This window comes from Lepisosteus oculatus, chromosome 20 (assembly GCF_040954835.1).
Source record: "Lepisosteus oculatus isolate fLepOcu1 chromosome 20, fLepOcu1.hap2, whole genome shotgun sequence".
NCBI classification, from domain to species: domain Eukaryota; kingdom Metazoa; phylum Chordata; class Actinopteri; order Semionotiformes; family Lepisosteidae; genus Lepisosteus; species Lepisosteus oculatus.
Window position 1 is genome coordinate 2,166,345 of NC_090715.1, and position 58,168 is coordinate 2,224,512.

General features: G+C 45.7%; 3 protein-coding genes and 1 long non-coding RNA gene across 9 annotated transcripts; 2 read left to right on the forward strand and 2 right to left on the reverse strand.

Annotated features, from left to right (window-relative positions):
• Positions 1–504: 504 nt before the first annotated feature.
• Positions 505–5,531, reverse strand: snx20 (sorting nexin 20). Its single transcript, XM_015368462.2, has 4 exons — positions 5,087–5,531; positions 3,298–3,476; positions 2,974–3,125; positions 505–2,364 (listed from the first exon to the last, which is right to left on the reverse strand). The coding sequence occupies exons 2-4, from the start codon at positions 3,452–3,454 to the stop codon at positions 1,696–1,698; spliced, it is 978 nt and encodes a 325-aa protein (XP_015223948.2). The 5' UTR covers positions 3,455–3,476; positions 5,087–5,531; the 3' UTR covers positions 505–1,695.
• A 2,350-nt stretch (positions 5,532–7,881) lies between these two features.
• nod2 (nucleotide-binding oligomerization domain containing 2) lies at positions 7,882–17,493 on the forward strand. 3 transcript variants are annotated; one of them, XM_069181316.1, is made up of 10 exons: positions 7,887–8,874; positions 9,553–9,676; positions 10,607–12,395; positions 12,681–12,764; positions 13,541–13,624; positions 13,805–13,888; positions 14,123–14,206; positions 15,174–15,257; positions 16,371–16,454; positions 17,020–17,493. In XM_069181316.1, exons 1-10 carry the CDS (start codon positions 8,392–8,394, stop codon positions 17,090–17,092), a joined length of 2,973 nt encoding a protein of 990 aa, XP_069037417.1. In that variant the 5' UTR covers positions 7,887–8,391; the 3' UTR covers positions 17,093–17,493. The 3 variants fall into 3 exon arrangements, with proteins under 3 accessions (XP_069037419.1, XP_069037418.1, XP_069037417.1); XM_069181317.1 differs by lacking the exon at positions 13,541–13,624 and having other exon boundaries at positions 7,883–8,874; XM_069181318.1 differs by lacking the exons at positions 13,541–13,624; positions 13,805–13,888 and having other exon boundaries at positions 7,882–8,874.
• LOC138224368 (uncharacterized) lies at positions 16,221–18,651 on the reverse strand. The gene is made up of 2 exons (XR_011182839.1): positions 18,560–18,651; positions 16,221–16,698 (listed from the first exon to the last, which is right to left on the reverse strand). It is a non-coding gene; the product is annotated as an uncharacterized lncRNA (long non-coding RNA).
• An 11-nt stretch (positions 18,652–18,662) lies between these two features.
• cyld (cylindromatosis (turban tumor syndrome)) lies at positions 18,663–39,412 on the forward strand. 4 transcript variants are annotated; one of them, XM_015368455.2, is made up of 17 exons: positions 18,663–18,753; positions 23,897–24,592; positions 25,624–25,944; positions 27,033–27,138; positions 27,829–27,933; positions 29,388–29,504; positions 31,755–32,155; positions 32,286–32,451; positions 32,741–32,882; positions 33,273–33,395; positions 33,786–33,877; positions 34,095–34,161; positions 34,631–34,763; positions 35,070–35,178; positions 35,317–35,435; positions 36,185–36,398; positions 36,759–39,412. In XM_015368455.2, the coding sequence occupies exons 2-17, from the start codon at positions 24,101–24,103 to the stop codon at positions 36,941–36,943; spliced, it is 2,892 nt and encodes a 963-aa protein (XP_015223941.1). In that variant the 5' UTR covers positions 18,663–18,753; positions 23,897–24,100; the 3' UTR covers positions 36,944–39,412. The 4 variants fall into 4 exon arrangements, with proteins under 4 accessions (XP_015223941.1, XP_006641476.1, XP_015223943.1 ...); XM_006641413.3 differs by having other exon boundaries at positions 31,791–32,155; XM_015368457.2 differs by lacking the exon at positions 29,388–29,504.
• The last annotated feature ends 18,756 nt before the right edge of the window (positions 39,413–58,168 follow it).

The window sequence follows — 58,168 nt, forward strand, 5'->3', positions numbered from 1 at the left end:
TATTATTATTATTATTATTATTATTACTTCAGACTATCTACTTGGAAAAATACGTATGAGTTTTCCAGGGACAGTCACAAACTTTCAGTTTACCTAATACCACAGAAACTAGGATAACCTCTGGCCTAAAGAATCTCTAGATGAGCACAGACCTTAATTTTTCACTAGTTGAGAGCAATAAAATGTTTTTACCAAATCTGACTCATAGCTGAAGCAGGAGGAACACATCGAGTCTGAGACTTACAGTAAGTCTGTTTAAAAGCTCGCTGTTTTGGGGACCCTTAAGAATGTCGAGGTTTTGTGATTATCAATGGATGTTAACTACAGGGAAAATCCAGTACTTACAAAATGTTTTGAGTTGTTTTCATTTCCCAAAATGTCATGAGTCATGCTGTCAGAAGTCCCTTCAGTTCTTACAAGCCAGTGGCACTGGTTTGTGAGGGTGTTTAAAAACAGAACCAGACTAATCACAAAACACACGCAAGACCACAAAAATCCAGGCAGTTAAAAAAGTTAACATTTTATTTTTTTTGTCTGTTACATCAAAGAGAGGGAGAGAATAAGTGTCAATCAAGGTGACCTGCATTTCCAGTGATGAGCTTTTGAAGAGCCGATGCTTTCAAGACTCCACCAGAAACGCACCATATAGAATATCCACTCCTTAAGGCCAAACAATTATTTTTGCTTTTCTCTGCCCTTTGGGTTGTTGTCAGATACTTCCATATTTTGTTTCTTCTTTTTGTCAGTTCAAAGTCCTGTGGGAGCTGATTGAAATCAGAACTGGAACGGAGGCAGTCCAGGTCAAGGGGACATATCCTTGGAAATGTATTTATTAGTATCCTTAAGCTGCTGTCAATCAAACTGCAGGAACAGTCAAATACTAATTTCTGATTGTCATGCAATGGCAGTGGTGTGATTAAAAAAAACTGTAATGCAAGATTTGCAAAATATTTTACATAGATATTTTTACGCAGTTTTTTTATTGATTTTGATTGATTGGATTATCAGAAGAATTTGCATAAATACTGGAAGGACATCTCATGTGTCAGAACGTAAAGATTTCCTCCAATACCCCAAAGAAGAGCATATTCCCTGTCTGAAAATACAACATCGTCCTCTAGTGGTCATTGTAAGCCATGCATCCTTACTTTCTTAAATAGTGGTGCTCAGATGGGACAGGTAACAAACATGGCTTCTTTGATGGCATGTTCTTACTGGGGTCCTGTAGTCATGTGATGGAAGGAGCCCCAGAAGTGCAGGGGACTAGAGAATACAGTCTGATCGTGGGTGAAGAGGGCATTGTGTGGCTCAGAAGATAAGATAAGATCACTTTATTGGCCATATACAATTTCTTGTATTAGGGATTTGTCTTTTCACAGACCCCAGCTTGCTCTCCATGAGACACACAGACAGGGAGAGAAGCTTGGGGTCAGAGTGCAGGGTCAGCCATTTATACGGCACCCCTGGAGCAGTTGGGGTTAAGGGCCTTGCTCAGGGGCCCAACGGAGTTGGATTCCTCTACCGGCCGCGGGATACAAACTGGCAACCTTCCAGTCCCAGGCGCAGATCCTGAGCCACAGAGCCACCGCCAGGCCCCTCTGCTTTCGTCCACTGGCAAACCCACAGTTTGCTGACTGGTAATGGCGAAACCTAAGCAGTGCTTCCTTCAGTCCTGGGGGGGTTGGGGAGACGAGTTCAGGCAAACTCCTGCACCACCAGCTCTTTCAGGGAGAGCTGGGACACTGGACCCCTCTGCGCGTCCCTGGCCTGGGTCAGCTCCTCCTGCAGCTGGGCGATGGGCCGGCCCAGCTCGTAGCCCAGGTCGATCAACATGGCGAGCAGGGGGCACCTGTACTTGTGCCTGCGGAGGCGGCGGACCAGCGCCAGGGCCCTCTCGCCCATGGCGAAGGCGCTGGCGGAGTCCTCGAGGTCCCGGTGGCAGACCAGCGCGGCGCAGAGCGCGGGCACCAGCAGGGCGGGGCAGTGCTGCGCCAGCTTCTCCTGCAGGTTGAGGGCGGGCAGGAGCAGCTCCAGCGCGCGGGCGTACTTGCCGCCGCGCAGGCAGACGTGGGCCTGCCGCAGCTCCGGCTCGGTGAAGAAGGCCAGGAAGGCGGGGGAGTGGCGGACGCAGCGCAGCGCGTACAGACGCGCCAGGTAGTCCCTGAACGCCACCCGGCGCTCGTCGATGCTTTCCTGGGCAAAGTTGCTCGTCAGCCTCTTCCTCGGGAAGGACACCTCCTCCAGCTCCTCGCTGAAGTCGCGCAGCAGCGTCTGCTGGAGGCGCTCGAAGTCCGAGTAGCGCCGCTCGATGGTCACCTGCTTGGCGTCGTAGCTGCCCGACTTTATCACCACGATCTGGTACATCTGCGGCGCACATGGACAGACAGTCTTAACCCCCGCCCGGCACACTGGTCAAGACCCAGATGGCATTTGTCCCCAGGACACACACTCTCTACTCGGATATAAGAGACGTTACCGTCCCGAGGGAGGATTGCGTGAGGATCACCAGTGAGCCAGGTAAAAGGACAAGGGATCCGGATCGTCATTCTATCAACCCTTTCCAGAATGAATACAGAAGGGTACAAACGTAGCTACGCCACAGAGCAGTGTGAATTAAGAAGATCAAGTAACAGAAGATCTGCATTCATGACAGCTACCCAGCCATGTTGTTGAAGCTGGTACCCTGACTTTCTTCAGGAATTGGCCAGATGAGATCTTTGGATCTATCAGCTACTCATTAACTCACTAACGAGCTAACAGGCTTGATGGGCCAAATGGCCTCCTCTCGTTTGTAACTCTTTATTATGTTTTTCCGAATGACCCATTCTGTTTCACAAATTCACTTATGTTCTTATGAGCCACGCAGACTTCAAACCTCAAAGCCATTTCCACTGCGGTCGAGCAGCGAGCAAACCGTCCAATCTGGCCTCTTTTCTCCTTCCTGCACCTGGGATATCGCCTCAGTGAGCTCACCACGTATCTGCACAGGGGCTGCTCCACGATGCGGGCGGAGGGGATCTCGAACAGCAGCTTAACCGGCTTCTCCCGGGACTTCACCCCCTGCCAGTACTCCTGCAGCTCCTTCGTGGTCATGGAGGAGCTGGAGCTGGGGCTCAGATCCCCGCCTGCAGCGCGCACATGCGGACACACGGCCACAAGCACGGAAGACAGTGACAAAAATAAAAGACTCTTAGAAACGAGTTTGTGTTTCACTGTATTCCGGCGGTTTCTCTGCTCTGCAGCAGCACGCCTGGGCTTCAAGCACTGCGTTCTAAAGAGGCGAAGTGTTTCACGAACCGAGAGCTGCAGGGTCCAGCTGGGGACTTGGTGGTGAAGCCGGGGCATGATGGACACGGTGCCCTGTCCGGGTGTCAGACTCCGCTGCCGGCTGCGTCAATCCATAATCCTCGTCCAGGCAGGGACCCATCTGCCCATCATCACAGGTATCCCCCATTGGCAGAACAGTCTGGGTCTCCCTGTGATGGGACACAGAGTACACAGAGTCCTAGTGTCTTACTTCCATTGCAAAGGACATGAGACACATACAGTATAGTCAATGGATATTGTATACAGAGTCCTAGTGTCTTACTTCCATTGCAAAGGACATGAGACACATATAATCAATAGATATTGTAAACAGAGTCCTAGTGTCTTACTTTCTATGCAAAGGACATGAGACACATACAGTATAGTCAATAGATATTGTATACAGAGTCCTAGTGTCTTACTTTCATTGCAAAGAGCAGCGGGCACAACTGGAAGATATGAGGAAGCACACTGAGGACTGAGAATTGAAAGCACTCTTTTACAAACAGGGGATGGGTGCCTGGAACAAGCCACCAAGATGCTGGATTGAAGCCGATTCCCTGTGAACCCTTGAGAAACAGATGGATGAGATCTTGCAGCCAAAACGGGTGTGATGAGCTGAAGGGTTTTTAATTTGTTACCATTCTGATTTTATAGCCATCTAGGAGTTGTGATGCTTTCATATTTTATCTGAATTTTGCTCGTTCTCTAACTGGAATGTTATGATGGAGAATACGGGCATTTCATATACTACAAATAATCTTGATATGGACATGCATAAAAGCCTAGCTTTGAAGCACAGTCGACAATTAAATTAATCTGCACGTTTCCGATATGATTAATTGGGTTGTTTCCTAACCATTAGTCTGTGATTATCCTGTAAGTGATTTCTGAATAAAAGAAGAAGAACAGTGTCATGAATGGGACAGGGGAGAGAGCACAAAATTTTAGAAATATTTCTCTGAGGCACTGCTTTGTCTTTAGAGGTCTCCATTGGAAACAACAACTTAGAAATGCAAACTGCACTTGGGGAAAGATCCGGAGGTCTTTTAAAATCAATCTGTGCTTTCATTTTCTTAAAGGAGTGATGTAGAGAATTTAGAAATTCGTGTTGCGCGGATATCTCTGGGAAGCGCAGCAAGAGCCCAGGCTGTAGCCTGTGGATAAGTGAGTGCAACTGGGCTAGAGATCAACCAGCTACAGCTGCAGTTCTGCAGGCAGAGCTGAGCTCTCCACTGCAGTCAAGGTCAAATGGAAATGAAAACCCATACGAATCCAAACTACACAACCACAATGAAAGCTTTGTGTTTGAAGAATAATTAATCAGTTTCCCCAGAGAAACTAGATAAACTCAAATGTATTCTAGGGGGTACCCGTCCTTTCGAAGTCGTTGCTATTAACAATGCTGTTGGTGTACTTAACTGAAAATTCCTCCTTTATGGGATAATAACATTATTTTACTTTTTCTTTCACTTGATCCACAGTCTAGCCAAAACACTGGGCTTCCTCTCTCAAAGGTTCTCTCTCTGTTTGTATCCCAGCTGACAGTTTGGCGAGTCTGTAAAATGAGGAAGTGATGCTCTACATGGCTTTGTAGTATAGCACCTCTGTGGACAAGCGCGGGTCTGAAACCAGCATAAATTGTGACGAACTGGGTTTTACCCCTGGCCTCTGACCTCTGAACTCTGACCTCCTACAATACACTTGGCTGGTGAGCACTGAACCTCCCTGTTCTGTTTGCATCAGGAGCTGAAATATAACATAAAACTGGGCTGCTTACCCGCACTGCCGTGCCAGTGTATTCCTGTTAATGTTTTCAGTTCCACACCATGCTCACGTGTTGCGCTCTCTTACCAAGGATGAATATGCCATATTGACGGAGGTGAGCATCCTGTTAGCCTGGGCGTTCTGGCCCTGCAAGGTCACGCTAGACTCTGTCAAATGGCACTGCCTAGGGGGAGAAAAAGAGAAACAGGTCTCGGGCTTTGAGGAAGGAAGTGCTGGTCTGCGATGTGTACTGTGATTGGTCTGCGCTCACACTGTGGAGAGGGGGTGGAGGTCTGTGTGTGCAGGGAAGGAGTGGTGCTTGTGTGTGCAGGGCAGAGATGAATCAGCTGGCTTCTGAGTCAGATCTTGCAATCGCTTCCCTTCACTCGGACCCACCAAGGAAAGTGGCTCATACCAAGAGCAGGACCAACCCCTTAAAACAAGCAGGCTAAAAAAGCCAGAGGCCAGCTCTGGTGCTGCTGACTTTCCAGTCCAGTGGGCCATGTAAGGTAATTTAAGTATCGTAAAAGATACTTTAGAACAAAAATGTGAATACCCCTCATCTTGTGAAGGAAAAGGTCATTAAACAAACTATTTGTTCAATTTGATCAATAACTTCAAAGTGTTCTAAATCTTTAGATGCAGGAGACGGGAGACCTGAACTAAGTAAATGTAAGGATCTCCAGGATCTGTGTCAGACATCTCCAACCCTGATCCTGAAAAGCCCCAGTCCAGACTTTAGAGGCAGCCTTTACATCATCAGTTTCTGAAGGAACTGGTGTATTTAAGACATTCAGCGAGACAAGTGGTCCTCTCACTGACCCATTACTTGCTTAATTGATCAATTACTTAACCAAGTGTCTCTAATCCTTACATAACAGGTGATTGAGGGGTGATCTTTAATAATATCTGGTTTGAGGCTCAGAATGACCAGGGTTGGAGATTCCTATGGTAAGTGCCCCCCCAACCCCACTTATTGAATTGAAAAAATGTCTTTAAATGTGTCAATATGAGCCAGTAGCAGCTCTCCTGATGTTTTTAATTGCAAATGTTCCAAGTGTTCACACCTGGATTTCTGTGTTCCAAAATCACAGTCACTTCCCCTATTACCATGTTTTAATATATTCTAAGGACAATTATGCTTGGGACCACTGGAATACACAGTAAAGCAGTGTTGCTCTTCAAGTGGTAATAATAAAGTTTAGATACAAAAGAAATCCAAACGCGATCGGGCACCTGTTTCTGTATGTGGGGGCGGGACGGAATAAGGTGTCGTTTGATCACTGTAGACCAGCGGATCCCAGCCCACCTTCATCAGAGAACCGAAGTCTTACTTGATCTCAGAAGTTGCCTCAATTGAATATTTGCATTTTATTTCATTTACGAAATTACACGGTTCAAGTTCCAACATGCTTAAGAGCTGGGGAACAGGCAGTTCAAATTAATCTTTTTACTACTAAGTCAATGGAGGGTTTGACTGTATAACTGAGGACTCGGCTGGGACAAAACCAACAGGTGTGTGTGTGGGTCACCGGGACTGGAAGCTTTTACTGTAGGACAAGAATGCAGCTGACACGTAAGAAATTGTCTCGTCTCGGATTTTTTAATCTTGTCAGCATTTGCCTTTTATGTTAGTTTCGGTTGTCCACGTCTGCGATGTTGGTCAAAGAAACGTTTGGATTTAAACCTTATTTATACGCAAAATAGGCTCCAGATTTGATTCTCGAAAAGAAACGGACGGTGAAGCTGAAACTATCCGACTCCTTCAGTGCACCGGTGCAGCGAGTTAACGAGCGTCTCCAGATTGTATGCCGTCCTGCGTGCCGCCCCTCACGGACCTGGTTCCCCAGTAAGGCTTCTCCGTCTGTTTGTCCTCTCAGGGAGTATCTTTTAGGGATTCTGTAAAACACGCGTGTGTGTACATATATATATATACAGTATACACAGTCATCAGTCTAACACCCTAGATCCACGAGGCCGCTTGCTGGAGACGCTTCTCCTTTACGGTCAACATTGACACTTCGTGCGTGTTTATTTGTACTGTTGTACGTGTTACAACAATAATATAGTAATATAATCACAATAACAAATATCAGTGAACAGAACTCCAACGCTGAGAAAATTTAATGAAGACCGCTTCTTAGGAGTTGATAGACTCGTGTAATAGACTCTATGAGGGATAAACGTCAATCCCGCATTTTGACATCTTTAGTGAATACAATTAAAAGTGCGGTTTTATTCTCTTACATGCAATTCCTTACATCTTAAGTAGAACCTCCAGGATTAACCAGCGCATGTTTTATTCCGGGCCAAAATGATTGTGTAGTTCGCATTCAGCTGAAGCTGGGGAAAACAGCCAGACCCCGGCAAAAGTGATATGAAGGAAGGCGGATGAAAAATAAAATCCAGTTATCATGAAAAAAAACATTTAACGAAATCAGTAGTTAGGAGCCGAAAAGTCTTGGGACGCCATTTAACCTGAAAAAGGATTCTCCGGTAACAATTTGACTGGCACGTACGAAAATAACAGAAAGCGTTCTACAGGACCGTCAGACTTCACAATTAAAACCTACAGGTGATTTTGTGCCACTTCTACAGTGACCTGCTCAGCAACCTATTCAGAGGTTGCACCAAATTAGCATTGGGCTTGTGTCCAGGGGCGTGTTTTGGAAATCTGAAATTGCTAGATTGCAGCTGTCTTTAGTAAAAAAGGAGACATTATTTTCATACTGAATTTAAGAACACCCCCCATCGCCTTTGGCACACCTCTTCCCCATTTCACTTCTTTGCCGTAGGTCAATTTCTCGACTTTGCCAGGAGGTCGCACGTACTGTGAGTCGCGCTGTCTGCCGCGTTGAGAGCGCGCTTTCACGGGTCACAGGTCTGCCGAGCACACGGGGAGAACCCGGCCTGTCGGGCATTTTCTCCGGGTAGTAAAGGCAAGGCTTGGTGCATTTTCTCTTTCGTTTTGAGGGAGCTGTTTGCATCACGAAGGGAAGTTCTTCATCACTGTAAGTACTGTATGCCAGGAAGGCGATGCTTCCTGTGCTGTTTTGCAAGCGCCACTTTGCTGTGGGTGTGGAGCTCCAGTAGTGTCAGAACTGTTGAGAGAGCTCAAGGAGGTCAGCAATAGTAATCGACTTCAAGCCGCCCACTGGCGCAGCCAGATCAGGTCAGTTTCGCCTGCTGGGCTTCTGTCCGACTGCCTTCTCAAGTCGAGGTCAGTAACTGTGCTGTGGAAGTCTTCTGTCTTCCAGCAAGCTGGAGTGGGGCTGCTGTCTGGCGGGAGTCTTGGAGGGCCGTGCTGAAGGATGAGGCATGCGCGCCCAGCTCTTGGTGCAGACGCAGAGGACTGAGCTGGTGAGGGTGCTGGGCGGGGGGGCGGCAGACGGGCTGGAGAGCGTGTTGGACCTCCTGCTGGCCTGGGACGTCCTGCTGGGGGAGGATTATGAGAGCCTGCGGGCTCCGGGGCAGGCCTTGCACGTTACTGCCCGGGAACTGCTTGACCTCCTCTGGAGCAAAGGAGAGATGGCTTGCCAGTTCCTGCTGACAGCTATCGGCCAGGTGCTCCCGCAGGATCAGAAAGCTGGCTTGTCCCTGGGGAACTGCAGCTGCCCGGTCAGAGGAGCCGAGCAGATCCCCTCCACTGGCACTCGGACCCTGCAGAGGGAGCGGCCCAGTCTCGTGAGGAAGCTCCATGGCAACACTGGTGGGGCTCTGAGGACCCTCAGGGAAGCAGGTTGCTTCAGCGCTTATGACTGCGATGAAGTCCTGTTGCCCATATACACACCCTCGCAACAGGTAAGGGAAGCCGAGGAATTTGCACTTCATCAGACAAGTTTTGCATGTCTCTTTTCGCAGGATTTGAGAGATCTGTCTGGATCCAACACCTTCCTGTGCACATAGGATTTTCAAATTACGCTATTAGCTTCTCAATGTTGCTGCCTTATGAAATTCTGTGCTCACAAGTCTGGTCTGACGGGATCAGTCCTGTACGCAGTCTTCATGATGGATTCCTGAGCTGGGATATGATGCTTTATATAAACATTGATAGTTCACATAAATAAATCCAGCACTAAGCAGTCATTGTTGCCTTATTTCTGAAAAGACGTGTTCTTTTAGTGTGGTTCTGTAATACTATCTGTTAAATATGAACAAAACTGCCTTTTCCTGGAGAGACAGAGCATGGCTTTCATACCGCAGCATTAAAAGGAAGATATGTGCCCTAACAGTAACTGAATGCAGTCAGATTAATGCACAAATCACATTTCAGTTGAAGTGTGAGAGAATGCAGTGTACATACACATACGTCAAGTGTCAAGAATGTGCTGGAGGCGGCTGTTGGTTCTGTGGTCCGTGCACCAGGAACCTGCTGTTGGGTCTCTCTGGTCTGGACACCTGGAGCCTGCTTTTGGTTCTGTGGTCCGGACACCAGGAGCCTGCGAGATGCCGGTGGTGTCAAGCGTCTGTGTTGCGCAGGCCAGGAGACTGCTGGATCTTGCCGGATCAAAGGGAGAGGCAGCAGCTGAGGTCCTGTTGTCATACATCCAGCAGACAGGAAAAGGACCCACGCAGCCTCTGACGGATGACACACACAAACCAGGTATGTCTGGGAACAGAGTGGGCAACATTTAATATCGAATCATTATAATTCCATTCATCAAGCAATCCATCGCTTCAGTTTCTGGCCACTTCATTCAAATCAGGGCCGTGGGGGAGCCAATGCCTATCCCAGCATGCAGCAGACACAATGCAGGATACTTCCTGGACAGGATGCCAGTCCATCAGAGGGCACACACAGAGTCGTATACACTCACACTAGGACCAATTTTCCCAGAAGCCAATTGAGCTGCACTTGTTTTTTTGTACTGTGGGAGGAAACTGGAGCAGCTGGCAAAACCCCAAGCGTACCCAGGTTTACAAACTATATACAACTAACTACAAACGCCACACAGACAGCACCGCAGGTCCAGAATCTAACCCAGGGCTCCAGCAAAGCTCCCCACTGCGCCATCGTGCGCACCATCCACCCAGAATCATCATATTGGGAACATTTTGGTAAAACCTGTTCTTGGACTCAACCAAACCAAGTGTTCATCTATTGGGGGGGAAATCAGTCCTGTTAAAACTTTTTTTTTCTCCCATTCAGTGCTGTGAACACTGGACTAGTTATATTGGACAAAACTGGTGCAATTTCATTTAAAAGCCTGATAAGCATTAACATGATCACGGAACAGGTAAAGGTTTATTCCAGGCTGAACGGAAAAGAAAAGAGACTCATCGTTTTGTCCGTGCAGCCTCCTTCAAGTGTCCGACCAGTGTCGCATCTGAAAAAGGCTCCACAGCCCAAACATTGCGTCATTTTTCTTTTCCTTTCAGCATGGAATTAACCTTTACCTGTTCCTTTGCAGCCCACACAGCTGCCTACTTGAACTTCTTTATCGTGATCACTCCCTTTCCTCAAAACCTGTTTCAGCAGTGCTATTTTTGTGTTGCAGTGATAAACATACAGTGCGCTGGCTTTGTTTCCTAGATCCGGTTCCTCTGACATACCAGAGGAAGCTGAGAAGCATGGTCTCAGCCCAGTCTCGGTTCCTCAGCATGTACGGTGGGATGGAGAACCTGTCTCTGGAGGACATCTACACGGAAGGGGTGCTGGAGGTTGCGCAGGGTTCTGGGGAGCCACAGCGACCTCTGGGCCTGGAGGACATCTTGTCTCCCGTCGGGGTCGTGAACAAGGAGGCGGACACAGTGCTGATATCGGGCGAGGCTGGAAGTGGGAAGAGTACTCTGCTGCAGCGCCTGCATCTGCTGTGGGCTGGAGAGGCGGCGCTGCAGGACTTTGTCCTGCTGTTCCCTTTCAGCTGCCGGCGGCTGAGCGCCATGCACCAGGAACTGTGTTTGCGGGAGCTGCTCTTCCAGCACTGCTGCTGGCCGGACGCTGACCAGGACCTGATATTCCACTTCATCCTGGACCAGCCCCACAGGGTCCTCTTCACCTTCGATGGCCTGGATGAGCTCAGGATGCGCTTTACGGACGAGCAGGGGCAGTGTTCCCCGACGCAGCCCACTTCGGTGCCCACCATGCTCTTCAGCCTTTTCCAGGGCAGCCTGATGAAGGGCGTCTGCAAGCTGGTCACAAGCCGGCCGGATGTGGTGGGACCCTCTTTGAGAAAGTACATCCGGAAGGAAGTCTCCCTGAGGGGTTTCTCGCAGGATGGGATCAGCTCTTTTGTGAAGAAGCACCACAGTGACCCCAGCATTGCTACCTGTGTCATGGACACCTTGCGGGGCAACACGGCACTCCTGGGGCTGTGTCACATCCCGGTCTTTTGCTGGATTGTCTCCAAATGCCACGAGGAGCTTCTGGGACGGGGAGGGGGTAGCCCACAGACCATCACTGATGTCTACCTGATGATTCTTCAGCACTTCCTACAGCACTCCCACCCTCAGCAGTGCCCCCTGGGGGCTACTTGGATGCACGATCATGCACACATACTTCTGCACCTGGGCAGGTTGGCTTTGGGTGGCCTTGTGTCCTCTAGTTATGTGTTTTCGGACCTGGAGCTCCAGCAGTGCGGGGTTACAGAGGAGGACCTCTTCGCAGGCTTCCTTGTCCTTGTTAAAAGCCTTTCTTCCCGGGGCGGCAAACACTACGAGTTCCTGCACCTCACAGTCCAGTGCTTCTTTGCCGGTCTCTTCATTGTGCTGGACAACAACCTCAGCCGCTCCACGATTCCGCAACTCTTCCACCCACAACGCAAGCAGCCGTCGGCGCTGGCCTGCGTGTGTCTCGGGCCCTGCCTGCACTCCGGCGCCCGTCAGGACGCCGGAGCAGAGGGGGATCTCCGGGAAGCCGAGACACCCAATTTGCAGATGACCGCCACCTTCGTAGCCGGGCTGCTCTCCCAGCGCCATCGGGGTCTGCTCCTGCTGTACGGCCTGGCCCCCACCTCGCTGGACAGGAAGTGCAAGCAGGTGGTGAAATGCTTGTCCAAGGGGATGCAGAGGCACTTCAAATCCATCCCTCCCCCCGTGGAAGGGGAGAAGAAGAGCATGCATGCCATGCCGGAGTTTGTCTGGCTCATTAAATGCATCTACGAGATGCAGGAGAGCAGCATAGCGAAGGAGGCCATGGCAAAGGTGGAGGTAGAGCACCTGAAGCTGACGTACTGTGGCATCGGTCCCGTGGAGTGCACCGCCCTGTCCTTCGTCCTGCGTCACTTGAGGTCTCCCGTCGGCCTGCAGCTGGACTACAACTCAGTAGGCGATGTTGGAATCGAGCAGCTCCTGCCCTGCCTAGACAAGTGCCATTCCATTTAGTAAGTGCATGCATTTCCCTTACCATGACAAGTGCCCTCAGGATCTAGGAAAGCCTCACGATTTTATACCACAGTATTTCAAGTTGCAAACACAAGTCTGCAATGTTAAAGAATGTCAGTGTATGGGATTCCTACACTGAAAATAGTTTTGCCTTGCTTTTCTTTATCTGTGCCATCAAAATGCAGCTAGACATGATCCACTGCAATTTAGAGAACCGGTTTATCTTGAACAGTTTATAAAGCACATGTCTCCTTTGCATTCTGACCTCCTCCTCCTCCTCCCAGCCTCCGGCACAATAACGTATCCGATGAAGGCATCTCCAAGCTGATTGAGAGGGGCATCGAATGTGAGCATTTTCAGAAGATTGCGTGAGTACATCGTCCTGCATTACACCAACCCACACAGGATAATAAGAAAGACAAGTTCATATTGTGAACAGACAATTGTTTGGATTTAACCACATTAAATTTTTAAATGTGTTAGGACAGAGAGTTACAGTCTGTAAAACCTGACAAAACTAAAACTTCAGTGAGAATGCGCTTTATCAACTCCGCTCCAGACTGACAGTCCTGGTCTTGAATTGGTAAGAAACACAAAGTAATAAGCAAGTGAGACCAATATCTTTGTGTAGTTGCTGTATCTTAGGTTGTGATACCGCTGTTTCAAAATATTGTATTCTGTTTCCAGTTATTGAACACTTGTGACTAGTTCATTTTCACTGTTTTAATTAAACAATCCCCTTGTAGTGCAAATGAGTTCATTCTGTGTATGTGACTTGGCAACATGTATCTAGTGTAGAACTATTCACATGAAAGCGCATTTTCTTTTTTTTTGTTGTTGTTGTTGTTGGTTAGATAAAGGATGTCTCAAAGAATGGTAGTCTTTTAGTCTTTTCTATGGCCTATTATCGACTCCAATTCCAATTTATGGTTGCAGTACAAACCCCATTTAACCTCTGGGGGTGGATAACTTGAGAATTTTTACCTCTACCAGAAACGCAGTAGGTGTAATTATTTACCTCCAACCTGCCTCTTTTCAATGTCATGCTTGACATGAGTCCTCTGAGGCTAAAGTTTAAAGCTTAATCCCAGAAATGAAATAATAGGTATTTACAATGAGTTATTCATTTGTACCTTTCCTGTAGGCTGTTTAATAACAACCTGACAGATGAGTGCACAAAGCATTTTGCAAAACTTCTCCGAACGAAGAAAAATTTTCTTTCCTTAAGGTAAGAATTACCTGGCATTTCCTGTTTGTCCTTGTGTGGTAGGATGTCTATTCTGGTGGATGTCGGATGGGAAAACCGGCCTGCTTTTTTACTGTTCTGCACGTTTTCTTCCATTGAACTGATTTCAGTGAAGTTGGCTCCGTCACTGCTGGCTCCTGATGGCTTGTTATTCTGTTGCAGGCTGGGAAACAATCACATCACTGCACAAGGGGCAGAGCAGCTGGCAGAGGGGCTGAGGGAGAGTCGCTCTCTGCAGTACCTGGGGTGAGAGTCGCTCGTCGGCGTGCCACGTCAGCGAGCTTCCGGATTCACCGCTGCTTGCGCAGGCTATGATTAAAGATCAAGGTTGTAGTACGTTTCCCAATCCATCGCTGAGTGCTTGTCTTGGCTCGTGCTGGTGATATTGACTGCCACGAGCATCCCCACACAGCCAGCCAGGAGCAAGAGGAGGGTGATGTCTTGGTGGTCTAACAGGCCTGTCCCTGCATCCCTTTCTAGACTGTGGGGGAACAAAATCGGAGACCAGGGGACGGAGGCGCTGGCAGAGGCCTTGGAGAAAAGCCCCAGCTTGGTGTGGCTCAGGTAAAGACAACTGGGCATGCACAAAGTCACATGGCTACAATGCTTTATTTTTTTGCACCTACCTCATTTGGACTTCCTGATGGGTTAAGACCAACCTTTCCACCTGCCAGTAGATCTCCCATGATTGCACGGGGGGGAGAGTGAGAGTTTGCAGACGTGCTCTGGGCCACGCATCATCGTGACGCCCTGCAGGTGCCAGTCTGACAGGAGGGGTGCTGATGGGAGGAGCCGGTCTCACAATGGTGCAAGAGCCAAGAGAACGGTGCTCATGTAAACGGAAGCCAGCTGTGCAGCCGTGCTTGAGAAACCCGGTCACAGCCTTCCTGTTTCTTTAATGGCAGAATTTCCCCCTTGTAGTTTCTCAAGCAGCTGTATAAACTTAACTCTGTGTTTGCCTGTGGCTTGGTACAGAAGAGACAGCGTGGCTATAGTGCACTGATGCAGTGTCATTCTCCCTTGTCTTCAGTTCCATCGCCTATTAAAGGGCTGGAGACAGAAGTCAGGCAGCATGCAGATCAATTCCAGGCACCGGTGATTGAGCATGGATGTGCTCCAGGACATGGATAGAGAACCACTGTGATACAGATCTAGGTTATAACATAACATAACATCACTTTATTAGCCCTATACAATTTCTTGCATTAGGAATTCGGCTTTTCACATACCCCAGCTTGCTCTCCATGAGACACACAGACAGGGAGAGAAGCTTGGGGTCAGAGCGCAGGGTCAGCCATTTATACAGTGCCCCTGGAGCAGTTGGGGGTTAAGGGTCTTGCTCAGGGGCCCAACGGAGTTGATTCCTCGGGATACGAGCCGGCAGCCTTCCAGCTACAGACGCAGATCCTTAACCACAGAGCCACCGCTCCGCCCGTTACATCAGGATGATTGCAGCGCAATGTCAATGAAAGGTGTTAAAAATGTGTGCCGCACCTATCCTGATGTGTCGCGTGCTGTGCTGTGATTGCAGTCTGGTGGACAATGGAGTGAGCAGTTCTGGAGCCCGTGCGCTGACTGCAGTGATCAAGAATAGCAGTACTCTGGAGGAGTTATGGTGAGTGCCTCTCTCTGTAGACTGGCTCAGCTAGGCTCTGGTTCACCAGTGGTCTCTGCGTAGGCCAAATCACTGCAGGGTGAAGAAAAGCTGTACATTTCAAAAACCACCATATCTCGTCCCAAAAGGACCAGTACCATTCCAGTACAAGTAGTACAAACTCTGGATACCATGGTATGTTCCAGACGATATACCCATGCTTAGTTGGCTTCAGACATCATCTATTTAAAATTGAGTTACTGTGTTCTGAGCTCTGTATTTCAAGATCACCACTGCTCACTGTCGTGCATCCACCTCATTATGAAATTCTGGTAATTAATCCTCAGATTGTAATTTGAAAAATCTGCAGGCTTTACATCTACAGAAGAGGACTTGGATGTATTAGAGGCGATATTCAGACCGCGAGTAATTAGCGGAAAAGTTAATTAGTAGCACAGTCGACCAGTTTAGAGTGGTCTCTTAGGCTCTAAGCAGCAGATGAGGAGGATGCCACCTGATAGCAGCACAAAGCCTGTTGTTCACCAGCCTGAGAGATACTGTAAGATACCCCGAGTGCAGGCATGAGGAGAGAGGCTGGTGCAGTCAGCCAGAGGACAGGCTGTTGGCTACAGGAACGATTCATTCTGGTTCTTTGGACAGAAGTTGCATTTTATTTCTGCGCAAATTCTGCATTCTGCTGTCTAGTGGTATGTTAATTTCACTTGAGTTTTCCCCTGAACATTGTTTCCTGAACCTTCACCCAAGCAACTTCAAACACTGCCAGCAACACCTTATTTGCTAATAACATTTTGTATTTAAGATATTCAATACCTAAGCCGTTGTCCGGACCTATAAAACTAAATAAAGACAATATAAACTATTTTATGACATTTGTCAAGGGTACCAGCAGATCAGTACTCAAAATGGCATTTCACATGCATGAAAACTTTAACTTAAGGACTAACACTTAGAATTTACCACAGGTTTAAATTATGTAGGTCCTTTTATTGTGCCATGCATAGTGCTGTGTTACTAGTAATGAAAATGTAGCATTAAAAACAAACCCAAACGAAGCTCCATTCAGGCTCTTGCGTAAGAATCACAATGTCGGCTCTTTCCTCTTTTGTCACTGAGGTTAACCAATAACTCCATCACCCGAGAGGGGGTGCTGTGCCTGATGGCGGCGCTGGAGAAGAACACCAGCGTCAAGGCGATCTGGTAAGATTTCCTCCCCGGCCCGCCGGATGCAGGGGGCGGCCGGCGAGAGAGACACTGGCCGGCACCGCGGAGCAGACGTGGGCAGCGGGGGGGAGATCAGCCGAGAAGCGCACCCCCGGTTCCGAGCGGCGCAGCTTGTTGCCAGGAAACAGCCTGCGCTCGGCTTTCCGACCGCTGGGCACGATGCCAGTGACGAAGCGAGCCAGGACGGAAAGACAGCGCCCTCTGTGTCATCGTCTTGATACTGGGGAGCAGGCCAGGGAGAGGAAAGATGAATTAATTCGTCTCTCTGGTACATTTGTACCATTAGGACTGTTCACGACTGTGTAACAGTCTTAACCAGCCAAATCCTTTATGAAACCATAAACCACACAACTTCAAACAAATATGTCCAGTAGACACTATATCCATGGCCGACCCTAATTAATAGTCGTCATTTGTGCAGTGGTAAACTCCACTCCAGGAATTTGTACTTGGATCTTTGCACAAGTGTGTCTTCTCATAGGTGTTGCTAGGGGTAGCTCAAATAAACCCCTCATTGCACATCTTTCTTCTTTCCGTGAAGGCTGAGAGGAAATGACCTGACAGCAGAGGACATAGAAGAACTCGCCCACAAGGAGAGCCGGCTGACGTTGTGATGCTCAGATCACTCAGGATATCCTCCTGCAGCCTTCCTCACACTCCTCCTCATCCTGCTGAATTGCAGTGCACATCTTCACCACCCAAGACCACGCAGACACTCTGTAGAAGGGGAGATCTTAACATTTCCTTTCCCAGCTCACAATGACTATCCGGGCTATCACTGGGCTATGTTAAACGTCAGAATTTTTAAAACAAAATTACTACTCCTTTATTTAACCAGACAAGGCAGCTGAGAACAGATCCTCATGTCTGATGACGAGAGACTATGGCATCGCTACTCCTTATCAAGCTGCTTGTTCTTTATATTCTGTAGCAGAATTATATTTCTGAGCAGGTGTGTCCGTTTTTCTGATGAATAAACTTAGGGTGAAGCGCGGCTGTGCCAGTCAAGGTAAAACGCGGGGTCCTGAATTTATATTCTCTTCCACCCTCCATCCCTGTTCTGACTGCTCATTCCCAGTCAGGGGCCCGGGGCAGCTGGAGCCTGTCCCAGCCAGCAAAGTGTACAAGACGGGGCCCATCGCAGGGCAGAATCTTGCATTCTTAACTATCTTTAATATCTTAGCATGTGTAACAACATTTATACAACGCACGAGTACGTTTGTACAGACAGCACGTGAGTAATTCATGTTTCAGTTGCAAAGGTACAACTGAGAAGAGGCCACTTTGTTCCTCAAGCTTGCTTGGGGGGTTAGTGGTGAATCAATCTGAGGAGCGAGTCTGGCTGTTTCTTAAAAGAAGCCCAGGTTCTCGGTTTTGACTTGGTCCTTTTTTTGTTACTCCTGTAACCCTTTCCCTACAGCAGTGCCTTCCCTTCTTGGTTTTAAATGTTTTCAAAATTTGACTGACACTTAAATGCAATATGGTGCTGGACGAACTGTCAGGAACTAAGGCTAAGTCTGTTTTTAGCTGTCAGTGGACTGGAGTCAGTGCCATGCTTTTTCAGTCAAGCCACATCAACCTGCCTGACAGAAAACTAAACCACACCAGCATATAATGTAATAGTATTAGTAATGCTGATTAGGGCTTTGTAACAACATCCTAGACTACCAAAGAAAAGACTAATGCATTAGTAACTAGTACCATTGACTGAACTTTTCCATGACCCGTGGCAGCACACGGTAGTAAAAAATCCTGTTCTCACTTATGAGAAAGAGCAGCTTCCGCGCTCCGCCCACTGTCGCGATCAGCACGCTCGCCGCTCTGACCCAACGTGCGCCCCGCCCCCTCGCGCGTCAACCAAGCTTCGGAAATCCCCGCCTCGGGTGGGTGGGCCTAAACTAAAGCACAGGTCTTCCATCCAATGAGGTCTTCGAGCCGGCGCTCAACTGCCAATGAACGTTCAAGGGACTTGACAGCATGGTTGGTCGACCAGGTTCCTCTTGTAAATAATCTTCACATTTTGCTGAAAAGGGGTTCTATTTTTAGATTGCTTTTATTTTATTCCCCTGCTACGTTCTTACCTGGCTCCGAAACCCTGAGAGAATGTGAGCTCTTAGAATCACCGTGTTTGGACGCGTCTGTGGCGAGAAGACAGGAGCCCGGTATAATTTGTCGGCGGACCCCGACCAATATTTTGGATCCTGGTGACAGCAGTTCAGTCAAAAAAAAAACCGTGCCGGCTGAAGAACAGGTAGCTGGTGACAGCGAAGTTAAGGTAAGGCTGGAAGTGCTTCAAAGCGTGAAAGCGGACCGCTGATCCTGTCTACAACCCGCACCACTATCTCAGCACATCGTGTAGCTTTGGTTTCTGGGACCTATTCCAACCCTCAACTCTTCCCGGATACACTCCCCGGCAAACATAATGTAGTAACCAGTGGACAGCTAATAATATCGGCTCAATACAGCGGCTATCCAGGACTTCCTCTAAAAAAAAAAAAGAAGAAAAAACACCATTCTCTCTGGTGTCGTTTAGTGGCTCAGCGAGGGGTGATGTCACTTCGACCGGAGATGCGCCGGCTTGTCAAAAAAATGCCCTGGCGAGTTGTCATTGATGTGGCGAGTCCGGTTTGGCTCTCGGTTATTTGTGAAAGGCTCTGTTTTTCCCGAGGGAATAAAGCCCGAAGCTGAATGTCTTTGTTACACGTAATGTCGCAGAGGTCAGCGTTGCGATGGGAGAGGTGAATTTATCTGGATGGGGTCGGAACGTGTCGACTTACTTTAAATGACGTCACTGTTGTATTTCGTACCGCCTGTTAACTAGTAATGCTCCTTAATGAAGTCCGAGCCCTACGTGTCGCGCTTTGCCTAGGACAGTCACTGCTAATTTACAGTATCAGTGAAACCGACCTCTTTCCGACGGGGAATCGCTTGTTTCATCCCCACCCTATGACATCCGGACGAATCGGATAATGGTCACTATATAACTTACACAGCATGGGGTTGTTGTCATGACTATCGGAGCTAGCTATGTCATAGGCCTCAGGCACGGCTCGTCACATTTTGACCTTCTGAAACTCCATTGCTGGTATTTTGTCACAGCCTGCTGGCACGTGCTTTGACTCTTGGCTAATGAAGAATGCTGAACGACACCCTTCCCTGCTGTCAGGTGGAGAATGATCACAGGTCATTTATATCTGCAAACTGCACTTCTTCTAGCTGTCTGAGCTGAGGACATGCAGAGTGTTAGAAGGACCCTGCAATTGTTTTCTAGGGATTGGTCTAGTATTGTAAGGTGTGTAGGCAAATGCCTAAAGCAGAGCAGTGCTTGATTTTCAGGACAATGTACCAGCTAGCACGCGGTGTTAAACAAAAAGATCTTTATTGTGTTGTGAAAGGCCCATTCTTTGCACTGTAAGAGAATGATTGTCAGCATCTACTGTGAGCAGCGCTTGTTTGTTTTCTCGTGGGTGCCAGACTGATGCAGGAGAGCGTGCTGGCAGATTACAGTACCAAGAGAAGCATATCCCTCATACAGTAAGAACAGCCGCTCAAAGACAGTCTGCCAACTGCACTGCAACATGTTTAATGCTGCTGTACATTGTACCTGATAGTGGGTGAGATGCTGGGCCCTGATCTCTTGACAGTCCGTGTGCTGAGATTATCCTGCGATGGAATTCAGGCCTGTGATTAATTACATTTGAAATAAATGGCACCGGAGGAGAATTCGATTCACAGCTACTAAAACTCACTTTTTTGTGTTCTTCCAGCTCCAGGTTTTTCCTAATCAAAACACACCACTGAACCTACTTACTTGTTGAAATAAAAAAGTAAGTTTTCTCTGCAGCAGCAAAGTGCTGATCAGAGGTGTCCCATTTCACTTGTTTTAGTGTAATGCTCAGTGCACCAATATCATTAATGCAGTTTTTGAGCTGTGTAGGATAATGCTGCAGAGTGTGGGTTGATGATGGGTTGCAGTGTGGGCTGTGTGGTGTGGGTGGGACAGCTGCAGTGTGTGGTTCAGTCTGAATTTCCCTGTTAGCCCTTTTAACATTTCTGTGGCTTCATCTCGGAGTTTCTGAGGCCATGGGGGAAATCCATTGTCCGATCAGCTGATCACACAGGCAGTACTTTAGATCTTCATTTTTGAATTTGGTGTTCTTCTTAGAGAACCAAGACCTATGAAAATTCTGAAAAATTGTTGCTTTCTGATGGAGAATCTTTAGGTTACAACATATAGCAACAGGTGTTCTCTGAAGTGCAAAGAAGATTGCCCCTCTGTGCTGTTGTGTTAAGTGGGTTTAAACAACACAAAGTATCCACCCAGTCTTTCCATTTCTGCTGTACTGTCACTGCTGTATGGGTGTCGCACATCAGTGTGTTTTTGCCCCTAAAATGGGAAATTTTGTTCTAAGTAATAAAACATAAATTATACCAAACAGTTCTAAACTGATGAGGTCATTATTTCAGAGCATGTGATTATTATACACCTCTGTAATGCCAGTGGCATGAAGTAGTCCTCTCAGTGTTACCTCCCGGGCGGTTAGAGCAGGCGTCCCCGATGTTAATATGCGCAAAGCCTAGTCGCGTTTCCTCCTCGCCGCCATGAGTTCGGGCCTGTGGAGTCAGGAGAAGCCCAGTGCTGGCTTCCGCGAGGACCTGCCTCTGTTCTGCTTTTCTGACATTTCGAACACCCAGTGCAGCATGTGGGGACACATGGCAAACTACCCATCTCTAGGCAAGTCCGAGAACAACACAAATTCCCCAGGCTGTTCTGTGGAATTAGCCGTCTGCTATTGGATAGGGTTGGGATTGCTTAGCCAGGATTCTTCCTGGATCTCCTGCATGGTGCTGAAGCTACAGCAGCAGAGTCAAGTTTGATACAGCTGACACTTCCAAATTACTGTTCTGAAAATAACCAGCTATTCTGTAATTGTTAGTTCTAATTGTTGTTTTATATACTTTTTTTTTAACCTGTGAAAATAACCTACTTAACATAGTAATCTTGTTCGTAGGTTCTGTTTGTACTTATTCATAATGGTTGTTGTTTCCTGGATGTGCCTTGTCTTTTTTTAGGTGTTGCTATTGAAGGTTTTCTCTTCAGCTGGGCACAATTGTCTTAACTAAACATTCCAAAGGAATCTTCATTGTTAAGACTTTGCAGTTTCATTGTTTATGGGCTCAGAAACTAACCTCATATCAGGCTCCACTGCATTTTTTTTAAAAAGGATAGCTGATGAACCTTCCAGAGCAATGCATACATGCATTCATGTGGCCAGCAGCCATATCACCCTGCAACTCACAACTGGCAACCCACTGAAGCTAAGCAGGTGTGAGCCTGGCCAGCACCTCGATGGGGGACCCCTGGGAAAAACTAAGGTTGCTGCTGGAAGAGGTGTTAGAGAGGCCAGCAGGGGGTGCTCACCCTGCAGTCTGTGTGGGTCCTAATGTCCCGATATAGTGATGGGGACAGTATGCTGTTAAAATGCACCGTCCTTCGGATGAGATGTAAAACTGAGGTCCTGCCTCTCTGTGGTCATTAAAAATCCCAGGGCGTCTCTTGAAAACGGTAGGGGTATTATCCTGGTGTCCTGGCCAAATTTCCCATTGGCCCTTACCAATCATGCCCTCCTAATAATCATCTATGAATTGGCTTCATTACTCTGCTCTCCTCCCCGCCAATAACGGGTCACATCATCCAGGTGGGGCTGCACATTGGTGGTGGTGGAGGTGATCCCCATTACCTGTAATTTATTATTCAGACTGTAGTGTTTAAAACAGATAGCAGTTAGGGACCTTGCTCTGCTAACAGTGGAATGAGACATGTCATAACCTATGCCCTGAGAATAAAAAGTATGCTGGATAATACCAAACAAGTCTTAACATTGTCTACTGATTTATTACTCTTATTTTGCTTATTGCTTGTTTTACAACATGAAGTAATTTGAATTAAGTGTCCTGTTTCTAGTCAAAGATTAACTGTATGTCAACAAGGGATTTACTCACTGCCCAATCCCGGTCCCATGCAGAAAATGTCACTTTTCTTCAGGCAATCTGTTGACATTAGAGCTATATGGAGAGAATGAAAGTTTAGAGATGGTCAAAACCCTTTAAAGTTTACTGATGATTTTGATTTGAAAGATATTGTTTCAGCAGACAGGTATTCTTTATATTCACGATCTTGCATATACTGCTTGTCCTGGCTCAGAGTTAAAAGAAACCTGAATGTGCATAGGGCTGAGATTCCTTCCGACTGGTGCAGTGTTGTACTGTGTTGGCAGCTTGGTGTGCTTCAATGTGTCCTGCCATGAGGAAAAGGGAAAATGCTATTTCTGCTAAAACAGCTTCTGCGTGCATTCATAACGTTTCCTGGCCATACATTAGTGAGTACCATCAAAATGGGGTTTCATGAAATTGCTGGAATTATTAGCATAGAATTCTATCCACTTTAAATTTCGTTTCTGTTCCCTGTTGCTATGTACCCTGATCTAAACATTCTCTTATATAATAAGTGCTCTGGACTGCACATAGGTGTAATTTTTATAGTTTTGAATTATATTGAGGCATTTCATAATTAACTTCCACATTCAGTTTATTGGTGATTCTTTGCTTGGCATTTTCTTTGGCTTTTGCAGAGGACACAGTGTAGCTCCTCGCTGTTACAACAGATTTTATCCTCATAGTTTTCCCCAAAGAGCCATAATTCATGGTCACTGGATGAAGATGCATGTTCCTTTGCTGTGGTTTCGCTGACTTGGATGAAGGATTCAATACTCAACCCTCCGTGCCTACTGAAGTGTGGGGTGAAGGTTCAGTTAGTCAGATTGTTTAAGCCTGAATTCCTTTAGCTGGATAACCTAAACCAGAGTTTGCCTTTGTGAAACTGGAGTACTCCTGATTTCAATTATTGGGTTCAACCTTGAGAAAATCCTGATTTAGTTAAACCTGCTTTGTTAAACAGCCCCCTGGTCCTCAAGGACAGTGTACCACAGACTCTGCAAAGTGCCAGCACCTAAAGATCTAAGAAAAACTTAAACTGGTCCCATTAAAACAGTATTGATCCGATTTAGCTAAGAGTTAGAATAAAAACCTTCAGGCTTGCCAGCTCTTCCCTGCCCACTTGATCCTGTAACATGTTCTCACACAAAGACAGTATTAATGCTGGGGACTATGATTTATTCAGAATTTCAGTCGCAAAATTCAGGCTTTTCAATCACTTATTGTAAAAGCCTAATGTATTATTTTTGTTCAGCACTCATCAAGATAAGCAGTCTCTTCCGTCATTTTTTACTTTTTCCAAACCATCTGCATTAATATACAAAATGCAGTGAAGCAAGCGGGAAGGCATATGTTTTAAAGATCTACATGATGTTTTTTTAAAGCAACGTAACGCTGCCTTGTTTGCTCTCCTCCTTTCCAAGGATCCCAATGGATGTGGACTCCGGTCAGCGAGAGCCATGCTGACAGACTGCAGAAAGATGTGGGCAGACCGGTGTCTCCAGGGAACGGCCCCATGAGCTGTCCGCTCTCTCGTCTTGTCGTTATTTCCTTTCCCCTGGGCTTTCACCGCGGGCGTCCCCGGCGTTAATATGCGCAAAGCCTAGCCGCGTTTCCTCCTCGCCGCCATGAGTTCGGGCCTGTGGAGTCAGGAGAAGCCCAGCGCCGGCTTCCGCGAGGACCTGCGCTACTACGTCGTGGTGCAGGAGTGCCTGCTGGAGAAGCCCCCCCAGAAGACGCTGAAGATCCCCCGGGGCAGCATCGGCCAGACCTGTGTGGAGCGCAACAGCCTGGGCCGGCCGCTGCCCACCGCCAAGGGGAAGAGGAGCCTCCGCATCCTGGACCAGACCAACGTGGTGCTGAGCATGGACGAGAAGGACGTGCAGGAGCTGGACGAGAAGCTGGCCGAGCTGCTGTTCGCCATCACCAACTGCGAGGAGCGCTACGGCCTGTTCCGGAACAAGCCCCGTCTGGACAGGGTCCGCGAGATCGACTGCGGCGCCAAAGTCCGGGTCCAGCTGCGCTCGGGGGACGACCGGCTGCCCGGGGTGGTGAGGTTCAAGGGGCCCCTCATCCCAGAGAGCGTCCTGTCTGGAATCTGGTTCGGAGTGGAGCTACTGGTAAGAGGGGGTTGGTTTTATTAGCGTTATCGCTGCTGATCGGGATCGTGCATTTGTTGTCAGATCTGAGTACCCAGATAAATGTGGATCTATTTTAATACTTCCATTCCTTAGGTATAACGCAAAACTATCTCCAATGCTATCCATAGCATGGGAATTATTAGAGAGGGCTTTCATGTGATGGAGGCGCATGGTCTGTTAACACAAACTTCAATGTCTGCCAATGTGTCGCTGACCAGCTGTCAATCGGCGTTCAGTGAAGTGCGTATTATTTTGTAAATGCTGTAATTGCGTTGTTTGCTAATTGCAGTCATTTTAATTCTTTGTTGTAATGGAGATTTAAGAGTTAATGAGGTAGGATGTTTGGTTTTGGAAAACCAGCCCCCCTGTGTTTGTAAACGAAAATAGCAACTGGGTTATGAACGTGAACCCAAAAAGACAGACAAAAGGTTTTGTCATTTTCTGCCATGCTTTCCATACCTCCGGTGTACTTCCGGGAGAAACGTTCTTGTAAAACAGGTTAACATCCTTTGTCGCAAGGAATGTACTTGAAAGCCACGATGTACTGGGTAATCGGAACCCGGTACGATGTGAAACCCATCGGCACTCAATTGCAGTGCCATCACCAGAACATCATTTCTACTGACTGGGGGCAGCTTGAGTGAAACTTTTCATTCCCTAAACCCGAAAGCTTCAGTTACTTTCAGTGAAAAACGCTTAGCTTTGAAAGTCAGTATGAAGGTGCTCCAGTATGAGTTTGAGGACGTAGCACCACTGTTCCATTATTTTGCCTCATACTTCTCAGGCATTTACAGTGGCATTTGGCTTTATGTAATGTGACTTTAACACACAGGCTGTATTGTCCCTCGGGGCAAATTCACTGCAGTGAATAAACCAGCTCTTGAGTGCCTGTGGTCTGCGTGCCTATTCGCCACATGTTGCATCCTCTTCCTCCTGCTCATCCCGCACGGGGATCTAGTGTGACTCACTAGAGCAACAATCAAAGCCCTCTTCCCCATGCCTCTGCCCAGGAGGAAGGCCGTGGCCAGGGCTTCACGGAGGGCTCCTACCAGGGCAAGCAGCTCTTCCGCTGCGAGGACGAGTGCGGGGTCTTTGTGGCCGTGGACAAGCTGGAGCTGTGGGAGGACGAGGAGGAGGAGGAGGAAGAGGACGTCGATCTGGAGACGGACCACGTGGCCCTGGTGGATCCCTTGGACTCCGACTACCCGCCACTGGGCATCAGCTCTCGGGTGCTGGTTCACACCAGGGATGGCCCAGAGCGTGGCACTGTCATCTTCTGTGACCTGCTGCCTGGGAAAGAGGACCTGGGCTACTACATGGGAGTGGATATGGTGAGAATGAGGAGGGAGATGATGGGAGACAATAAACCACATGGTCCTTTCTGGGGTCCCTTTCAGATTATTTTCCTATAAACAGTGCAGAACATTCCTTCCCTCTGGCGTGTTGCTGGGATTGATTAAAAGATTGTGCCCATAGATAGATGGTACTGCTGACTGACTTAAAGGTGCTTCTGACATCTGGGTCATAATTCTTCAGCCTCTCTCTTTCATTTCGTCTGCATGAGTTAAAGCGCTGTGTGGGAGGACAGTAAGAAGCTCATGACGTGATCACCTATGAAGCTAAAATTAAAGCTCCCATCATTTTTTAAATTACATGTTACATCTTCTGCCAGTCTTAAAAAGCAGTAGATATTCCTGGATAGGTAAATGACATACCTAGACTAAGTAACAGCACCACTGTAAAGGTTTACCACTCTGGGAACATGTTTTGTTGGATGCATTAGGCTGCCAACCTGTCCATGAACAGTGGTGATCTATGCCGGCATCTGGAAATGATCATTCTCTTTCTTTTCTGAGTTTTAAATGAGCATAATTCATTTTTATTTGACTCTGCTGGATGCGGATGAAAGGGGGGAAAAAAATCAAAGCAACAATGAAGTATTAACAACATCTGGCCTTTAGAAGTGTGGTTTTACTCGTAGCCAGGATCAAAGCAGTGTCTGGTTTTCAGAGCCATGCCCGGTGGCAGAATAGATACCGATGGGCTGGGTCACAGGGGATCACCAGGAGTAGACATCTGCCAGTTCTGGAGCCGCTGAAGAAGGGTCCAGTTTCCTTTCAGCCCTCATAGTGGAGAACACAGTGCTGTAAAACACGGAAGGCTTTTAAAGATGTATCTGTACCGTCCAGGAATCGGCCTGGACTCTTCTCTCAGTCCTCCCCAGACAGACGCATTACGCTGAAGAGCTCTTTTCCTCCACACTGTCATTAGAAGAGAGAAAAATAAAACATAGCCATCTGTCATTGGGTGGAGTGACCGAGGTCAGACCTGAAAAATCCGGAGGTAGGAATATAAGTGCCTGTTTGGGAGATAATGACATGCTACAGGAGTAATAACGTGATGTGTTGCGCCCTTTCAGGACAATCCTATAGGGAACTGGGACGGGATTTTTGAAGGGAAGCTTCTGTGCGATTTTGCGAGCGTGGAACACACTCTTCTCCTCCCTATTAGTGATGTCATACCAGGTACGTATATTATTATTGTTTTCTCTGTTAATTACTTAATGTAAGAACTAAAGTAGTCTGCATTCCTGAGCAATGATGAAGCTTTATTTTGTTTGAACTGTCTTTGTCAGCTGTCCAGCTGCTTCTCCGCCTTATAGGGAAAAGCCTTGTCTTCTGCCTTGTTTTTGAGAAAGTCAGGCTACGACTTTTCTTGTTTTTAATTAATCTCTGCTGGTGATTTTATGTCCTCATCAGTGACATGTTTACCGAGACTCTATTTAAGTGTGTTTCTCAGAGTAGAATGCATTACTGTGTTGCTTTTGTGTAGCATGATTGTTGGCTGGTGTTTTTTCAGTTCATTTCTTGAAACACTAAAAGAGAACAACTCCTTTGCTTTCAGTTTTTCTTATTGCGCAGATTGTTTGAATGCATGTTTGTTTAAAGTAAAGCTTGATATTTCTGAAGTAAAAGAAATGTCTCCCGATTTAAAAAAGCACGTTGTTAAATTTCACACTACACAAGTTTTACTGAGCTCAGGTGCAGCACCGATACACCTGAAAGATACTCTACCTTTCCTGTTCTTTTCTTTTAGTATTTACGAGCGCTAAAAGAGTGCAGTCATTCACTGACTGACAGGAATTAAGTGTGCTGCGTGTTTGGCGTGTGTGGTGCCCTGCTGTCTTTGTAATGTTTCTCTGTGCGTGGTTGCAGAGTTCCCCATGCAGGAGCAGCGCCTGCAGAAGCACAGCTTTGCGCCAAGAGGCGGTGGGGGCAGTGACAAGTCCATCTCCGGCCAAAACAAGCCAAAGACTAAAGGTACTGAGTGAAGCCGTTCAGCATGCTGAAGGTCTGAATTCTAACAGTTATCCTGTCAACTCTGCACAGGAGGTAGAAAACTTCCAGCTAGAGCTTCTGGTTTTTGTGATGAAATAACCAAGATATGTTTAGCAGAGCTGGGGGCATGATGCAGTACTGATCTTTCCTCTCTCTGAACATGTGCAGCTACCGAATGTGAAACTTGCTGCATTAATAAATTATTTCTTTCACATAATATGAGCCTATGTGCTGCTTCTGCTATATTACACCATGCTTATTAGCATAAATAATTAAAGCATGTTCTTTCTGTTACCATTAAAAATATCCACAGTATATTTTTAAATGCTCCATAGATTGGTGTTTGCAGAAGAGTATGAGTGTTCCTGCATGTATCGATTTCTGCACCTGGCTCTGTTTTAATATTGAGCAGTGATTTGCAGTAAATTGCCAGCATTTAAACTTCACAGATCTATTAATAAAGGAAGTGGAACTATTGTAAAACAAAATGTGTTATGAAAAGGTTTTATTGTATCGTAAGCTGCTTTGTGTAAAGAACATAAGGACAGTTGCAAGCAAAAGAGGATCATGGAGCAATTGTCCCATCTTGCCTGTTGGGGCTATTGCACTGTTACAAAAATGGGTAAATGGATATTGAATTTTCTTAAGTGTGCAGTTAAACCGTTAAAGAAAACTGATCCCTAAGCTACTTCTCCTCTGCCCCTGCCCCTCTGTTCTGCCTTGGCCTGTGTTGCTTTTGCTGCCTGTGCTCATTTTCCTGTCCAATCCAGAAGGCTGATTGACACGGCGCTCCCATGTCCGATCTCCACTGTAACCAGCTGCTGAGTGGTGTCTATTGGAATGGGCAGCGTGCGCGGCTCTTGCCTTACTGTGTTTAGCATTACAAGTCTATAGCACAGGAGAGAAGGTGATCTTTCAATGCCATATTGCTGAAACCATGGTATGTATGCACCAATGCCAGAGAATTGCAGTAGTGCTAAATGATTCTTCTTTGTTACATTATACGTTATGTGTTCTTTTTTGCGCACTTTATCTAAATGTAGAATGTTTTCCCTCATCAATGTCCTCCAATATACTATGGCTGAAAATCCCTTTAAGGAGAAACTGGAGATTTCAGTCCTACCGATTCTAGAGCCAATCATGAATCCCAGAGGCTGGTGCAATCATCAAGCATGGCTTGAGGTTAGATCAGTTTGTGCTGTTTTTTTTTATTCACTGTTGTCCTCTGCTTGTTAGACTATGAAACCAGTGATGATGCACAGGCTAGTGGAGGAGTTATGCTCTTGAGAACAGTAAAATTACTGATGCAACTTGTATTCTTTCACAGCCAATGGAAGCACTGTAAATGCAGTACGGCTTTCATTTTAATAAAAAACAAAAAAATAGGGGCATATCATTATTCACTTTCTTTTTTTATTGAACTTTGTCATCTACAGGACTAGGTCCCCAGAGTGGAAATAGAAGCAGGTCTGAATTTTATTACACTTTAAATGGCAGCTCTGTTGACCATCCTCCACAATCCAAATCAAAAAGCACATGGTACATTGATGAAGGTAATACAGAGTGTGTGCACGGTTCTCAGGCACAGGCTATCTTGATAGCAGGCTATGCTTTTACACTCTTTACCAACACGTACTATCTATAACCTTAAAGTTAAGCATTAATTGTTCATGGTCTAGTTGCATACACTGCCTTTCTTCTCCTTATTTGAATAATATTAGAAGGCGTAAGAGCTTATTTGGAATGCAGTAACATTTTTCTTTTTGTAACAATGTGTTAACAGCTACTTGTTTTCTTCAGAGTTACAAATAAAAATCTGGTATTGATTTCCAGTAATGTGAAGAAATGACCTGCTAACAAGATCTTGTGTCCACAGCACTGCCCCGTTATCATTTAGTTTAGAATTCCATGTGCATGACTGCATGCTTCGGTCTGTATTAGCTCACAAAAGGCTTTTAATAATGTTCTGGAAAATGATGAATGTGTAAATACAGTTATATGTTTGTTTTATCTGAGACTAAACAGTTGACTGATTGTGTTTTTTGCCAAAAGCTGGAATTATTCAGTGGGGTTTGAAATTGGACAGGATTCTATTTGTACAGTTAACAAGTTCATTACCAGGCATTATCGGATGTATTCTTTAAAAGACTGTTAGATATTCTTAATGCTTCCTTTAAGAATGGAAAAATAGTGAATGTAGGGATGAAAAGGTCTCTTTGCCTTTTTTAATTTAGGGTTTTTTTCTGATGCTGTTACAGGGATGTATTTATTTACTTGGAAAACATGGTGCAGAAGAGAATGGTCTATACCAGCATTTGTGTTGAAGGGTTAAAATGGTATGAGACTCTGGATGGAAATGAAGTCTTTGCTAATGCAGCTGTAGGGCAGGTTGAGGTTCTTCTCCAGAGATTCCATTCAGGGAAAAATCTTTGATTTCTGTTTGGAAGATGGCGTCGTGTTAGGATGGTTAGGTTTGCTAACTGAAAGGGCTGCTGTACAGTTAAGGTGACGTACGAGCAGAAAGAACTCCTGTGGTTCAGTTGTCTTGTCAGTCATATCAACCCTGGAGTAGCAGCAGCAGCTCCGTGTTATAGAGAAGGAGCAGGGGGAACTGATCCTAACTGATCCCTCCGACACTTTCAGAGTTTTTCAGTAACCCTCTTTTACCCTCAACAGAATTGAACAAAACTGCATTCAAATATCAAAATACTATGGTCATAAATGTTAACAGTTCAGCCAGACCGGCTTTAGGAATCCGATTCCTGTGATTATCTGCCTTGCGTGCTTACGAGTGTGTTTTGTGAGTGTTGTGCTGTCACTACTGACCCCCTCCTCTATCTCCATGTGTGATTGTGTTTCTGTGTCCATTCACATCATGGGAAAGGCTTTGCTTTGTGTTGATTTAAAAAATGCTCGTTTTGAACTTGTGTATGTGCTTTAAGTGTGCATCACTGTTATTCTGATCTTGTCCTTACAGGCCCAACACCTTTCTTGAGGGGTGGCGGATTTTTTAACATTCCAAATTTTGGCTCCTACCTGCAACATGAGTTTATCATCGTGCTATGCAAAAGCAATATAATTGGCTTCCCTGTGCCTGTGATGAGAGGGAAAAACAAATAAATTAAAACTGAAAGAATACTTGCCTACTAGGAAGAAAAGATAAATATATGGTTAAATTGCTTTTAAAAGGAAATAGGAATTCAGTGATGTTTATATTTATGTTTTATAAAAACATTTATTGGTGCTCCTATACTAGGTGACACCCTTCCTTCCATTTTTAAAGTGAGCTTGGTACAACGGAAATATAAAAGAGGAGAATATAATTAAATTGTTGTTAAAAATAAATATGCTGGTACCATTCTGACCTTCCCACATCAGACTAAAAATATAATACTGGTTAGCTTAGGCCTTTTTCACATTACAACAGTCGGCTTGAATAGATCAAAGCCCATGTTAGAGAGCATAGCATGTGTTCTTCATGCATTTGTCAGGGTTATATATAATTTCCTTTCTGAAGCATTCCAAATTGCCATCTTGTTGTCTGTTAGTGCAAAACGTGTCATCGTTTTAGGTTTAATACTGCATCCTGCACTTTTTTTCAGTGGAACTGCTGCATGTCAGGACTTTTTACAGTTCCCTGTGAAAAGTCTATTCCATTATTGATAACATGCTTGTGTTGTAAAGTCTAAGTCTCCTGGATAGAGACGTTTGCCAGACTCCATCCCGTGTTCATGCTGTTGAAGGCAGTAGATTGTTCTCAGTTATACAGGCATTGGTGTTTTTTTTTCTATTGGCTCTGAAAGGTGCCCGTCTCTTGTTTTCTGCCCGTCACTCCGCAGTGGGGGGGGACCCCGCGAAGTCGCTCATGGACGCGCCCCCCGAGTTCAGTCAGTCCCCTCCGCCCTCGCGGGCCCCGCCCGCCCCCTCGCTGCCCGGCGACAACAAGTTCCACTCGCTGCCCTTCAGCCTGAACAGGAAGAGCGGCTCCAACGGCAGCATCAGCCACAGCCCGCTGTCCCTGTCCGTCCAGTCGGTCATGGGGGATCTGCCCGACCTGCAGCCTGTCCCGGCGCCCCTCCGCAACCAGTACGGGCTGGAGGTGGGCTCGCTGGTGGAGGTGAAGGACAACCCGCCCCTGTGTGGGGTGATCCGCTGGGTGGGGCAGCCGCCCGGACTGCTGGAGCCCCTGGCCGGCCTAGAACTGGTGAGAAGAGTTCGAATCGTGCTACCGCCAGCCTCGGCGCTGGGATGGTTGCCGAAGGGGAGGGAGGAACGGGAGGCGGGCGGGTCTCGCTGCTGAGCTTCTCTTTGGTCACGGTGTTGCTCTGTCCCAGGAGGAGGAGTGCCCTGGCTGTACAGACGGCACCTTCAAGGGGACTCGCTACTTCACCTGCCCGCCCAAGAAAGCCCTGTTCGTCAAGCTGAAGAGCTGCAGGCCGGACTCCCGCTTCCCAGCGCAGCCCCATAACACCAACCCCATCGAGCGCTGCAACTCCATAGGTAAATACGTTCCAGTGCTACCATCCTTTCTTCAGCTCCATCACACACTCCAGGGCCCAAGGATACCTGGTTACCAGGAACAAACCATCCACACAGGTTGCAGCTGGTTCTCTTTGCTGTTCCAAGGAATTCCTGAAATCAGTGGCCTACCACTGTCATGCCGGATCAGCATTCAAATGGCTCTCGTACGGTCGCGTAGAGGCTATAGCTGGGTGTTGTGCAGTAGGCGAATTAGCAGAGCTCTGGAAAAAAGAGCAGGCGTTGCTGACGTGATGTCATGTGTCTGCAGCCTTCGGAGGGTACCTGAGCGAGGTGGTGCACGAGAACACGCCTCCTCGCACAGAGAACGAGGGGCTGGAGGTCATGATTGGCAAGAAGAAGGGGATTCAGGGCCATTACAACTCCTGCTACCTAGACTCCACGCTCTTCTGGTGAGCATGCAGCCGGACAACGATGACAGACGTGCAGTGCAGTAAAATGTAGGGATCAATTTTACAGGTGTAGTATATATACATACGTGGATGTAGGGCATACCTGATGCGACTGGCTTTACGGTCTCTTTAAGCTGGTTTTTTACCTTTTTAAACAAATGTTATTAGCTTGATGACATTACCTTGTTATTTGATCACAATGAACCAATGACTCAATGAGGTATTGATGGTGGGCTCAATGCAGATATTGGCCTCCACAGAGTGCACTGCTGTGGCGCTGTGTTTTGGAAGGCATGTTTAGGTTAGGCTCTATGCCTGTACACATGAGGCTTCTGAAGCTCTGCTGTTCTACCACGTGGTCTTGGTTAACACCTTTGTTGCCCTTTACAGCCTGTTTGCCTTCAGCTCAGTGTTGGACACTGTACTGCTGAGACCTCGGGCCAAGAGTGATGTGGAGTACTACAGAGAGACTCAGGAATTGCTGCGCACTGAGATAGTCAACCCTCTGCGCATGTGAGTGTTACTGGAGGACCAACATCAAATGCATTAAACTCTACAATGCAAGTGGAACTCATGCCATGCCTCCACTAAACTCTTAGGTGTGTCTGCAGCCAATCTTAGTGTGGTGTGTTTCTAAGTACATGCAAGGTTTTTTAGAAACTTTGCAGTAAACGTGCAGATCCAGTTGTAATGTAAAGGTCTATGGGGGCATGCTAAATAGAGTTTTGCCAACAAGAACATCTTGTGTAATATCACACCAGCGATCACACAGTCGCGTCATTTAAATTCCTGCACTCCACACGCCAGCTGATTCACAGAGAACACTTCAGCAGACTAACAAGGAAGACGGCACTTCCACAGACCAGCTTGGTATAACTCTCCTCTTCCCTTGGCGGTCCTCAGACACGGCTATGTGTGTGCCACTAAAGTGATGAAGCTACGGAGGATCCTGGAGAAGGTGGAGGCTGCTTCTGGGTTCACGTCCGAGGAGAAAGGTGAGTGGCACAGCTGTCGTTTCCACTGTGACAGTGCATTTTAATGGTCTTTTATATAAGCTGTTGGTAACTCGTTATTTCTTCACTTTACTGGAAATCGATACCGGATTTTTATTTGCGAATCTGAAGAAAACAAGTAGCTATAAACGCTTATACTGCATTGTATTTATATATATATTTATTTTTAAAATCACAACATTTTGCTGTCGCCGTGCAGATCCTGAGGAATTTCTCATTATCCTGTTTCATCACATTTTAAGAGTCGACCCCTTGCTGCGATTGAGGTAGGTACAGAAAAAAGGTGAACGGTTCTATGACTTTGCAGGATACTTATTTTATTTCTAACGTTTGGGGGAAAATATATCCATGTAGGTGAATGAATGTTTCCGTACGTGCATCACATGCAAACTCAAAACATTTTGCTTGTACAGTATCTGTCAAAAGTTAAATGGCAGAACGGAGGAATTGTCAGCAGCGTGCAGTAGTTGTTAGAGCTCTGGACCTAGAAGGTTGTGGGTTCAAATCCTGGATGGGCAGCTACTCTATGTACTTTTCATCCTTCACTCAAAATGCCCTCAGTGCCCAGAAATGGGAGTGTTCTCCTTTGACGTGCTTGTTAAAATAAAGGAATTAACCACAGTAGGGTGCGATACGCCAGTACACTGCACCATCTTGCCACGATGTGTCTGTGAGAGAGGATAAGAAAGACACAACAGTACAGCCCTCCTCCTCTTTCGCCTTTTATGTGTATAGGTCTGCAGGACAGAAGGTCCAGGACTGCTACTTCTACCAGATCTTCATGGAAAAGAACGAGAAGGTGGGAGTCCCCACGAGCCAGCAGCTGCTGGAGTGGTCCTTCATTAACAGTGATCTCAAATTTGCTGAGGTAAGGGAGATGCGCCTTCCTGCATGTGACTGTGGCTTCAGATGAAATCTATATATTCAGGCAGGGTCCAGTGACTCGGCACTAATCTTGAAAGAGATCTCATCCTGAGCGACAGCCTTTAAGAATTAATGCACTGGGACCTGCGCATGGCTGAAAACCATTTCTTGGCACCTTGATTATTATCACTTGGCTGGGGTCACCATGTTGGGCAGGGCACGTGCTGCCATGCAGCAAGAAAATGTAACAGGAGTTAAATATCTGAAATGCAAAATAAATGGGCTGCTTACCACATTCTGTTCTCCCCAGGCCCCATCCTGCCTTATTATTCAGATGCCTCGGTTTGGGAAAGATTTTAAGATGTTCAACAAAATCTTTCCCTCTCTGGAACTCAACATCACTGATTTGCTTGAAGACAGTGAGTATTATTTTCCGCCTTAGACGTTGCTGTCGGTACCTGCTGTGGTGCGTGTAGTGGCCTGTAACGGGGCCTGTCTGTTTGGTGGTGTGGCTGACGGGACACACTGACCAGAGGAAGGGGCATCTTGTGTTCCAGCTCCTCGGGAATGCCGAATCTGTGGGGGTCTGGCCTTCTTTGAGTGCAGAGAGTGCTACGAAGACCCTGACATCACAGCTGGGAAGATCAAGCAGTTTTGTGAGAAGTGCAACATGCAGGTGAGTGCGGTTTTATGGCAGTAATGCTGAACTGCAGTCTTGAGTGCTATAGGGTCTTTAGCTTTTTATACCCACCAGAGCTCATAGCATACTTACTGAATAAAACTGCCAGCTTAGCATAACACGTTTCACAGATCTTCACTGGTTGATCCTTTAAGGACTGGAGTTGTGCACCAGTTAACTTTCACAGTTGCTTGGTGACTGTTTACTGGAAGCTTAAGGCTTAAAGAAGGGTTAAAAAGAAGTACTCTTTATATTGAGGGTCATTAGTTTACCTAGGTAAACTAGGTTCCCAAACCTTGAGGTAGAACTTTTAACATCAGCTGGAGATCCTACCAGTTAGCATTATTGGGTAATATTTAATTTGTATTTTTCAATACCAGTCTGCTATACCAGATATGCCCACCTGGTGGCAACCTTGCACAACAAATGCTCTTTATGCTTTGAGGCACTGAAGGATTTCAGCTACTTTCCTCACCTCACTTGACATTCTTAGAGATTTTGAGTTTGTGGAGCCAATGCATATTAGTTTGGTTTCTTGTATAGAGAATGTTTGTTATAAAAAAAAAATGTCACCAATGTGTCTTTTGCTTTGAATGATTAAACGATACAAGTTGGATCAGGCGAGGATAGTGTAGGTGTCTTGCTGCCCTGTGTGAATGGGCAGCAGGTGCCAGGCGTCGTGCAGTTCTGCATGCCCATTGCCTGGCCGGACGTGTTCAGTAAGCAGTAGTTTACGTGTGTGGCAGGTGCACCTCCACCCGCGGCGCAGATCCCACCGGCAGGGGGCGCTGTCTGTGCCCAAGGAGCTGCAGGAGGGGGGCCGGCAGGGGGGCTTCCCCCGGCAGAGGATGGAGCTGTTTGCTGTGCTCTGCATCGAGACCAGTCACTACGTGGCCTTTGTCAAGTACGGCGCCGCCGACTCTGCTTGGCTCTTCTTCGACAGTATGGCTGACCGTGACGGTACGTGTGACCGAGATCCGTGCTCTGTAGACGCCAGTAGCAAAAAAAAAAGTTTGGCTTTATGTTCATTATTTTATTCCCAGCCCTTCAAAAAGGCAACAAAAAACAAGGTGTGATACAGAAGTGTTTAGAAAGAGGAGGCTGTTTTAAGAAGCACAACATATGCAGTAATCAGTGTTGCAGCTTTATAGTCAATTAGAAATTTCTGAAGAAGTAACCAGCCGTATTTCTAATGTCGCAAAATCCCTGTCCTGTTTAAGAATTGGATTGTAGCATCTAAGACAATAAAGGGAGAAAAAGCTTTTTTTTTAGATGGAGTTGTGGGGTCTCAATAAACGTCTCTCTCTCTCTTCCACCCAGGAGGGCAGAATGGCTTCAATATCCCACAGGTGACGCCCTGCCCAGAGGTGGGTGCATACCTGAAGATGAGCCCGGAGGAGCTCCATGCTCTGGACCCCAAGAGCATCCAGGGGTTTGCGCGCAGGCTGCTATGCGATGCCTACATGTGCATGTACCAGAGCCCCACCATGAGCCTGTACAAATAGAGCACCCTACTTCCGCCCGCGACGCGCAGACCCCACTGGCGCCGCCGCCCTGACCTCAGCAACAGCTCGCAAGTACTTACAAAAAGCCCCGGATGGCAAGCCTAGTGCACTGCGCATCTGTTCCAAGTGGCGTTTTCGTGTTTTTAATCTGTGGCGAACAGAAAAAATGTGATTTGTAGATTTCTCGTCTCGCAGAGCAGCAGCAGTACTGCATCTGTTCATGGAAGCGTCAGGAAGTGGCTTCACTCCAGGCTGCTGCAAGCAAAGCATGTTTAGGAGGCTAATGAGTATTCGCACTGGTGGAATAAAAAAAAAACGGACCTAATGGGAAACGAGTAAGCGTCGCTTTGCTCTCTCGGCGGGTCTCATCCCACCACAAGGTCGCTGGCGAATTGGGCAGGGTGTGAACTTTGAACTGCAAGGCCACATCGAAAGCTTTTGATAACACTTCCAAAGGGTGTTTTTTGTTGTTTTGTTTCTTTGTTTTTAGCAGGGTGAGGGTGGGGAAGCTTTTTTTTTTAAAAAAAAAAATAAAACCATTGGCTGAAGAATATAAAGACTTTTTCCCATTTGTCTAACTCCAGTAGCAGTGTAGGTGTGTGTGAGCCTACGATGTGCAATATGGAAGTGATGAGCACTCCAGGTGTGGTGCAGAGGTGGGAGTGCAGGGAACAGCTGTGTGGGAGAGAACAGCTGGAGAGCCAGCAGAGGGAGGTGCTCATGTTCTTTTTATCCCTGATCAAGCCGTGGGGCGAGGGGGCATTGGTTAAAAAGCAGGTGTATGAAGTAAGAGTGAGATGACGGCACTGCAAAAATTAATTTAAACTTTAAAGATGGAAATTTATTCCTGCTATTTTTTTAATAGAAGCAGAATCTATATATTATGATTGTTTGGTCAATGCACTGTTCACAGATTTTAGGGCTGAACCATTACGTTATGATAAGAAAGATAAAATGCAAACGAGGACGACAGTGGGCACCTGCCAGCCCATGAAAGATCAAAGACTAGGAATTTATAAAAAGAAAATTGTCTATGACAAGATCTACATTACTGCTCTGTTTACTCCTTAATACCACTCTTAATTAAGAGTCCAGCTTGGTTTAGCTGGATCAAGCTAAAGTTTAGAAAGGAAATTAGGACCTTATTCCCAGAAGAAATAAGGGGTTCCACTATTTAACTGGTCCCAAATATAAAGACAGCATTTTCCCCTTACCATATTTGTTACTTTAGATCCTTACATTTGTATGTAGGTCATTTTTTTTGTAACAACATGAATGTAGAATTAAGGTTCAATATGTGTTAGGTTATGATATTTATTATATGTGTGTTATGATACACATATGTGCCACATGTGTTATAAACATGTTAAGTGTTTATATTGCTGCAGTGTGCTATGGCTCTGAATGCATTTCAAGCTCATTAAGAACGGAAGTTTGAAACAATATTTCTGTTCACAGAAAACTCATCCACAAGAGGCAATCTACAGTATGGGATAAATAGCATAAAATTACGGTTGGCATTCAAGTGGTTAGTGTGGTGCTATCATTGCAAACTAATTAAGCAGGTAACAATAATACCATATTAAGGGAGTACAAACAAGTAAACAACTCAGACCAAAGTATGAGGCTTAATTAATGTGCTTGAATATAATTATACAGAGTGCATTCTTCCTTGATAAATATAGCCTTAAAATAACGGAAGGGTTATCCTCAGCAGAGCGTATAGCACAGAAAACAGGAAATGCCTCACAGTCCTGATTATTATTTGCCACATTTAAAGCAGAGACGATGAGTCCTGAACCACCACAGCCTATTTCCAGCACACATTGGAAACCAGTGTTCTGCAATAGTGGCAGACCTTCGTTTATGAATTTAGTTTTTCCCCACTGTGATGTCACAGATACCTCTGCTAACACCCCTACGTGCATAAGAAAATAAATTACAGAACCATTAGTCCACGTACTGTTGAGTGTTGAGGGCCTATGCAGTAAATTTGGATCCTGGGAGTCTGCAGCTTTTTTTTGTGTAGTATTTAAAATATGCATTTTACATAGGAAAAAGGGACACTTGAAAATGAGCTCCCACTAAAGGGGGCAAAGGATAGATATATAGCAGACCATGTCTTTTTAAAGTAATTATGGAGAACCTAAACTGCTGTCTGTGGTTAGGAAGGAGAGCAGTGCAGATGTTTGTAAGGTGGTGAGGACTTTTGTCTTGAAATTATCTTCATGGGTTCCTTCGACCTTCAATGTGATGTAACTGTAAAACCGATTATTGTGTAAACGACTGTGTAGCATCATGTTTGTCACCTGTAAATACAAGGGACAGAGTGATCTTACAGCTTCTCGGTGAGCTGCAGAGGAGTGTCTTGTGTATCTGTACAATTTTAAATGTACACTGTTAATTTAGATGTCTCTCTCAGTGCTGTTCTTAAACATTAACTGAATTAAACCCCATTTTTGAAAGAAAGCATTTTTGATTCAGTTGAATTGCCTGGAGACTGACTGACTGATTGACTGACTGCTGCTTGGCGACTTGACACATTTGACAGCATGCTCTCAGGTAACACTGTGCTTTGTGAACTGGAGGCTAAAACCGTGATATGCATACCTGTCACAAACTGTATGTCCCATTAGCATGGCAGCACTGCTGGAGCGCGGAGAAGAGCTCACAGGTTCAGTCCCGTGACCCCTCAGCGCCTCACCATTTGGTGATGTGAGAGGACAGATGGGATTCCCCAAAGGCAAACCGATCTCGGCATCTGCAACACCAGGAAGTGTAATACAGGATGGAGGTTTGCTAGCTGAAATTAAAGCATTTGTTTTTGGGAATCATTTCTGAATGGCATTTTTGTTTGGCAACATTCGTCGGGGAAGAATGTGCATAAATCCTAAGTGCAAAGACTGTATCAGTAGCGAGACTCCTGCTGTTTCTGGTGGTGTGTCTGATCAGTGCAGAGGAGACTGCTTGGGCTGGAGGGTCTGTGGAGAGCACTTTCACAACCTCTAAGCAGCTGTGTTGATGACTTTGTCACAAACATGCATACTGTACGTGTACCTGCTTTCAGTCTGCAAATAAGAAGGGGGCATTTAGGACAGAAAAGGGGACTGACTTTTATACCCAGAGAGCTGTGAGGGTCCAAACAAAATCTTAGCTGTCTTTTGGAAGCTGACACTCTGGGATCCTTCCGAAAGAAGCTGGATGAGGTTTGGGGATTGATGGGCTAGTAGCAGCCAAACAAATGAGAAAAAAGGAAGGCCCCCCTCTCTCTTATTTCCTGTCTTACATTCTAAAGTGTAAATTAGAATCTGAAGAAAGGCAATTTTTTACTGCTTTGTTTGCAGTCTTTCCTGACATTTAGTACATGGGGTAAGTTTCCTTTAATGTGGTGTGTTGCTATCGTCAATGGCCTTTTATATGGTTGAAGGTATTCTACTCATCTGAGACAAGAGTCCATTGACTTCCAGAGGCTCAATGTGAATGCGTGCAGAGACTTTTTTTTTTAAAAAGAAAGGAAGCGCAAGAGAATGAACGCCTGAACATGCCGTTCCGGCACATAAACCACAGCAGTGTTTCCATTGCGTTGACAAGAAAACTCGTTTGAAGCCTTGGCCGTCACTGCGCCTCCCTGCTGAAACTCGGGCACTCTCAAGGTGCACAGAGAGGAGTGGCTGGACACAATTAGGTAAGAAAAACAGACTGACAATTAAAATAATGTGGTCCAAAGCACTAAAGTCATCTCCTTCCAGCTTTCACAAAGTTGTTTCAGAGGGTTAGTGGTGAAGGGTGTCTGATGAGGGATGTGCCACTTTTGTGTCTCCTTTTGTTGGTGCAGAGCTATGCGGCTATATGAACCTCGACCCAACTCTTGAAGACACTGTTGTGTTTTAGAAGACAATCTGACAATCATCTCGGCGGCAGAGCGCCATGCCGCTTCCTCCTCTCTGCCCCCGTCATGGGAAGCCTGTTGCTCCCTGTACCCTGCCTGCAGCAGTGGCTCCTGGGCGGCTGGGAGGGAGCTCTGCTGCTGACATCCCAGCCCCCGAGCTCCCCGGCCTGCTGTTCTTCTCCTGAAGATCCCAGCCCCATAGACCCCTGCCCTGAGGTTCCTGTCCTGTCCTGATCTGCTCCAGAATCCTGTCTGGAGAACCCTGCCCCGGAGAGACCTGCCCTGCAGTTCCCATCTTGGAGGTCCCTGTCCAGGAGAGACCCACCCCAGAGAGCCCCGTCCTGAAGAGATCTGCTCAAGAGCCCTGTCTGGAGAACCCTGCCACGGAGATCCCTTCCCAAGAGAGCCGTTCCCCATAGATCCCTGCACTGGTGGTCCCAGCCCTCCAAGTTCCCTGCCCTGCGGTTCCTCTCCCGAAGATCCTGTCCTGGACAGACCTGCCCCAGAGCCCTGTCTGGAGAGCACTTCCCCGGAGAGACCTCCCCCAGAAACCCCTGTACTGGTGATCCCTTCCCAAGAGAGCCGTTCTCCAGAGAGGCCTGTACCAGAGAGCCCTGTACTGGTGATCCCTGTACCGGAGAGCCGTACCCCAGAGATCCCTGTACCGGTGATCCCTGCCCCAGAGAGTGTGACTTGCATTTCTTCAGAGCCACTGACACTGCAGGAGGAACTCAAGTACTGCAGCTCTCAAGACAAAATGACAACAGGGACATATTTCACATCTGTCCTGGCTGAGTCTACCAACTCCATTAAAGGATGAAAAAAATATTTACTCAAAAGTCCACATCACAAAACAAATTAAATTTCCCCTAAAACTTTGCTTCATTGCGGTGTTTTTTTTAGTGCTACCCACAGGTACAGTGTTGGCAAGAGCGACAGAATTATCCCGTTCCGGGGTATCGTAATTTGTCTTGTGGGGGCAGCCATTGAAACCGATTAAGCAGATGCATTTATTAATGCCCACTTAAAGAAAAGCCAGAACTGCTATTGAGGCTTTGCCAAGCGTGCCAGGCCAAGTACAGCAGCGTGGGGGCGGGGGGGGGCAGTTTCTGTGATGGGGCAGAGGGTGTCGGGACTGGTAAGGAGTGTTGGGCCTCTCTGGAGGTGAGCAGCCAGTGGTGGAAGAGCCTGTGATGTTTATCACAAATACAAACAAGCCCGGAAAGGTCCATCTGCTTTGATTTTATTTAGCAATTCCCCTGGGGGGCTCAGAGCTGGAGTGAGAATAACAATACTTCAGCCCATCTGCTCGTATAGTATCAGCCCCAGCTAAATTATCACATGCTAGGAGCGGTTGGCATATGTTGTGGAATAAAGCTACAAGAAGGCATTGTGTGCCAGCTGTTGTGTTGACAAATACTTATCTGGCAGTCATTAAGTCAGCTTGGTAAGCTGGTTTAAAGTTTAAAGTAAATGTTAAAAAACAACAAAAGTGATTAGTATGGGAAAATAAAAGTTTGGAACCAATTGCTATTGATACACCTTTTTTGGGGGGGATAATCTGAAGAACGTGGCTAGATGGTTTGTAAATTGGATTAGCAAAGGATATGAAAGTTTACACCTGAGCACACATGAAACCCCAAACAAACAGGAGTAGAGGCTGGTTGCAAATAAATCCTTTTGGGGGTAAATACGGTGCCATTAGGGAAACGTAGATCTATAAGCTAGCCGTGCAATGTGATACTGACAGACCTGCTCTATATCGAGCTCATATTAAAGCCAGTCACATTAACAGAGCCAGTTGATGAACTGGACATTTGCCCATTCTAATCACTGCCCTAGCTTGTGTCTGCATGTCAAAAATACCATTACATGAGACTGCGCTCTTGACACGGTTAAAAGACACAGCGAGAGAAACAGAGACTTCCCAGCAGAACTAAGCCCACTCACTCCCTGTGTCACATCCCAATGGTTTCTCATCTCTGGCCAAAAACAAACACACTAGTACAGGTGTTGTTTAAACTAGTTAAATATCGTGGCCAAAATGTATTTTAATCTCCTATTCCCTAAAGGGCAGCAAGAGCTGTTAGAAACCAGTAACCAGACTATATTCCACAGAGGTCTGCTCAAGAGAGGTAGTTCTGGGATTTTGGACTCAAAACATCCCCTCCACGGACCAGTTTTTGTGAATAAAGCGCCGCCGAACAGCCTGAGCCGATCACAAGCATTGGCAAAAATGAGAAAAAGAAGCACACGCCCAAAACAAATAACCTCTGGTGAAGGCACCCGGTCTAACGTGGCAGCTTTCAATCATCGCAGATTTAAAACATTCAGATGCTACATCGCATCGCCTCGCCTCTCCTGAGAGTGAAGCTGGTCACTGGGCAGCAATATTAAAAACCGTTTCACCAGCTCAGTCATTGAAACATCATCTGACAACCGTTTTGATTAAAAACCATCAAAACATACAAGAAACCCTATTGAACTTTGCTTTCCTTCTTGTAAACACCTCTAAGGACAACAGAGCCATCCATGCTACAGCGCAGATGTGCCACAGTAGATGATAGGTAAAAGAAACAATATTTTTAATTTCATGATAGATGCTTCCTTTAAGAGTATGTAAAAACTGGTAGGTTAACACATTATGTTCTACAGCTTTCCCTCTTGTAAAGAGATGCAATGCGTAGACCTCTGAGCTGAAGACCATGAAATACTGACATTCTTACTGGTCGGGAAAGTGGCTTTTTAACATACAATGTTCACTACAATGTGACACAGAATGGGTAGTTCTCCTCACTGAATGTGAAACAGAGTGAAATGTCAGATCTCTGCGGTGACATACTGATTCATGGCAGATGGTTTCCTGCATACAGAACCCTTCTGAATTCATGTGTTAGCACTGTTGCAGCTTAGGTGATATCTTGTTATTGCTCTAGATTTCAAGCGTTCACACCACCGTCCTGTTAAATTGTTAAATGGAGAACTCAAGTCTCCAGTTTCTGTTTCATAATTGAGAATGACGGGTCCTGGTAAAATAAAACCTGCAAAGATCACAGCAGACTCCACCTGGGTAGTGTAGCTCTGTGCTCCTCTCAGCTGTCTCCAGATATTTCTTTAACCTTATGGTTCTAACTAAAGAGACTAAAGCTTGTGGTTTTTTACTACATAAGTGCTGATCCATCAGAGTGCACTATGCTAAACTGAAGGGCGATGTAATTTACAGTTACAACACAACTCCTATCACTACCCCAAAGAGCTCATAGAAAATGCAGAAGGTCTGACATCTTGGAACAACAGGAGAAAGTGGTCACTTGGTAACTGACAGAAGCAGTGAAGTGCCTGTCTGGGGCTTGAATTGTCAATTTTAACCCAATCAGCCCAAATCCAATCAACCACATCAACATCAGTTTTAACTGCATTATGATAAAAGGTCTCCTTTGTGGACTTCAAAGCAGATACTCTGATGAAGATAATACCATTCATGCCAACGAGCCAGAAAGCTCCAATAGCACTAACTTAACAGACATCTTTAATCACCTTCCGCTATTTATACACACTGCATGTATGTGATACTTTCATCTGGTTAAATAACTACAGTCTGGAAAAACACACACCCTTGCTTTTCCCCAGATGAGAACGGGTGCCACCTAAGGGATGAAAGAATGAGCAGGTATTTGTGGGAGTTCTTCTTAGACGGTCAATAATAAGAGATGGCATTATAGTAATAAGTAAAGCATATTAAAAAGACTACGATATCTTTACTACTTCTTATAATCAATAACCTGCACTGTCCGGCTGTGCCGTAATGTGGCTTGAAACCCAGTGATGGAAATAATGACATTCCAACAGTTCCAACACGTGTGGGTCCGGCAGTCCGGAGAAGCTCAGACACCTGCACCCTCCCTCCGGATCCAGCACTCGGCGACTGGGCTGACTCAGCACTGCAGCGTGTGGGTAGAAACAGTGGAGACCAGGAGGGGATTTCACTACAGCAGCACTGAGGGTTTAGTTTCAGTTTAACACTATTGCTTTTAAGATTGATACATGCCTAAACTGTGCTGTTAATCCGTACAAATGGTGAAGTCTGGTGCCTGCTCTCAGGACCATGGATCTGAGAACCGTGACCAGCAGTAGATTGCCCACGCCCTCTCTGACAGGTAAATACCGACTCCAGCCCAGCAAACCTGTGCTACAGTACATGCATATTTCATTGGTATCATTCTCCTGGAACTCCACAATTCCAAAGCAATATCAGTCCTGGCGCAGATTCCTCAAACACACTTTCTGTTTTGTTTTATTTTTGAGAATGAAGGTCAAAATGTTTCTGAGTTCCAAACACTAGATAATGAATCACCCGACAATCAATTGATATGAATCAGGTTATATCCATAGGTGATTAACCCTAAGCAACAAAATCTGAAGTATAAAAGTTATTTAGCACTAAAAAGAAATCGGCTGAACCAAAATAATCACTGACAGAATATTCATCATCATCATTAAGATGATAAAGTCTAACTTGAAATGATAGTTGAACACCCTGTAGACAGGATCGTAGTTTCATGTGTAGCCAGTAGGGGGTACTGTTTCCTCCTCCTATTATTTTTCCCCACACTGTGTCACTTGTTCACTATCAGCTGAAGATTGTCTGCACTACAAACCTATAACACTATCTTTAAATATCTTTAGGCATCTTTACATAAAGGGGCAATCCAAACACATGCACAATTTAGTATTTAGAAGCTCACAGAAATGCCTTTAAACACTGTTAAACACTTATTCTAACCATCCAGGTGGGTCTGCACATTGGTGGTGGTGGAGGGGATCCCCATTACCTGTAAAATGCTTTGAGTGGAGTATCCAGAAAAGCACTATATAAGTGTAAGCAATTATAATAATTGTTATTTTCAAAAAGGTAACAGTGGCTCCAGTAAATGCACAGGTGAATGATTTTCAAAGTGTGAGTCTTTGTCTATATCACAGAAAAGTATGAGCTATCAGTCCTGCTAACAATACTGGTAGTGGTAACACTTCCAAAATACTTCCGGTGACAATGCGGAACACTTTTATTAAGATGCACAGAGCAGTTCCTCCTTAATACAGTACTATCCCTGTAGCACTGCTGTCTAGCTCATCGAACAGCTGTTGTTGCACCCTGGCCTGTTCTATCTGTACCATGTGGTGTCAGGTTAGCTTAGGTTTCTGGAACATTGCAATTCCTCACAGTGAGGGGCATTACTGTGGTATACTATGGTAAAAGCCAACCATATGAAATCACAAAAAAATGCATTGCAAAAGCATAATAAAAGATAGGGCAACATACAAAATTACTGCACAAATTTACCCTGAGCAACTTTTTGCTCGCCAACACTTTTCCTTCTCTCCAGCTTACAGAGAGCTATTTGCATTAATCAGAACAGCAAAGCACAGCTCATGAAATGAAATTTAATAGAGGGATCCGAGAAGCAGTGCTCAAGAATTAATTACCATCTAAAGAAACTGCAGCCAGATGTTGTTCCTCTTAAGAGGCAGGTGTCTGCAAATTGTATATGCAAGATGTGTGTAAAATATTTAAACTCGCATCTATCACTTAGGGCACAGAGCCTTTTATTGCTCATCGCTGCACTTTGTATGTATAAAGGCAACGATGCTCAGCTCACCAAACTGCACTGGGACTTTGCAGTTTAAAGTGATAAAATGTTGTGAGTGAAAGTGTTACTTCTGTAGCCGAGCAGCTCCTCCTCTGTGGGACTGGTGTGTAGATTGCACACCTGTGGGCTCTCTCCTGTCTCCTGCTGTTTACATTAACACTGCATTATTTACAGGTGTTCACTGGATTATTAAACAGGCTTGCTGCCAAAGCAATAGTTTTTTTTTCCTCCAAAGCGATTTTATTGTAATTCCAGGCTGCGCCAGAATCTGTACCTCCACAGAGCAGGCACAGTGTCTGGGAGTCGCGTTTGTATTCTCAGTAGGAAGCAAGATTACTTATATTTCTTTGTTGTAATGTGGTACCGAGACAAACTGTTTGTAAAGTTGCAAAGCTGACAAAGTCAACTGTAAGTCTGAATAGGCCAACAGCAACAATGCTATCCAGCAAGCACAGAAACCAGTGAGAACAAGAGACAGAGTGCCACTCAACTGGAGGTTAAAAAAACAGTACAGTTAATCACAGTTTAAGAGTTACGCTGCAAACCCATCACTCACCTAGCGTGTACACACATCATTTAATAATAGTAGGCACTGATTTGCATGTACGAGTGCACATTTTTGTGAGCTGGGACACCATCAGATTACTGGGCCATTGTTGTTCAGGCATTTAAAGGATCAATTTAAGGCGACCTAATTAGGCAAAATTAATCTGAACCAAAACACAAATCCTCTTCCATCAACCCTCCTGTACGGTGGCTCAGGGCCGTGAAAGGGTGGAAATGAGAGCCGTGCAACACTTGTCTCCCAGACAGGGAGAGGACAGCGGACTCCTGGGACTCGGCCTGCACCCTCAAGTCTTCTGCACAAACGCCACTGGGGAAAAAAACTGGCATTACAGTACTGCAGCCACCACTGAGAGACATCAGATAATCTGGCGAGGGGGAGGGGCGTTCCAACACAAGGGGGAGGGGTTTCAGACCGAAGGTGATGTGGGAGGAGCTTGAAATGACCACAGGGTGAGGGGGGGAGAACTTACACACATTACTGGGCACCATGGAACTGCAGGGGAAATTTACTGTGCCGAGAAATGGCACAGCACGGAAATAAAAACCATTGCTGGAAAAGACAATAAAGATGAAATAAATGAAGCATTTCATCAATCTGTTGTTTAATATGAAAGGCCAATGCCATGAATGTATTTATTAGTTAGTGATACAAATATTTCCTGTTGTCCTAGTACTGCAGATAATACAGTTTTTGTTCTCTTCACAGTGTCTGGAGAGCTGTGGGTGCCAGCTGTCAGCACTGATACTGTTTCATTGTGATTCCCAGGCTACCAGCTGAATTGCTAATTAGATTTGCCATTTTAAATCTGCAGATTACTATAAATAATGGGACAAAGGAGCTGACAGCATGTAGCATTCAACTATAACTGTAACAATTAATAATGGCTTTAATTAACATGCATGTTTGGCTCCATTGATTATGACATTACCTGCCTAACAGATGACCTATCGCTGCCATTTCATTAAGAGTGGCACAGAACACAGATATAGATTGTTATTAATAAACTGCTCCTTTTGTGAAAAGGAGGTTATTAATTACACAAATTAGTGGGTGCGAGGTAATCAACTTAAACCTGTACAATTTACAATAATTGATTTAATTTTTACTGACCATTCCTGTTGGGTCTGGACCAATGCCCCCGTGGAAGAAAAATGGCCTCATTAGGAAAAGTTTAATCCTAATCATAGCTCATGAATTGCATTGCTTTAAGGTCATATCTGAAGCTTTTGTTAATTGTCAGAACCATTTGAAATTGATTGGAGTTAAATTGAATCAATGTAATGTTTACGAAAACAATATCGCTAATGGATGGGGCCACGCTGACCCAAAATAAACCTATTTATCAAGAGGCTGAGAGTGAAGGGCCCCCGAGCTGCTGCACTCATAATTCATGGTGTCTATAATATGGGAAATGTCAGTAGCTCAGCAATTAGTTATGTCAATGGAAGGACCTGTTGCCTTTTCATGCTTGAAGGGAGGTGGGACAGGCGAGAGAGGACAGGGAGTGAGAGAAGCTGTGAGAGGGGTTTATGGAACAGCTGATGAACAAATAAAAGCAAACCTTGACTTGTTTTGTTTCACAGCACGGCTGCCTCATAAAGATTACAGGAGGCCCAGGTCAAGGGAACCGCCGGGGAGGGGGGCCGAGGAAGGGACAGGGCTGGCGCTCTGTGGGGCATCAGGATGCTGGCACCCGTGGGTCCCCAGTGGGCAAACCTCACCACAGCATGGCCAGGCTCAACCCCTCCCCCCGGCCCACAGACTCCGCTGAGCTCCAGGTTTACACCTACAGACCTGTCTGTCTTTCTACACTGAGCTCAAGTTCTCTGCAAAATAAAGAGATGAAAAGCAGAGACGGGCATCCTGGAGACAGGCAGGATGTCAGCAGAAGAAAATCTACTTTATCCATCCAGCACGGCGAGGCCAGAACTAAGCGCCCGATTCTGCAGATTCTGCAGTCATGCAGATCACTTTGTTTTCTGAACATCGTCCGTGTCTTGTGTGATTGTTCAACTCTGAATAACTGCCCTCTAAAAACACGCACGCTCTTTTCTCTCTTCAAACAGACATCAGCTATTTTCATACTGGGGTGTCAATTTCACACCATTTCACAACACCCCTTAATATGTATTGGGCTTTTTTTTTTACCACTGGCTTAGATTCCTTATTTTTATACAAGCATTAACTCGCAAATAATTTCAGCTGCAAGCACAGAGGGACTGGCCACTATAATTTTCTGTGAACAATTTGTTCACCCTTAAGCGGAAGATTGCTTTCTGCAGCTTTTCTCTGAATGACAGAAAAAACTGTAATATCTTCCACTCTGTCTACAGTGTTTGCCATGACAGGGTCTCGAGCATTTTATTACTGGAGATGAAACATTTCTTTAACAAAGTGTGCCCTGTAATATCACCACCTGTGTTATCAGATGAACAAATGAATCCTGCTTTGAACATAACAGGCTGCATTGTCTGAAAATTACTGCTATGAACAGCAGTTGTCAGGCATTTTCTTTGCCATCTTGATCTCTGATTGTCATTTATTATATGTTGTGCCTTTATCTGTCAAATGTTACTGACTGGGTATATTGATTTGTGACTGCTGCACTGCAAAGGTCACTTTGATCTGCACGGCACAGAGCCCAGGAATCGCAGGGAACTTGACATTCCATTACCTGAGAGAAGGAGTCCAAATAAATAAGAATATGTTTGAGGACACAGGCCTTCAATACAGCGATATGACTATAATTAACAGCAGAAATGCTCGGTTGATGTTGAAAGGAATGGATGCGTCGTCTTCCAGCGACTATTGTTTGCAGGAAGCAAGTGTGATGTTACTCAGACATTACATCTGACCTTTTTTTTATTCTGCTTTCATCCCTTCTTCAAATCAAATCCCGTACCCTTCAGCGCTCGGAGGCAGTGTGCTCTCCACGGTCACAATGCCTGGAAGGCTTTCTGGAGGAACATGTCAAGTGAAGGAGGATTCAATTTTTACCTATTTTATGTAAAGTGCCTCAGTTTTTTTTTTTGTGTGCCGTCGGCAAAAACGGTTACACTGCACACGTCTCTCCCAGGAAATTTGACTTTTATGACCAATTTCTGTGTCGCAGATTTCACCTTCCTGGGCCCCCAGCAGAAATAATGTTACATTTTAGGTAGTGGGGAAAACAAATTGAAGCAATTTTGTGGCTGGCCCTCACCATTACACAGTTACTGTTTTTTAGGTTTCTAAACTCGAATTTGCGAGGTCGGCTCCCGAAACAAACATTTCTTTTGAGAAAGAGAAACTGTCAAAAAATAAGAGGATGTACCTTTTACAGTGGACAAATGGTGTTTAAGCAAAGGCTATTCTGAAGTGATTATTTCTCAATACTAAGAAAAACTAATACTAAGATTACTGAAGAGTGTGGTACACCAAAAACGTTATTTTTATTATGACATATCAACCAAGGCAATAGCAAATCTTGCTAATCCCATTGCCTCAGTATCTTTGTTTCACGAAACAGCGCCAATCCAAGAGGAGACACGTGGAGATGCATTTTGATCCTCCCGTCTGGCTTAACTGCTCCTCGGTACAGTCATGAGAGCCGAGATGCTGCAGCATTTATTAGTGGGGCCGTGGTCTGCCTGTTCAATCTGTCAGAGCGATGAATTTATCATCGTTTGTCAGCCGGAAGGTTTCTCAGGGGCTGCTGCTGTCATATTTCCTTCAGTTTTCTGGCCTCCAGACTGCGTTCTGTGTCCCTGTGCAACAGTAACTCAGCAGCCTGGAGCGATCCCACACAAAGACCCGGAGCCCAGGAGCTCAGGAGCCCAGGAGCTCAGGTTGGTGGCCTGACATGTTGCAGGAGTGCAGTTCTGTGGGTTCAGCGTCTGACCAGTTCAGCCACATTTGGGATTACTGGACTGAGCGAGAAATATTGACCAGCGGACTAAGACTGAAATTCAATTGAAAGTCCTGCATACGCACCAACAGTGCACTTTGTAATGGAGGTTAAATACCTGGGCTGCAGCTGTTCAGACCATATTAGTATTGCCTGGGCAGGAGTCACTGTTGTGCAGGAAGTTGAGGATCCTCATTTTTTTAAGGTCACTTGCAAGAAATCACTTTGTGAATCCCATCTATAGTGGGATAAAGACAGGGTGTGATTTGTCATTAGTAATATCAGGACTACAGGCTCAACTTTCGTTCCAAATTAACACCTATACTCTGGGGGTTCCCTCTATTCCCTCTAATAATGTATTTCATACATTATTAATTGAATGGATTGCATTTATTATTAATCATTAATTTTACATTATTAGTTTAATGTCAAATTCAATTTAATTTTAAATTTGAAAAGCTATCAAACCAAAATAATACAATGGCATAGATCTACTCACCTTTTAAGTAGACTCCACTTTTCTCTAATTGAACATTTTAATTAATTTCTTTTATGTAGCGCTAGTCATCACAAACAATCTTCAAGCACTTTACATATAGGAGAGCCACCGAAGGACAGCCTTCACCTGGGTGACACAGGGCAGTCCAACTGCACAGCATATCAGGCAGAGAACTGAGAACTCAGGGGGGAGTGAAATTGAGCTGGGCCACCAGGGTGAAAACCCCTACTCTTGCAGTGTCCTAGGACCTTTAACATCTCGTCCAAAGTACCACAGGTGTTTATGACTGACGGTTGACTGGGAGTGGCTGATGTTTGATGGGACGACAGCCTGACGTGGGACTGGGTTCTGCACTTCGGTTCTATCAGCTCCTGCTGCTGGATGGGGGCTTCCAGGGTCGATGAAGTGGAGGCAGCCTGAAGCTCTTGGCTGGAGCTCACTGGAATGTGTGCCGTTTGCAGTGACGGGGACATGACTATGACTCAGCTGGGTTTCAATCCCCGCAGCTTCTGCAGCTCGTGAGTCCTCCACTCTGGCCCAGTGAGTCATAATGAGCAATCGCACAACGGGCACACACAATGACCCATCACTTACCCAAGGATTATAATGCCAAGCAGCTGCTGAAGAAATCATTTCAGAACAATAAAGCACCATGGTACACAGCATTCCGTGCTGCCATTATAATGAATAGTGTAGACCACGCTACCTCGTTAGCTTCTGTCTCCTCATAATAGGAGGATGATGATGCGATTTCAAGCTCAGCCCAACGTCAGACTGGAAACATCAAGCAAGACTACATTTATACTAATCTAAACGTCTTTTACTACTTCCAAAAGCAAAAGGCATGGCAAAGCTTACAGCCTCTCTGAAAAGCAGTTTTAAAATAGGTTTTAGATTTAAACCCTCATTGCTAGTGGGCAGGAACTTTACAAATGTCACACTACAGTGATGCCTTGAACCCTATTAGAGTTCTGTGCACTGGCCTGGTATTGCAGGGTTAAGTAATGAGATGAAGTAAATACAAACACTCATCTCACAGTGTGTGGGATGTGAGGAGGAAAGAGGCTAGGATATGTAGGAGAGATGAAACACTTCTTCCACACCAAGCAAAGCGTGCATAGAGACCCCAAACACATTCTCATTCAGCACTCACCAAGAGCAGCCCCTTTAAGGGAAGAGCTTTAGGTCACTCCTTCTCAAGGTTATATGGGTATGAGGAAGCCTCATATGTGCGATCTACATAACAGATATATTGTGAATGCAATTGTGCTTGCAAGTGATAAGCTTCCCAGCGGGGCCCTGATGAATTTTGATGCTTCACCTGAATTATCATGTGAGCTCCTCAGTGAGGTGAATATGTATATCAGTTCCAGCTGAGTAACTGCGCAATCCAACATATTACAACCAGCTTAGGGGCAATTCAGAGCGCAAAATTGATTAATATTTGGTTTCAAAATGACATGCGATGATGCATGGACCCTCTCCCAATGCAAATGAAGACTTTAAAGAGATGAATAGCCTCTACAGAAGACTGTAAAGTTCAAGTAGGACATTTGCATATTTATATTCCAAGTTACTGATAATAAGTATAACAGCACTGTGTAAACGCAGCCCGTTTGTCACTGTGATCTTCGCAGGCTTCAGAAGTAGACCTTATTAACATCTGGGAACTAATATTGTTCAATTATTCACACAATTGTCAGCTTTAAAGGGATACTGCACCACGCATTCAAGCACAGTTTAGGGAATAAAAACAAAAAAAGAATTTGGCTTCATTTCTGTTTCAACACCAAAAAACCCATGAAACACTAATAGTCTCTGTTGCCTTAGCCTGATAGGTGTGCTGGGGCCATTCTAAGCAACTGTTCAATAATGGGGTTATCAAAGTATTTGGGTTTCTGTCAATATTACCCTCCCCAGCCACTTGACACTACAAAAAATACTGTACAGTATTTTTTTCTCTACATGACAGCAGGAGTTAGAATATGTAAACACATAATAATACTATCAATAATAATTGTGTAGCGCATCGCTGTTCCCACGACGACCTGATGAGTCACAGGGAACACTCTCATCTTTCTTTTGCTCTACAAACACGAGTGTGATTGCGGCTAAGTGCCGGAAAGCCCAGCTGTCTGTGTAGCTGTGACTGCTTGATGGGCTCTGTCATTTCCTGCTTCCCTGCTCAAATCCCTTCTCTCACAGCCTTCCAAGCCCACATGCCAGGTATCGCCTCGCTGTTGACTGGAAAAGGACAGAGCGAAAGAGCTTACTTTCTTCCAAAATCACCACCGATTCTTGGATTTCCGAGGCTGGGATCGCACAGAGATTCGAGACAGGACAGGCAGGAGCCAGTCCTCGTTTCTCCACGGAGTTTCGGCAGCGAGTCGTGAAGGAGACGACACTAGCCAGCGCTCCATCCCAGGGACGCCCCAGTGTCTCTTATCTCTTCTATTATTCTATTCTGAAGCCCCGTGCGTCTGTACCGGTCGGAGGGGAATGGGCTGTATGAAGTACGACCACAGCAGGCCACTGACCTGTTCTCACAGCCCCGAGAAGCCCTGCTCGGACTTCCTGTGTCGCCAGGGCTCACCCAGGGCCTGAGGCCAGCCCTCAGGGCAGAGAGGAGAGAAGGAAGTCTGTGCTGAGCTGCTGCTGCGCAAAACATGAACAGCAAAGAACGGGCTTATTCAATTCCAGCTTATTCCTTGAAAAAATCCCTGAAGGGAGAGTCTGTTTTCTTCCTTTTTTTTTATAAAGCAGTCGACCTCCAGCCACCCCAAGCGCAGGCCCTGTTTCCAGGTGCGGTGACGGTTCTACAGCCTGGCTCTCGCCCCGTGACTTGTGCAGAAGGCACTCGCTCGCTTGAGTTTTTCGGTAGGTGTCCTGCACCCATCGAACACCGTTAAACAAGTCGTTGCGCTCCAGTGATTACAAGGGGCAGCCCCGGCCGGGCCCAGGTGCCACAGTCAGCCCGGCAGCTGACTAGACCAGCCCGCTGCGGGGCCTCGCTGTGCTGCGGCGCAGTGCTGCTCTCGGAAATCCAGAGCAGGTCTGAGCAGGCACCGATCTGGGATCGAGCTCTTCTTTTACTGCTTATTCTTGCAGCACTATTGCCTGCTGATCACTACTGTCCTCACAGGCATTTCAGATAGACTTTGCATGAGAAATCATTTAGTTTGTCATAACTTATCACGCCACCCTCAAATTAACTACAAAAATAAACTATAAATCCCTCCACTTACATTGTGTAAACAACCGAGGAGTCTTAAACTCCAGTTTAGATTAGAATCTCAAAGGTTTTTTTTTTCAAAAATATGAACGGGCTACATAGAAATCAGTGCAAGAGGGAGGGCAGTGACAAAAAAAAACAGGGAGTGGAAAATGAATTTGAGAAGACTAGCTTCAATAATTTTAAGTTAATAGGAAACTATTCTGACTAAATTTCCTACGGAAGTGAGATCCTGGGAATGCTGTTATGTTGGTTGGAAGTATAAAGAAAGTCTTTTTATAAAAGAAGGACCACATTTTTAACCTCTGCAGCCCGATAGAAACAGCAATGCCCTGAAGGAGAATATAATAAACTAAGCATATTAATTGCATTATGCTTTCCCAGCATAATTAGATTATATGAAAATGCAAGCCCAATAACAATACAACACAGAAATGTATTGAAAGCAGTAGGAAAGTCACGGCCACAGTCGCATCCATATTTCCCTATAACAAGGCTGAACTCAGAATTGTGGGGTCAGTGGGAGACTAAGAGACGTGTGTGCACACTTACAGATCTATATATCGATAATAGCCCAACCAATTAAAGAACATTGTTATACAGGAATGGCTTGCGACATGTCTCATGATTTCTGAGAACTACAAAGCAGTAGCAAGCCACACGTTTTATTCAAAGCAATGCGCAATGCAAAATAAGGCTGATGTAAGTCACCAAGCATGGAGTGCACTCTTTGGTGCAACAGCAAGCAGCAGATAGCAGACCAGGCTAATGTGTCAATTCAGACAGCCTCAAAAGGATTTACAGGCCGTTCGTGATGGATAAACACCACCAACAAAAAGGTCACAAGAAGCTACTGAACCCAAGATCACAGGTTTCATGTCTTGTGAGGAGACCACTGAGTAGTTCCAGATCACTGCCGACATCTTTAACTGCAGAAAGATGGTATAACTGAATACAATCAGTATTCAGTATTGAAAATAGAGTGAGGAAAATAAGATAAAACTATGGGAAACCTAAGCAAGGGATTAGATCCACTCCAAAGCAAAGAAAGAGAAAACTAACCAGGACATTTGGTTGAACTAAAAGTCAGTGCAGTGTGAATTAATCAGAAGAGTGCGACAGCATCTCTCTCAGTGTCATTTAATTTTTTGTTTGATTTTTCTTTGATTGCTTAAGGAGCAAGAGCACCTCAACAGTACTTTCCAGAATCACAGGACACATTGATATCTTCTAAACTTCTAGTAAAGATGGACATTTACACCTCTCGGCAAAAACAAAACGAGGAAATATATTAATCCTAATAATATTACATTATTATACTATTTCACCTGGCAGAATTTGTTTTTAATTATTTACACACTTAATTTTCTTTTGTATTCTCAAGAAGAACAAGTACTATCAGTACTATCTTCTGTGCCTTCCGGGTTTTGAAGCACACTGAAATGGAGTGATTGCTATTAACATGCTCATTGGGAAAAAAAAAATTAAAGTGGAAAACAATGAAAAACAAAGAAGCATAAAAAATCCAACTGATTTCAAATGAGTATCAGAAAATCTTCGTGATAAAAGCACCACATAAAGCTTGCTCAGTGTGATCATAGTAATTGCCTAATGTTACCTTTTAGAAACCAGCCAGTTCAGGGAATCACTACTACACTGATTCTGGATGCAGCTATTAAATGACTTATCAGAACATGAAGTCAGACAAAATCAGATGCCAATATTTTCTTATAATCTACTGATCACTGGTTGACCGGAGTTGATGTTATTTATTCAAGCTTCAGAGCAAAACAAATACTGAGAACAATTTCTGCAGCTACACAAGAGGTGTCAAATGGGGAGTGCTAATATCTTGGGAGCAGTGAAAAGCCTTCAGCGTCTTGATGTTTTATGATGAGTTGGTGTCTCGCCCTACTGTAGTAACCTCCTGAGAGCCTGTGTCCTCTGAGGACTGACACAAGCGCTGGTTTTAGACACATTCAGCTCTGTGCTGCACCCACATAACCTGACCTCAACTGTGGCCACACACACAATACAAAAACAGGACCGGGCAGCAGACAGCCACCGTCAATGGATCCGCATGGACAACCTGATAGGCTATGTCACGCGTGGTGTAATTTGATAATATCAATCATAATTGCGTTAGATGTAATCCATCTGACTTTCAGTGCGCCAGGGTCAGTGAAGGAAGCAATCCCTCTCTCTCGCCATCAATTACCAGATATAACAGAGTGGTTAGCTGGAGCTTCTCTTTGAAGGTTTGCCTCCATAAATAATATTAAGAGGCCCAGCACCACTGATCGATACGGTACAGTTCTACTGTCACTGCTTTAATGGCAGCTGGCTTTCTTCACCAGCGGATCAATAGTGCGTCTCCGTGGGCTCAGACAGAGCCTCAGCACAGCCCAGCGACGCTGTGTAAATGACACCTCTGTTATGATTTGGAAATTGCAGCCCTTTTCATTTACTCCGAGGCTTGCACAACTTTGGGGGGAGGGGGGTTGTGTGCGTGTGTGTGATCACCTGTTGGCCAACGAGTGGGAAACAATCTCTACCGCTGGGCAGAGAGATCTATCTGCTGAAAAATAATATTTCAGCTGTGTTGACACCAGCAGGGGAGAATCCTGCATACAGACCTTTAACAGTGAAAACCCCAGGGTGCCTATAACAGAGCTGATTTGTTACTACTGTATCACAACTTAAAAAGGGTATTAATGGACTGTACTTTATCACATTTTAGCAGAGGGCACAGACAAGGTTTTTAAACAAAAATGTAAACTATTCAGAATCGTGCGCTTGTGGAATTGACAGAAGGGATTTATGCCGGTCCCACCTCCCCTGGTGTTGCCTTATCACTGAAGTCCTATGACAGCACTTGAGTGTGCTGCAGTCACCCCCACCTGCTCCAGACCTGTAGCGCAATACTAACCCCCAGCACCACCTCTGACTCTGAGCAAGCCGCCTGACGGATGGAGGGGGTCGTTTGCTGTGTGTTTGTTTGGGGCCGAGCTGAGGGTTTTTCCATTGTTTAGAAACTGTTTACCAAGCTGGATTCCTGAGGCCAAGATCTAATCTTGCATACAATAAAAAAAACAACAACCGTGACAAATGAAATTCCTCCCAATGACCGCGAATGAAGAGAGACCAGCCAGCGAGTGAGACCGGACACTGACCCAGTCTGGTTGTGTGGCTGAGGCAGGAGGGGAGATGACTTTCTCTGCCTCATGCTACGGCTCGGCATCCCTGCTCGGTGGGGCTTTCAGACTGGCCTTGTGTCTGTGTGAAGCCCCGACGGCCTGACCCCTCTGTCCCACAGGGGTGCCCCCTAGAAGTGTAAGAGCATCTCTGCCGCTGAGTGGCAACACAGGGAGGTAACAAGTCAGGTCATGGCCTGCTGAGTGTTAACAGCCCCAAGGCCGAAGATCAGCAGGCCTCTGACCTGCCCTGCTCCCTCCCTGAGACTGAGGAGAATCAGGCAGCCGCAGACTGCCTCAGACCCAAGC

Coding starts and splice junctions, on each gene's coding strand:
- cyld (XM_015368455.2), top strand. CDS start 24,101: ATGAGTTCGGGCCTGTGGAGTCAGGAGAAGCCCAGCGCCGGCTTCCGC. Junction 32,452..32,740: donor CGAGCGCTGCAACTCCATAG/GTAAATACGTTC, acceptor ATGTGTCTGCAG/CCTTCGGAGGGTACCTGAGC. Junction 33,396..33,785: donor ATAGTCAACCCTCTGCGCAT/GTGAGTGTTACT, acceptor GGCGGTCCTCAG/ACACGGCTATGTGTGTGCCA.
- nod2 (XM_069181316.1), top strand. CDS start 8,392: ATGCGCGCCCAGCTCTTGGTGCAGACGCAGAGGACTGAGCTGGTGAGG. Junction 12,396..12,680: donor GACAAGTGCCATTCCATTTA/GTAAGTGCATGC, acceptor TCCTCCTCCCAG/CCTCCGGCACAATAACGTAT. Junction 15,258..16,370: donor AGTACTCTGGAGGAGTTATG/GTGAGTGCCTCT, acceptor TTTGTCACTGAG/GTTAACCAATAACTCCATCA.
- snx20 (XM_015368462.2), bottom strand. CDS start 3,454: ATGGGGGATACCTGTGATGATGGGCAGATGGGTCCCTGCCTGGACGAG. Junction 3,126..3,297: donor GCTGGACCCTGCAGCTCTCG/GTTCGTGAAACA, acceptor TGCGCGCTGCAG/GCGGGGATCTGAGCCCCAGC. Junction 2,365..2,973: donor AGCCCCTGTGCAGATACGTG/GTGAGCTCACTG, acceptor TGTGCGCCGCAG/ATGTACCAGATCGTGGTGAT.